This window comes from Eubalaena glacialis, chromosome 6 (assembly GCF_028564815.1).
Source record: "Eubalaena glacialis isolate mEubGla1 chromosome 6, mEubGla1.1.hap2.+ XY, whole genome shotgun sequence".
In the NCBI taxonomy this organism is placed as follows: Eukaryota; Metazoa; Chordata; class Mammalia; order Artiodactyla; family Balaenidae; genus Eubalaena; species Eubalaena glacialis.
Window position 1 is genome coordinate 136,142,986 of NC_083721.1, and position 70,411 is coordinate 136,213,396.

The window sequence follows — 70,411 nt, forward strand, 5'->3', positions numbered from 1 at the left end:
AAAGTCGAGCTTCTGCTTGGCAGACAGAGACGGCAGGTGTGTAGACCGAGAAGGAACACGAAGCACGCAGTTGTTTCACTGCAGCTCAGGGTCAGCCCTGAGAGCCCCTGGCACTACACCGAGGACTTCCTAGAACTCTGTTCGGGGCACATTTGAAAGATTCGTCAGTCCCTCGCCCCAAGGAAGAAAACACGGCGTTGCCTTTCACACTGCGCTCAAAGAGACGATCCGGAGTAGCCAGGGAGCGGCACGGTGCTCAATCGGCCAAGAAGAGTCACTGAGCACACAGCCTTCTTCCAAGGGACAGGGTGAGGCAGCGGGAGTCCTAGGAAGAGCAGCCTGGGGTTAATGCACTACTTTCCCTACGGGTTCATGGAAATCGTTTGCACCCGGCCACTCGTGGATGGAAACCCGGACACTACGTTGAGCCTGGGGGACAGGTCCGGGTTCCCCGTTATGTGAAGGGGGCTGCTGGAGGCCTCCTGCAACGGATAGGAGACACTCTGTTAATCGGGGCAAGCTGCCTTTCCCTCAGTCGGCGTGGCCACTGTGAAGAGATGACGGGCAACAGCCTTGGTTTTCACTTAAATTTGAGGCCGCAGGTGGCCTGCTTTGCCGTTGGGAAAAGAACGCTTTTCTCCTTAGGTCCCTATGCCAGACTTGACACCGCCCACGGACGGGTAGTTTCTGAGCAACGGAAAGAGACTCACGCAGCACCCTGGACCTTCCCTGATGAAACTTTGGCACAAAGGGAGTTCTGCTTGGGCTGAGTGGCGTGACCCACACAATTCCTCAGGTTAGGCCGAAGTGTCCTTTTCTCTTACAAAAGCTCAGGCAGTGTTGCAGGGGCAACAGGTCCGTTTGCCAGGCTGCATCTAAAGTCGACTGTCTGCTTGGCGAGCGAGGGCAGGTTGGTGTTCCCAGGGTGAACACCAAGCAGGGGGCTTTTTTCACCGCACTTCTGGTTCGGCAGCGGGGACCACTTGCAGTACACCGAAGGCCTGCTAGACCTGTGCTCGGGAGGACTGTCGAAAGACTGGCGATCCAACTGCGCAACCAAGAGAGCAGTGTTTTGCCTTTCACTCTTCATTCCAAGAGGTGATCCGAAGGGCCTAGGCCCCCTGTATGTCGGTAGGTCGCCTAAGAACTGACATCCGGTACGCGTGTGTGTCCATGAGACGTGGTGAGGACGCGGGAGTCCCAGCAGTCCTGAGAAGCACACTAGCGTTCAGCCACTGCTTTGAGTGAGGCTTCCTGGGAGATGCTGCAGGCCTGCCAGGCGCTGCGGATGCAACTCCCGGACCCGGCCTTCAGCTTGGCGCTCAGCGTAGTTTTCCTTTTATGTACAGGCGACTGTGGGATGCCTCAGAGTGGAAGTGGACACACACTAGTTCTCTCAAGAAAAGCCCACTTTCCTTCCAAAGACGTGCCGGCATGCTAAGCGTGGGCTGACAGAGCACAGTGTTTCAGGCAGCTTTCACGTTGACCGATCCTTCTTTGCGGTTGGGAGGTACTACAGTTCTCTGAAGGTCCCGGTCTCAAAGTGGAGCACAGCCCACGTACGTATAGCTGCTCACGACCCAAAAGGGACACAAGGAGGACTGTGGCACCTCCTCTGAATAGTTGTGTAGCCGGGGAGTTGTGCACTGTGCGAATGGCATGAAATATGAGAGGGGCTAGGTCGAGTCGGTTAGGTGTCCCTGAAGCTGCCGAAAGCCTAGCAGAGCGCAGGGGGAAACTGTCCGTTTTCCAGACTGCATCTGAAGTCGAGTTCCTGCTTGCCAGAAAGAGCCGGTAGCTAAGTACACCCAGAGAGAACCCTACGCACCGTGTTCTTCCTTGCTCCTCAGCGGCAGCACTGAGAGAGATACGTTAGGCATTACACCTACGACTTTCTCCACCTCTGTTCGGGGGGCACTTTTGAATGTCTTGGCTAGCTAGCTATCCGAGAAAGAAAAGAGTGTGTTGCCTCTCACTCGGCATGCAAAGAGATGATCCGGAGGGCTTTGGTAGCGGCACGGTGCGCAGGGGGCCAAGAAGGCTATTCGGTACACAGTGTTCTTCCAAGGGACACGCTGAGGCAGCGGGGGTCCGGGGAAAGGCATACGAACATTCATGCACGACTTGCCTAAGGTTTCGTGGAACGCCTCTGCACGCGTCAGTTCGCGGCTGGACTACCTGACCCTTACTTCGGTCCTTGTGGAACAGCGTAGCGTTCCCTTTACGTATAGAGGGCGCCGGGAGGCCTCCTGCACGGTACAGAGAACAGAGTGTTTCTCTAGGAAAGCTCCCTTTCCCTCACATAGCCATTCTCCTTGTGAAGAGAACAGGAGCAACCACACTGTGTCTCAGGACACTCTGAGGCCGCACTTTCAGCTCTCCCGCTGGGAGAGTAATGCTCTTCCCTCTAGGTAACCACTATCAACATTGAACCCAGCACATGCGCCCGTAGTTTCTGACCAATGAAGAGAGACACAAGCAGCACCCGGGACCTTCCCTGCTAAAACTTTGGCACCAAGGGAGTCCTCCGTGGGCTGAATGGCTTCCAGGACGTAATTCCCGCCGATAGGCCAAATTGTCCTTGTAGCTCAGACAACCCGAGGTAGCGTTCAGGGGCAAAGTGTACGTTTGTCGGGCTGCCTCTGAAGTCGACCTTCCGCTTGGCAGAGAGAGACGGCAGGTAAGTGTTCCCAGTATGAACAATCAGCACAGCGTTTTTCCATTGCAGCCGTGGCTCAGCAGTGGGGACCTTTTGCAGCACCCCTAAGACCTGCTAGGCCTGCGTTCGGGAGGACTGTTGAAAGCTTGGCAATCTCCATGGGCCACGAAGAGAGAGCAGAGCGTTGCCTTTCCCTCTTCACGCAGAGAAAGGATCCGAAGGGCCTAGGGACCTGCGTTTGGTTAGGTCGCCAAAGAAGAGCCATTGGGTACACAGTGTTGTTCCATGCCCAAGGGGTGAGGACCCAGGCGTCCTAGGAGTCCTGAACGGCACACTAGCGTTAAGCCACTGCTTTGACTAAGGCTTCTGGGCAAATGCCGCTATGCCTGCCGGCATTGTGGTTGCCGTCCCCGGGCTTTGTTTTGATCTGCGTGGTCAGTGTAGTTCGCCCTTTATGTAAAGGGGGCTCTGGCATGCCTCAGGCGAGGAGGTGGAGACACCTTTTTCTCTTTCCTGTAAAGCACCCTTTGCTTTGAGACACGTTCCAGCACGCAAGGAAAGACTCGCAGAACGTTGTATGGAGGCACCTTGGAGGCTACGAGGATTCCTCGTTCAACTAGGGAATTACTCCGTTTCTCATACGGTCCCAGTATCAAAGTTGAACCCAGCCCGCGTACGTGTCGTTTCTGAAGAACCAAGAGAGGCACAAGAAGCACTGGGCTACCGTCTCAGAATACGGTTTTATTTAGGCAGGGAGATTTGCACTGTGCGAATGACCTAAGCGATTCAAGGCGCTAGGTAGATCTAGGTGGCCTTGAACCTGCCAAAAGACTAGCAGGGTTCAGGAGGAAACTGCTGATTTTCCAGGCGGCACCTAAAAGTCGAGCTTCTGCTTGGCAGACAGAGACGGCAGGTGTGTAGACCGAGAAGGAACACGAAGCACGCAGTTGTTTCACTGCAGCTCAGGGTCAGCCCTGAGAGCCCCTGGCACTACACCGAGGACTTCCTAGAACTCTGTTCGGGGCACATTTGAAAGATTCGTCAGTCCCTCGCCCCAAGGAAGAAAACACGGCGTTGCCTTTCACACTGCGCTCAAAGAGACGATCCGGAGTAGCCAGGGAGCGGCACGGTGCTCAATCGGCCAAGAAGAGTCACTGAGCACACAGCCTTCTTCCAAGGGACAGGGTGAGGCAGCGGGAGTCCTAGGAAGAGCAGCCTGGGGTTAATGCACTACTTTCCCTACGGGTTCATGGAAATCGTTTGCACCCGGCCACTCGTGGATGGAAACCCGGACACTACGTTGAGCCTGGGGGACAGGTCCGGGTTCCCCGTTATGTGAAGGGGGCTGCTGGAGGCCTCCTGCAACGGATAGGAGACACTCTGTTAATCGGGGCAAGCTGCCTTTCCCTCAGTCGGCGTGGCCACTGTGAAGAGATGACGGGCAACAGCCTTGGTTTTCACTTAAATTTGAGGCCGCAGGTGGCCTGCTTTGCCGTTGGGAAAAGAACGCTTTTCTCCTTAGGTCCCTATGCCAGACTTGACACCGCCCACGGACGGGTAGTTTCTGAGCAACGGAAAGAGACTCACGCAGCACCCTGGACCTTCCCTGATGAAACTTTGGCACAAAGGGAGTTCTGCTTGGGCTGAGTGGCGTGACCCACACAATTCCTCAGGTTAGGCCGAAGTGTCCTTTTCTCTTACAAAAGCTCAGGCAGTGTTGCAGGGGCAACAGGTCCGTTTGCCAGGCTGCATCTAAAGTCGACTGTCTGCTTGGCGAGCGAGGGCAGGTTGGTGTTCCCAGGGTGAACACCAAGCAGGGGGCTTTTTTCACCGCACTTCTGGTTCGGCAGCGGGGACCACTTGCAGTACACCGAAGGCCTGCTAGACCTGTGCTCGGGAGGACTGTCGAAAGACTGGCGATCCAACTGCGCAACCAAGAGAGCAGTGTTTTGCCTTTCACTCTTCATTCCAAGAGGTGATCCGAAGGGCCTAGGCCCCCTGTATGTCGGTAGGTCGCCTAAGAACTGACATCCGGTACGCGTGTGTGTCCATGAGACGTGGTGAGGACGCGGGAGTCCCAGCAGTCCTGAGAAGCACACTAGCGTTCAGCCACTGCTTTGAGTGAGGCTTCCTGGGAGATGCTGCAGGCCTGCCAGGCGCTGCGGATGCAACTCCCGGACCCGGCCTTCAGCTTGGCGCTCAGCGTAGTTTTCCTTTTATGTACAGGCGACTGTGGGATGCCTCAGAGTGGAAGTGGACACACACTAGTTCTCTCAAGAAAAGCCCACTTTCCTTCCAAAGACGTGCCGGCATGCTAAGCGTGGGCTGACAGAGCACAGTGTTTCAGGCAGCTTTCACGTTGACCGATCCTTCTTTGCGGTTGGGAGGTACTACAGTTCTCTGAAGGTCCCGGTCTCAAAGTGGAGCACAGCCCACGTACGTATAGCTGCTCACGACCCAAAAGGGACACAAGGAGGACTGTGGCACCTCCTCTGAATAGTTGTGTAGCCGGGGAGTTGTGCACTGTGCGAATGGCATGAAATATGAGAGGGGCTAGGTCGAGTCGGTTAGGTGTCCCTGAAGCTGCCGAAAGCCTAGCAGAGCGCAGGGGGAAACTGTCCGTTTTCCAGACTGCATCTGAAGTCGAGTTCCTGCTTGCCAGAAAGAGCCGGTAGCTAAGTACACCCAGAGAGAACCCTACGCACCGTGTTCTTCCTTGCTCCTCAGCGGCAGCACTGAGAGAGATACGTTAGGCATTACACCTACGACTTTCTCCACCTCTGTTCGGGGGGCACTTTTGAATGTCTTGGCTAGCTAGCTATCCGAGAAAGAAAAGAGTGTGTTGCCTCTCACTCGGCATGCAAAGAGATGATCCGGAGGGCTTTGGTAGCGGCACGGTGCGCAGGGGGCCAAGAAGGCTATTCGGTACACAGTGTTCTTCCAAGGGACACGCTGAGGCAGCGGGGGTCCGGGGAAAGGCATACGAACATTCATGCACGACTTGCCTAAGGTTTCGTGGAACGCCTCTGCACGCGTCAGTTCGCGGCTGGACTACCTGACCCTTACTTCGGTCCTTGTGGAACAGCGTAGCGTTCCCTTTACGTATAGAGGGCGCCGGGAGGCCTCCTGCACGGTACAGAGAACAGAGTGTTTCTCTAGGAAAGCTCCCTTTCCCTCACATAGCCATTCTCCTTGTGAAGAGAACAGGAGCAACCACACTGTGTCTCAGGACACTCTGAGGCCGCACTTTCAGCTCTCCCGCTGGGAGAGTAATGCTCTTCCCTCTAGGTAACCACTATCAACATTGAACCCAGCACATGCGCCCGTAGTTTCTGACCAATGAAGAGAGACACAAGCAGCACCCGGGACCTTCCCTGCTAAAACTTTGGCACCAAGGGAGTCCTCCGTGGGCTGAATGGCTTCCAGGACGTAATTCCCGCCGATAGGCCAAATTGTCCTTGTAGCTCAGACAACCCGAGGTAGCGTTCAGGGGCAAAGTGTACGTTTGTCGGGCTGCCTCTGAAGTCGACCTTCCGCTTGGCAGAGAGAGACGGCAGGTAAGTGTTCCCAGTATGAACAATCAGCACAGCGTTTTTCCATTGCAGCCGTGGCTCAGCAGTGGGGACCTTTTGCAGCACCCCTAAGACCTGCTAGGCCTGCGTTCGGGAGGACTGTTGAAAGCTTGGCAATCTCCATGGGCCACGAAGAGAGAGCAGAGCGTTGCCTTTCCCTCTTCACGCAGAGAAAGGATCCGAAGGGCCTAGGGACCTGCGTTTGGTTAGGTCGCCAAAGAAGAGCCATTGGGTACACAGTGTTGTTCCATGCCCAAGGGGTGAGGACCCAGGCGTCCTAGGAGTCCTGAACGGCACACTAGCGTTAAGCCACTGCTTTGACTAAGGCTTCTGGGCAAATGCCGCTATGCCTGCCGGCATTGTGGTTGCCGTCCCCGGGCTTTGTTTTGATCTGCGTGGTCAGTGTAGTTCGCCCTTTATGTAAAGGGGGCTCTGGCATGCCTCAGGCGAGGAGGTGGAGACACCTTTTTCTCTTTCCTGTAAAGCACCCTTTGCTTTGAGACACGTTCCAGCACGCAAGGAAAGACTCGCAGAACGTTGTATGGAGGCACCTTGGAGGCTACGAGGATTCCTCGTTCAACTAGGGAATTACTCCGTTTCTCATACGGTCCCAGTATCAAAGTTGAACCCAGCCCGCGTACGTGTCGTTTCTGAAGAACCAAGAGAGGCACAAGAAGCACTGGGCTACCGTCTCAGAATACGGTTTTATTTAGGCAGGGAGATTTGCACTGTGCGAATGACCTAAGCGATTCAAGGCGCTAGGTAGATCTAGGTGGCCTTGAACCTGCCAAAAGACTAGCAGGGTTCAGGAGGAAACTGCTGATTTTCCAGGCGGCACCTAAAAGTCGAGCTTCTGCTTGGCAGACAGAGACGGCAGGTGTGTAGACCGAGAAGGAACACGAAGCACGCAGTTGTTTCACTGCAGCTCAGGGTCAGCCCTGAGAGCCCCTGGCACTACACCGAGGACTTCCTAGAACTCTGTTCGGGGCACATTTGAAAGATTCGTCAGTCCCTCGCCCCAAGGAAGAAAACACGGCGTTGCCTTTCACACTGCGCTCAAAGAGACGATCCGGAGTAGCCAGGGAGCGGCACGGTGCTCAATCGGCCAAGAAGAGTCACTGAGCACACAGCCTTCTTCCAAGGGACAGGGTGAGGCAGCGGGAGTCCTAGGAAGAGCAGCCTGGGGTTAATGCACTACTTTCCCTACGGGTTCATGGAAATCGTTTGCAGCCGGCCACTCGTGGATGGAAACCCGGACACTACGTTGAGCCTGGGGGACAGGTCCGGGTTCCCCGTTATGTGAAGGGGGCTGCTGGAGGCCTCCTGCAACGGATAGGAGACACTCTGTTAATCGGGGCAAGCTGCCTTTCCCTCAGTCGGCATGGCCACTGTGAAGAGATGACGGGCAACAGCCTTGGTTTTCACTTAAATTTGAGGCCGCAGGTGGCCTGCTTTGCCGTTGGGAAAAGAACGCTTTTCTCCTTAGGTCCCTATGCCAGACTTGACACCGCCCACGGACGGGTAGTTTCTGAGCAACGGAAAGAGACTCACGCAGCACCCTGGACCTTCCCTGATGAAACTTTGGCACAAAGGGAGTTCTGCTTGGGCTGAGTGGCGTGACCCACACAATTCCTCAGGTTAGGCCGAAGTGTCCTTTTCTCTTACAAAAGCTCAGGCAGTGTTGCAGGGGCAACAGGTCCGTTTGCCAGGCTGCATCTAAAGTCGACTGTCTGCTTGGCGAGCGAGGGCAGGTTGGTGTTCCCAGGGTGAACACCAAGCAGGGGGCTTTTTTCACCGCACTTCTGGTTCGGCAGCGGGGACCACTTGCAGTACACCGAAGGCCTGCTAGACCTGTGCTCGGGAGGACTGTCGAAAGACTGGCGATCCAACTGCGCAACCAAGAGAGCAGTGTTTTGCCTTTCACTCTTCATTCCAAGAGGTGATCCGAAGGGCCTAGGCCCCCTGTATGTCGGTAGGTCGCCTAAGAACTGACATCCGGTACGCGTGTGTGTCCATGAGACGTGGTGAGGACGCGGGAGTCCCAGCAGTCCTGAGAAGCACACTAGCGTTCAGCCACTGCTTTGAGTGAGGCTTCCTGGGAGATGCTGCAGGCCTGCCAGGCGCTGCGGATGCAACTCCCGGACCCGGCCTTCAGCTTGGCGCTCAGCGTAGTTTTCCTTTTATGTACAGGCGACTGTGGGATGCCTCAGAGTGGAAGTGGACACACACTAGTTCTCTCAAGAAAAGCCCACTTTCCTTCCAAAGACGTGCCGGCATGCTAAGCGTGGGCTGACAGAGCACAGTGTTTCAGGCAGCTTTCACGTTGACCGATCCTTCTTTGCGGTTGGGAGGTACTACAGTTCTCTGAAGGTCCCGGTCTCAAAGTGGAGCACAGCCCACGTACGTATAGCCGCTCACGACCCAAAAGGGACACAAGGAGGACTGTGGCACCTCCTCTGAATAGTTGTGTAGCCGGGGAGTTGTGCACTGTGCGAATGGCATGAAATATGAGAGGGGCTAGGTCGAGTCGGTTAGGTGTCCCTGAAGCTGCCGAAAGCCTAGCAGAGCGCAGGGGGAAACTGTCCGTTTTCCAGACTGCATCTGAAGTCGAGTTCCTGCTTGCCAGAAAGAGCCGGTAGCTAAGTACACCCAGAGAGAACCCTACGCACCGTGTTCTTCCTTGCTCCTCAGCGGCAGCACTGAGAGAGATACGTTAGGCATTACACCTACGACTTTCTCCACCTCTGTTCGGGGGGCACTTTTGAATGTCTTGGCTAGCTAGCTATCCGAGAAAGAAAAGAGTGTGTTGCCTCTCACTCGGCATGCAAAGAGATGATCCGGAGGGCTTTGGTAGCGGCACGGTGCGCAGGGGGCCAAGAAGGCTATTCGGTACACAGTGTTCTTCCAAGGGACACGCTGAGGCAGCGGGGGTCCGGGGAAAGGCATACGAACATTCATGCACGACTTGCCTAAGGTTTCGTGGAACGCCTCTGCACGCGTCAGTTCGCGGCTGGACTACCTGACCCTTACTTCGGTCCTTGTGGAACAGCGTAGCGTTCCCTTTACGTATAGAGGGCGCCGGGAGGCCTCCTGCACGGTACAGAGAACAGAGTGTTTCTCTAGGAAAGCTCCCTTTCCCTCACATAGCCATTCTCCTTGTGAAGAGAACAGGAGCAACCACACTGTGTCTCAGGACACTCTGAGGCCGCACTTTCAGCTCTCCCGCTGGGAGAGTAATGCTCTTCCCTCTAGGTAACCACTATCAACATTGAACCCAGCACATGCGCCCGTAGTTTCTGACCAATGAAGAGAGACACAAGCAGCACCCGGGACCTTCCCTGCTAAAACTTTGGCACCAAGGGAGTCCTCCGTGGGCTGAATGGCTTCCAGGACGTAATTCCCGCCGATAGGCCAAATTGTCCTTGTAGCTCAGACAACCCGAGGTAGCGTTCAGGGGCAAAGTGTACGTTTGTCGGGCTGCCTCTGAAGTCGACCTTCCGCTTGGCAGAGAGAGACGGCAGGTAAGTGTTCCCAGTATGAACAATCAGCACAGCGTTTTTCCATTGCAGCCGTGGCTCAGCAGTGGGGACCTTTTGCAGCACCCCTAAGACCTGCTAGGCCTGCGTTCGGGAGGACTGTTGAAAGCTTGGCAATCTCCATGGGCCACGAAGAGAGAGCAGAGCGTTGCCTTTCCCTCTTCACGCAGAGAAAGGATCCGAAGGGCCTAGGGACCTGCGTTTGGTTAGGTCGCCAAAGAAGAGCCATTGGGTACACAGTGTTGTTCCATGCCCAAGGGGTGAGGACCCAGGCGTCCTAGGAGTCCTGAACGGCACACTAGCGTTAAGCCACTGCTTTGACTAAGGCTTCTGGGCAAATGCCGCTATGCCTGCCGGCATTGTGGTTGCCGTCCCCGGGCTTTGTTTTGATCTGCGTGGTCAGTGTAGTTCGCCCTTTATGTAAAGGGGGCTCTGGCATGCCTCAGGCGAGGAGGTGGAGACACCTTTTTCTCTTTCCTGTAAAGCACCCTTTGCTTTGAGACACGTTCCAGCACGCAAGGAAAGACTCGCAGAACGTTGTATGGAGGCACCTTGGAGGCTACGAGGATTCCTCGTTCAACTAGGGAATTACTCCGTTTCTCATACGGTCCCAGTATCAAAGTTGAACCCAGCCCGCGTACGTGTCGTTTCTGAAGAACCAAGAGAGGCACAAGAAGCACTGGGCTACCGTCTCAGAATACGGTTTTATTTAGGCAGGGAGATTTGCACTGTGCGAATGACCTAAGCGATTCAAGGCGCTAGGTAGATCTAGGTGGCCTTGAACCTGCCAAAAGACTAGCAGGGTTCAGGAGGAAACTGCTGATTTTCCAGGCGGCACCTAAAAGTCGAGCTTCTGCTTGGCAGACAGAGACGGCAGGTGTGTAGACCGAGAAGGAACACGAAGCACGGAGTTGTTTCACTGCAGCTCAGGGTCAGCCCTGAGAGCCCCTGGCACTACACCGAGGACTTCCTAGAACTCTGTTCGGGGCACATTTGAAAGATTCGTCAGTCCCTCGCCCCAAGGAAGAAAACACGGCGTTGCCTTTCACACTGCGCTCAAAGAGACGATCCGGAGTAGCCAGGGAGCGGCACGGTGCTCAATCGGCCAAGAAGAGTCACTGAGCACACAGCCTTCTTCCAAGGGACAGGGTGAGGCAGCGGGAGTCCTAGGAAGAGCAGCCTGGGGTTAATGCACTACTTTCCCTACGGGTTCATGGAAATCGTTTGCAGCCGGCCACTCGTGGATGGAAACCCGGACACTACGTTGAGCCTGGGGGACAGGTCCGGGTTCCCCGTTATGTGAAGGGGGCTGCTGGAGGCCTCCTGCAACGGATAGGAGACACTCTGTTAATCGGGGCAAGCTGCCTTTCCCTCAGTCGGCATGGCCACTGTGAAGAGATGACGGGCAACAGCCTTGGTTTTCACTTAAATTTGAGGCCGCAGGTGGCCTGCTTTGCCGTTGGGAAAAGAACGCTTTTCTCCTTAGGTCCCTATGCCAGACTTGACACCGCCCACGGACGGGTAGTTTCTGAGCAACGGAAAGAGACTCACGCAGCACCCTGGACCTTCCCTGATGAAACTTTGGCACAAAGGGAGTTCTGCTTGGGCTGAGTGGCGTGACCCACACAATTCCTCAGGTTAGGCCGAAGTGTCCTTTTCTCTTACAAAAGCTCAGGCAGTGTTGCAGGGGCAACAGGTCCGTTTGCCAGGCTGCATCTAAAGTCGACTGTCTGCTTGGCGAGCGAGGGCAGGTTGGTGTTCCCAGGGTGAACACCAAGCAGGGGGCTTTTTTCACCGCACTTCTGGTTCGGCAGCGGGGACCACTTGCAGTACACCGAAGGCCTGCTAGACCTGTGCTCGGGAGGACTGTCGAAAGACTGGCGATCCAACTGCGCAACCAAGAGAGCAGTGTTTTGCCTTTCACTCTTCATTCCAAGAGGTGATCCGAAGGGCCTAGGCCCCCTGTATGTCGGTAGGTCGCCTAAGAACTGACATCCGGTACGCGTGTGTGTCCATGAGACGTGGTGAGGACGCGGGAGTCCCAGCAGTCCTGAGAAGCACACTAGCGTTCAGCCACTGCTTTGAGTGAGGCTTCCTGGGAGATGCTGCAGGCCTGCCAGGCGCTGCGGATGCAACTCCCGGACCCGGCCTTCAGCTTGGCGCTCAGCGTAGTTTTCCTTTTATGTACAGGCGACTGTGGGATGCCTCAGAGTGGAAGTGGACACACACTAGTTCTCTCAAGAAAAGCCCACTTTCCTTCCAAAGACGTGCCGGCATGCTAAGCGTGGGCTGACAGAGCACAGTGTTTCAGGCAGCTTTCACGTTGACCGATCCTTCTTTGCGGTTGGGAGGTACTACAGTTCTCTGAAGGTCCCGGTCTCAAAGTGGAGCACAGCCCACGTACGTATAGCCGCTCACGACCCAAAAGGGACACAAGGAGGACTGTGGCACCTCCTCTGAATAGTTGTGTAGCCGGGGAGTTGTGCACTGTGCGAATGGCATGAAATATGAGAGGGGCTAGGTCGAGTCGGTTAGGTGTCCCTGAAGCTGCCGAAAGCCTAGCAGAGCGCAGGGGGAAACTGTCCGTTTTCCAGACTGCATCTGAAGTCGAGTTCCTGCTTGCCAGAAAGAGCCGGTAGCTAAGTACACCCAGAGAGAACCCTACGCACCGTGTTCTTCCTTGCTCCTCAGCGGCAGCACTGAGAGAGATACGTTAGGCATTACACCTACGACTTTCTCCACCTCTGTTCGGGGGGCACTTTTGAATGTCTTGGCTAGCTAGCTATCCGAGAAAGAAAAGAGTGTGTTGCCTCTCACTCGGCATGCAAAGAGATGATCCGGAGGGCTTTGGTAGCGGCACGGTGCGCAGGGGGCCAAGAAGGCTATTCGGTACACAGTGTTCTTCCAAGGGACACGCTGAGGCAGCGGGGGTCCGGGGAAAGGCATACGAACATTCATGCACGACTTGCCTAAGGTTTCGTGGAACGCCTCTGCACGCGTCAGTTCGCGGCTGGACTACCTGACCCTTACTTCGGTCCTTGTGGAACAGCGTAGCGTTCCCTTTACGTATAGAGGGCGCCGGGAGGCCTCCTGCACGGTACAGAGAACAGAGTGTTTCTCTAGGAAAGCTCCCTTTCCCTCACATAGCCATTCTCCTTGTGAAGAGAACAGGAGCAACCACACTGTGTCTCAGGACACTCTGAGGCCGCACTTTCAGCTCTCCCGCTGGGAGAGTAATGCTCTTCCCTCTAGGTAACCACTATCAACATTGAACCCAGCACATGCGCCCGTAGTTTCTGACCAATGAAGAGAGACACAAGCAGCACCCGGGACCTTCCCTGCTAAAACTTTGGCACCAAGGGAGTCCTCCGTGGGCTGAATGGCTTCCAGGACGTAATTCCCGCCGATAGGCCAAATTGTCCTTGTAGCTCAGACAACCCGAGGTAGCGTTCAGGGGCAAAGTGTACGTTTGTCGGGCTGCCTCTGAAGTCGACCTTCCGCTTGGCAGAGAGAGACGGCAGGTAAGTGTTCCCAGTATGAACAATCAGCACAGCGTTTTTCCATTGCAGCCGTGGCTCAGCAGTGGGGACCTTTTGCAGCACCCCTAAGACCTGCTAGGCCTGCGTTCGGGAGGACTGTTGAAAGCTTGGCAATCTCCATGGGCCACGAAGAGAGAGCAGAGCGTTGCCTTTCCCTCTTCACGCAGAGAAAGGATCCGAAGGGCCTAGGGACCTGCGTTTGGTTAGGTCGCCAAAGAAGAGCCATTGGGTACACAGTGTTGTTCCATGCCCAAGGGGTGAGGACCCAGGCGTCCTAGGAGTCCTGAACGGCACACTAGCGTTAAGCCACTGCTTTGACTAAGGCTTCTGGGCAAATGCCGCTATGCCTGCCGGCATTGTGGTTGCCGTCCCCGGGCTTTGTTTTGATCTGCGTGGTCAGTGTAGTTCGCCCTTTATGTAAAGGGGGCTCTGGCATGCCTCAGGCGAGGAGGTGGAGACACCTTTTTCTCTTTCCTGTAAAGCACCCTTTGCTTTGAGACACGTTCCAGCACGCAAGGAAAGACTCGCAGAACGTTGTATGGAGGCACCTTGGAGGCTACGAGGATTCCTCGTTCAACTAGGGAATTACTCCGTTTCTCATACGGTCCCAGTATCAAAGTTGAACCCAGCCCGCGTACGTGTCGTTTCTGAAGAACCAAGAGAGGCACAAGAAGCACTGGGCTACCGTCTCAGAATACGGTTTTATTTAGGCAGGGAGATTTGCACTGTGCGAATGACCTAAGCGATTCAAGGCGCTAGGTAGATCTAGGTGGCCTTGAACCTGCCAAAAGACTAGCAGGGTTCAGGAGGAAACTGCTGATTTTCCAGGCGGCACCTAAAAGTCGAGCTTCTGCTTGGCAGACAGAGACGGCAGGTGTGTAGACCGAGAAGGAACACGAAGCACGGAGTTGTTTCACTGCAGCTCAGGGTCAGCCCTGAGAGCCCCTGGCACTACACCGAGGACTTCCTAGAACTCTGTTCGGGGCACATTTGAAAGATTCGTCAGTCCCTCGCCCCAAGGAAGAAAACACGGCGTTGCCTTTCACACTGCGCTCAAAGAGACGATCCGGAGTAGCCAGGGAGCGGCACGGTGCTCAATCGGCCAAGAAGAGTCACTGAGCACACAGCCTTCTTCCAAGGGACAGGGTGAGGCAGCGGGAGTCCTAGGAAGAGCAGCCTGGGGTTAATGCACTACTTTCCCTACGGGTTCATGGAAATCGTTTGCAGCCGGCCACTCGTGGATGGAAACCCGGACACTACGTTGAGCCTGGGGGACAGGTCCGGGTTCCCCGTTATGTGAAGGGGGCTGCTGGAGGCCTCCTGCAACGGATAGGAGACACTCTGTTAATCGGGGCAAGCTGCCTTTCCCTCAGTCGGCATGGCCACTGTGAAGAGATGACGGGCAACAGCCTTGGTTTTCACTTAAATTTGAGGCCGCAGGTGGCCTGCTTTGCCGTTGGGAAAAGAACGCTTTTCTCCTTAGGTCCCTATGCCAGACTTGACACCGCCCACGGACGGGTAGTTTCTGAGCAACGGAAAGAGACTCACGCAGCACCCTGGACCTTCCCTGATGAAACTTTGGCACAAAGGGAGTTCTGCTTGGGCTGAGTGGCGTGACCCACACAATTCCTCAGGTTAGGCCGAAGTGTCCTTTTCTCTTACAAAAGCTCAGGCAGTGTTGCAGGGGCAACAGGTCCGTTTGCCAGGCTGCATCTAAAGTCGACTGTCTGCTTGGCGAGCGAGGGCAGGTTGGTGTTCCCAGGGTGAACACCAAGCAGGGGGCTTTTTTCACCGCACTTCTGGTTCGGCAGCGGGGACCACTTGCAGTACACCGAAGGCCTGCTAGACCTGTGCTCGGGAGGACTGTCGAAAGACTGGCGATCCAACTGCGCAACCAAGAGAGCAGTGTTTTGCCTTTCACTCTTCATTCCAAGAGGTGATCCGAAGGGCCTAGGCCCCCTGTATGTCGGTAGGTCGCCTAAGAACTGACATCCGGTACGCGTGTGTGTCCATGAGACGTGGTGAGGACGCGGGAGTCCCAGCAGTCCTGAGAAGCACACTAGCGTTCAGCCACTGCTTTGAGTGAGGCTTCCTGGGAGATGCTGCAGGCCTGCCAGGCGCTGCGGATGCAACTCCCGGACCCGGCCTTCAGCTTGGCGCTCAGCGTAGTTTTCCTTTTATGTACAGGCGACTGTGGGATGCCTCAGAGTGGAAGTGGACACACACTAGTTCTCTCAAGAAAAGCCCACTTTCCTTCCAAAGACGTGCCGGCATGCTAAGCGTGGGCTGACAGAGCACAGTGTTTCAGGCAGCTTTCACGTTGACCGATCCTTCTTTGCGGTTGGGAGGTACTACAGTTCTCTGAAGGTCCCGGTCTCAAAGTGGAGCACAGCCCACGTACGTATAGCCGCTCACGACCCAAAAGGGACACAAGGAGGACTGTGGCACCTCCTCTGAATAGTTGTGTAGCCGGGGAGTTGTGCACTGTGCGAATGGCATGAAATATGAGAGGGGCTAGGTCGAGTCAGTTAGGTGTCCCTGAAGCTGCCGAAAGCCTAGCAGAGCGCAGGGGGAAACTGTCCGTTTTCCAGACTGCATCTGAAGTCGAGTTCCTGCTTGCCAGAAAGAGCCGGTAGCTAAGTACACCCAGAGAGAACCCTACGCACCGTGTTCTTCCTTGCTCCTCAGCGGCAGCACTGAGAGAGATACGTTAGGCATTACACCTACGACTTTCTCCACCTCTGTTCGGGGGGGCACTTTTGAATGTCTTGGCTAGCTAGCTATCCGAGAAAGAAAAGAGTGTGTTGCCTCTCACTCGGCATGCAAGAGATGATCCGGAGGCTTTGGTAGCGGCACGGTGCGCAGGGGGCCAAGAAGGCTATTCGGTACACAGTGTTCTTCCAAGGGACACGCTGAGGCAGCGGGGGTCCGGGGAAAGGCATACGAACATTCATGCACGACTTGCCTAAGGTTTCGTGGAACGCCTCTGCACGCGTCAGTTCGCGGCTGGACTACCTGACCCTTACTTCGGTCCTTGTGGAACAGCGTAGCGTTCCCTTTACGTATAGAGGGCGCCGGGAGGCCTCCTGCACGGTACAGAGAACAGAGTGTTTCTCTAGGAAAGCTCCCTTTCCCTCACATAGCCATTCTCCTTGTGAAGAGAACAGGAGCAACCACACTGTGTCTCAGGACACTCTGAGGCCGCACTTTCAGCTCTCCCGCTGGGAGAGTAATGCTCTTCCCTCTAGGTAACCACTATCAACATTGAACCCAGCACATGCGCCCGAGTTTCTGACCAATGAAGAGAGACACAAGCAGCACCCGGGACCTTCCCTGCTAAAACTTTGGCACCAAGGGAGTCCTCCGTGGGCTGAATGGCTTCCAGGACGTAATTCCCGCCGATAGGCCAAATTGTCCTTGTAGCTCAGACAACCCGAGGTAGCGTTCAGGGGCAAAGTGTACGTTTGTCGGGCTGCCTCTGAAGTCGACCTTCCGCTTGGCAGAGAGAGACGGCAGGTAAGTGTTCCAGTATGAACAATCAGCACAGCGTTTTTCCATTGCAGCCGTGGCTCAGCAGTGGGGACCTTTTGCAGCACCCCTAAGACCTGCTAGGCCTGCGTTCGGGAGGACTGTTGAAAGCTTGGCAATCTCCATGGGCCACGAAGAGAGAGCAGAGCGTTGCCTTCCTCTTCACGCAGAGAAAGGATCCGAAGGGCCTAGGGACCTGCGTTTGGTTAGGTCGCCAAAGAAGAGCCATTGGGTACACAGTGTTGTTCCATGCCCAAGGGGTGAGGACCCAGGCGTCCTAGGAGTCCTGAACGGCACACTAGCGTTAAGCCACTGCTTTGACTAAGGCTTCTGGGCAAATGCCGCTATGCCTGCCGGCATTGTGGTTGCCGTCCCCGGGCTTTGTTTTGATCTGCGTGGTCAGTGTAGTTCGCCCTTTATGTAAAGGGGGCTCTGGCATGCCTCAGGCGAGGAGGTGGAGACACCTTTTTCTCTTTCCTGTAAAGCACCCTTTGCTTTGAGACACGTTCCAGCACGCAAGGAAAGACTCGCAGAACGTTGTATGGAGGCACCTTGGAGGCTACGAGGATTCTCGTTCAACTAGGGAATTACTCCGTTTCTCATACGGTCCCAGTATTCAAGTTGAACCCAGCCCACGTACGTGTCGTTTCTGAAGAACCAAGAGAGGCACAAGAAGCACTAGCACTGGGCTACCGTCTCAGAATACGGTTTTATTTAGGCAGGGAGATTTGCACTGTGCGAATGACCTAAGCGATTCAAGGCGCTAGGTAGATCTAGGTGGCCTTGAACCTGCCAAAAGACTAGCAGGGTTCAGGAGGAAACTGCTGATTTTCCAGGCGGCACCTAAAAGTCGAGCTTCTGCTTGGCAGACAGAGACGGCAGGTGTGTAGACCGAGAAGGAACACGAAGCACGGAGTTGTTTCACTGCAGCTCAGGGTCAGCCCTGAGAGCCCCTGGCACTACACCGAGGACTTCCTAGAACTCTGTTCGGGGCACATTTGAAAGATTCGTCAGTCCCTCGCCCCAAGGAAGAAAACACGGCGTTGCCTTTCACACTGCGCTCAAAGAGACGATCCGGAGTAGCCAGGGAGCGGCACGGTGCTCAATCGGCCAAGAAGAGTCACTGAGCACACAGCCTTCTTCCAAGGGACAGGGTGAGGCAGCGGGAGTCCTAGGAAGAGCAGCCTGGGGTTAATGCACTACTTTCCCTACGGGTTCATGGAAATCGTTTGCAGCCGGCCACTCGTGGATGGAAACCCGGACACTACGTTGAGCCTGGGGGACAGGTCCGGGTTCCCCGTTATGTGAAGGGGGCTGCTGGAGGCCTCCTGCAACGGATAGGAGACACTCTGTTAATCGGGGCAAGCTGCCTTTCCCTCAGTCGGCATGGCCACTGTGAAGAGATGACGGGCAACAGCCTTGGTTTTCACTTAAATTTGAGGCCGCAGGTGGCCTGCTTTGCCGTTGGGAAAAGAACGCTTTTCTCCTTAGGTCCCTATGCCAGACTTGACACCGCCCACGGACGGGTAGTTTCTGAGCAACGGAAAGAGACTCACGCAGCACCCTGGACCTTCCCTGATGAAACTTTGGCACAAAGGGAGTTCTGCTTGGGCTGAGTGGCGTGACCCACACAATTCCTCAGGTTAGGCCGAAGTGTCCTTTTCTCTTACAAAAGCTCAGGCAGTGTTGCAGGGGCAACAGGTCCGTTTGCCAGGCTGCATCTAAAGTCGACTGTCTGCTTGGCGAGCGAGGGCAGGTTGGTGTTCCCAGGGTGAACACCAAGCAGGGGGCTTTTTTCACCGCACTTCTGGTTCGGCAGCGGGGACCACTTGCAGTACACCGAAGGCCTGCTAGACCTGTGCTCGGGAGGACTGTCGAAAGACTGGCGATCCAACTGCGCAACCAAGAGAGCAGTGTTTTGCCTTTCACTCTTCATTCCAAGAGGTGATCCGCAGGGCCTAGGCCCCCTGTATGTCGGTAGGTCGCCTAAGAACTGACATCCGGTACGCGTGTGTGTCCATGAGACGTGGTGAGGACGCGGGAGTCCCAGCAGTCCTGAGAAGCACACTAGCGTTCAGCCACTGCTTTGAGTGAGGCTTCCTGGGAGATGCTGCAGGCCTGCCAGGCGCTGCGGATGCAACTCCCGGACCCGGCCTTCAGCTTGGCGCTCAGCGTAGTTTTCCTTTTATGTACAGGCGACTGTGGGATGCCTCAGAGTGGAAGTGGACACACACTAGTTCTCTCAAGAAAAGCCCACTTTCCTTCCAAAGACGTGCCGGCATGCTAAGCGTGGGCTGACAGAGCACAGTGTTTCAGGCAGCTTTCACGTTGACCGATCCTTCTTTGCGGTTGGGAGGTACTACAGTTCTCTGAAGGTCCCGGTCTCAAAGTGGAGCACAGCCCACGTACGTATAGCTGCTCACGACCCAAAAGGGACACAAGGAGGACTGTGGCACCTCCTCTGAATAGTTGTGTAGCCGGGGAGTTGTGCACTGTGCGAATGGCATGAAATATGAGAGGGGCTAGGTCGAGTCAGTTAGGTGTCCCTGAAGCTGCCGAAAGCCTAGCAGAGCGCAGGGGGAAACTGTCCGTTTTCCAGACTGCATCTGAAGTCGAGTTCCTGCTTGCCAGAAAGAGCCGGTAGCTAAGTACACCCAGAGAGAACCCTACGCACCGTGTTCTTCCTTGCTCCTCAGCGGCAGCACTGAGAGAGATACGTTAGGCATTACACCTACGACTTTCTCCACCTCTGTTCGGGGGGCACTTTTGAATGTCTTGGCTAGCTAGCTATCCGAGAAAGAAAAGAGTGTGTTGCCTCTCACTCGGCATGCAAAGAGATGATCCGGAGGGCTTTGGTAGCGGCACGGTGCGCAGGGGGCCAAGAAGGCTATTCGGTACACAGTGTTCTTCCAAGGGACACGCTGAGGCAGCGGGGGTCCGGGGAAAGGCATACGAACATTCATGCACGACTTGCCTAAGGTTTCGTGGAACGCCTCTGCACGCGTCAGTTCGCGGCTGGACTACCTGACCCTTACTTCGGTCCTTGTGGAACAGCGTAGCGTTCCCTTTACGTATAGAGGGCGCCGGGAGGCCTCCTGCACGGTACAGAGAACAGAGTGTTTCTCTAGGAAAGCTCCCTTTCCCTCACATAGCCATTCTCCTTGTGAAGAGAACAGGAGCAACCACACTGTGTCTCAGGACACTCTGAGGCCGCACTTTCAGCTCTCCCGCTGGGAGAGTAATGCTCTTCCCTCTAGGTAACCACTATCAACATTGAACCCAGCACATGCGCCCGTAGTTTCTGACCAATGAAGAGAGACACAAGCAGCACCCGGGACCTTCCCTGCTAAAACTTTGGCACCAAGGGAGTCCTCCGTGGGCTGAATGGCTTCCAGGACGTAATTCCCGCCGATAGGCCAAATTGTCCTTGTAGCTCAGACAACCCGAGGTAGCGTTCAGGGGCAAAGTGTACGTTTGTCGGGCTGCCTCTGAAGTCGACCTTCCGCTTGGCAGAGAGAGACGGCAGGTAAGTGTTCCCAGTATGAACAATCAGCACAGCGTTTTTCCATTGCAGCCGTGGCTCAGCAGTGGGGACCTTTTGCAGCACCCCTAAGACCTGCTAGGCCTGCGTTCGGGAGGACTGTTGAAAGCTTGGCAATCTCCATGGGCCACGAAGAGAGAGCAGAGCGTTGCCTTTCCCTCTTCACGCAGAGAAAGGATCCGAAGGGCCTAGGGACCTGCGTTTGGTTAGGTCGCCAAAGAAGAGCCATTGGGTACACAGTGTTGTTCCATGCCCAAGGGGTGAGGACCCAGGCGTCCTAGGAGTCCTGAACGGCACACTAGCGTTAAGCCACTGCTTTGACTAAGGCTTCTGGGCAAATGCCGCTATGCCTGCCGGCATTGTGGTTGCCGTCCCCGGGCTTTGTTTTGATCTGCGTGGTCAGTGTAGTTCGCCCTTTATGTAAAGGGGGCTCTGGCATGCCTCAGGCGAGGAGGTGGAGACACCTTTTTCTCTTTCCTGTAAAGCACCCTTTGCTTTGAGACACGTTCCAGCACGCAAGGAAAGACTCGCAGAACGTTGTATGGAGGCACCTTGGAGGCTACGAGGATTCCTCGTTCAACTAGGGAATTACTCCGTTTCTCATACGGTCCCAGTATCAAAGTTGAACCCAGCCCACGTACGTGTCGTTTCTGAAGAACCAAGAGAGGCACAAGAAGCACTGGGCTACCGTCTCAGAATACGGTTTTATTTAGGCAGGGAGATTTGCACTGTGCGAATGACCTAAGCGATTCAAGGCGCTAGGTAGATCTAGGTGGCCTTGAACCTGCCAAAAGACTAGCAGGGTTCAGGAGGAAACTGCTGATTTTCCAGGCGGCACCTAAAAGTCGAGCTTCTGCTTGGCAGACAGAGACGGCAGGTGTGTAGACCGAGAAGGAACACGAAGCACGGAGTTGTTTCACTGCAGCTCAGGGTCAGCCCTGAGAGCCCCTGGCACTACACCGAGGACTTCCTAGAACTCTGTTCGGGGCACATTTGAAAGATTCGTCAGTCCCTCGCCCCAAGGAAGAAAACACGGCGTTGCCTTTCACACTGCGCTCAAAGAGACGATCCGGAGTAGCCAGGGAGCGGCACGGTGCTCAATCGGCCAAGAAGAGTCACTGAGCACACAGCCTTCTTCCAAGGGACAGGGTGAGGCAGCGGGAGTCCTAGGAAGAGCAGCCTGGGGTTAATGCACTACTTTCCCTACGGGTTCATGGAAATCGTTTGCAGCCGGCCACTCGTGGATGGAAACCCGGACACTACGTTGAGCCTGGGGGACAGGTCCGGGTTCCCCGTTATGTGAAGGGGGCTGCTGGAGGCCTCCTGCAACGGATAGGAGACACTCTGTTAATCGGGGCAAGCTGCCTTTCCCTCAGTCGGCATGGCCACTGTGAAGAGATGACGGGCAACAGCCTTGGTTTTCACTTAAATTTGAGGCCGCAGGTGGCCTGCTTTGCCGTTGGGAAAAGAACGCTTTTCTCCTTAGGTCCCTATGCCAGACTTGACACCGCCCACGGACGGGTAGTTTCTGAGCAACGGAAAGAGACTCACGCAGCACCCTGGACCTTCCCTGATGAAACTTTGGCACAAAGGGAGTTCTGCTTGGGCTGAGTGGCGTGACCCACACAATTCCTCAGGTTAGGCCGAAGTGTCCTTTTCTCTTACAAAAGCTCAGGCAGTGTTGCAGGGGCAACAGGTCCGTTTGCCAGGCTGCATCTAAAGTCGACTGTCTGCTTGGCGAGCGAGGGCAGGTTGGTGTTCCCAGGGTGAACACCAAGCAGGGGGCTTTTTTCACCGCACTTCTGGTTCGGCAGCGGGGACCACTTGCAGTACACCGAAGGCCTGCTAGACCTGTGCTCGGGAGGACTGTCGAAAGACTGGCGATCCAACTGCGCAACCAAGAGAGCAGTGTTTTGCCTTTCACTCTTCATTCCAAGAGGTGATCCGCAGGGCCTAGGCCCCCTGTATGTCGGTAGGTCGCCTAAGAACTGACATCCGGTACGCGTGTGTGTCCATGAGACGTGGTGAGGACGCGGGAGTCCCAGCAGTCCTGAGAAGCACACTAGCGTTCAGCCACTGCTTTGAGTGAGGCTTCCTGGGAGATGCTGCAGGCCTGCCAGGCGCTGCGGATGCAACTCCCGGACCCGGCCTTCAGCTTGGCGCTCAGCGTAGTTTTCCTTTTATGTACAGGCGACTGTGGGATGCCTCAGAGTGGAAGTGGACACACACTAGTTCTCTCAAGAAAAGCCCACTTTCCTTCCAAAGACGTGCCGGCATGCTAAGCGTGGGCTGACAGAGCACAGTGTTTCAGGCAGCTTTCACGTTGACCGATCCTTCTTTGCGGTTAGGAGGTACTACAGTTCTCTGAAGGTCCCGGTCTCAAAGTGGAGCACAGCCCACGTACGTATAGCTGCTCACGACCCAAAAGGGACACAAGGAGGACTGTGGCACCTCCTCTGAATAGTTGTGTAGCCGGGGAGTTGTGCACTGTGCGAATGGCATGAAATATGAGAGGGGCTAGGTCGAGTCGGTTAGGTGTCCCTGAAGCTGCCGAAAGCCTAGCAGAGCGCAGGGGGAAACTGTCCGTTTTCCAGACTGCATCTGAAGTCGAGTTCCTGCTTGCCAGAAAGAGCCGGTAGCTAAGTACACCCAGAGAGAACCCTACGCACCGTGTTCTTCCTTGCTCCTCAGCGGCAGCACTGAGAGAGATACGTTAGGCATTACACCTACGACTTTCTCCACCTCTGTTCGGGGGGCACTTTTGAATGTCTTGGCTAGCTAGCTATCCGAGAAAGAAAAGAGTGTGTTGCCTCTCACTCGGCATGCAAAGAGATGATCCGGAGGGCTTTGGTAGCGGCACGGTGCGCAGGGGGCCAAGAAGGCTATTCGGTACACAGTGTTCTTCCAAGGGACACGCTGAGGCAGCGGGGGTCCGGGGAAAGGCATACGAACATTCATGCACGACTTGCCTAAGGTTTCGTGGAACGCCTCTGCACGCGTCAGTTCGCGGCTGGACTACCTGACCCTTACTTCGGTCCTTGTGGAACAGCGTAGCGTTCCCTTTACGTATAGAGGGCGCCGGGAGGCCTCCTGCACGGTACAGAGAACAGAGTGTTTCTCTAGGAAAGCTCCCTTTCCCTCACATAGCCATTCTCCTTGTGAAGAGAACAGGAGCAACCACACTGTGTCTCAGGACACTCTGAGGCCGCACTTTCAGCTCTCCCGCTGGGAGAGTAATGCTCTTCCCTCTAGGTAACCACTATCAACATTGAACCCAGCACATGCGCCCGTAGTTTCTGACCAATGAAGAGAGACACAAGCAGCACCCGGGACCTTCCCTGCTAAAACTTTGGCACCAAGGGAGTCCTCCGTGGGCTGAATGGCTTCCAGGACGTAATTCCCGCCGATAGGCCAAATTGTCCTTGTAGCTCAGACAACCCGAGGTAGCGTTCAGGGGCAAAGTGTACGTTTGTCGGGCTGCCTCTGAAGTCGACCTTCCGCTTGGCAGAGAGAGACGGCAGGTAAGTGTTCCCAGTATGAACAATCAGCACAGCGTTTTTCCATTGCAGCCGTGGCTCAGCAGTGGGGACCTTTTGCAGCACCCCTAAGACCTGCTAGGCCTGCGTTCGGGAGGACTGTTGAAAGCTTGGCAATCTCCATGGGCCACGAAGAGAGAGCAGAGCGTTGCCTTTCCCTCTTCACGCAGAGAAAGGATCCGAAGGGCCTAGGGACCTGCGTTTGGTTAGGTCGCCAAAGAAGAGCCATTGGGTACACAGTGTTGTTCCATGCCCAAGGGGTGAGGACCCAGGCGTCCTAGGAGTCCTGAACGGCACACTAGCGTTAAGCCACTGCTTTGACTAAGGCTTCTGGGCAAATGCCGCTATGCCTGCCGGCATTGTGGTTGCCGTCCCCGGGCTTTGTTTTGATCTGCGTGGTCAGTGTAGTTCGCCCTTTATGTAAAGGGGGCTCTGGCATGCCTCAGGCGAGGAGGTGGAGACACCTTTTTCTCTTTCCTGTAAAGCACCCTTTGCTTTGAGACACGTTCCAGCACGCAAGGAAAGACTCGCAGAACGTTGTATGGAGGCACCTTGGAGGCTACGAGGATTCCTCGTTCAACTAGGGAATTACTCCGTTTCTCATACGGTCCCAGTATCAAAGTTGAACCCAGCCCGCGTACGTGTCGTTTCTGAAGAACCAAGAGAGGCACAAGAAGCACTGGGCTACCGTCTCAGAATACGGTTTTATTTAGGCAGGGAGATTTGCACTGTGCGAATGACCTAAGCGATTCAAGGCGCTAGGTAGATCTAGGTGGCCTTGAACCTGCCAAAAGACTAGCAGGGTTCAGGAGGAAACTGCTGATTTTCCAGGCGGCACCTAAAAGTCGAGCTTCTGCTTGGCAGACAGAGACGGCAGGTGTGTAGACCGAGAAGGAACACGAAGCACGCAGTTGTTTCACTGCAGCTCAGGGTCAGCCCTGAGAGCCCCTGGCACTACACCGAGGACTTCCTAGAACTCTGTTCGGGGCACATTTGAAAGATTCGTCAGTCCCTCGCCCCAAGGAAGAAAACACGGCGTTGCCTTTCACACTGCGCTCAAAGAGACGATCCGGAGTAGCCAGGGAGCGGCACGGTGCTCAATCGGCCAAGAAGAGTCACTGAGCACACAGCCTTCTTCCAAGGGACAGGGTGAGGCAGCGGGAGTCCTAGGAAGAGCAGCCTGGGGTTAATGCACTACTTTCCCTACGGGTTCATGGAAATCGTTTGCAGCCGGCCACTCGTGGATGGAAACCCGGACACTACGTTGAGCCTGGGGGACAGGTCCGGGTTCCCCGTTATGTGAAGGGGGCTGCTGGAGGCCTCCTGCAACGGATAGGAGACACTCTGTTAATCGGGGCAAGCTGCCTTTCCCTCAGTCGGCGTGGCCACTGTGAAGAGATGACGGGCAACAGCCTTGGTTTTCACTTAAATTTGAGGCCGCAGGTGGCCTGCTTTGCCGTTGGGAAAAGAACGCTTTTCTCCTTAGGTCCCTATGCCAGACTTGACACCGCCCACGGACGGGTAGTTTCTGAGCAACGGAAAGAGACTCACGCAGCACCCTGGACCTTCCCTGATGAAACTTTGGCACAAAGGGAGTTCTGCTTGGGCTGAGTGGCGTGACCCACACAATTCCTCAGGTTAGGCCGAAGTGTCCTTTTCTCTTACAAAAGCTCAGGCAGTGTTGCAGGGGCAACAGGTCCGTTTGCCAGGCTGCATCTAAAGTCGACTGTCTGCTTGGCGAGCGAGGGCAGGTTGGTGTTCCCAGGGTGAACACCAAGCAGGGGGCTTTTTTCACCGCACTTCTGGTTCGGCAGCGGGGACCACTTGCAGTACACCGAAGGCCTGCTAGACCTGTGCTCGGGAGGACTGTCGAAAGACTGGCGATCCAACTGCGCAACCAAGAGAGCAGTGTTTTGCCTTTCACTCTTCATTCCAAGAGGTGATCCGCAGGGCCTAGGCCCCCTGTATGTCGGTAGGTCGCCTAAGAACTGACATCCGGTACGCGTGTGTGTCCATGAGACGTGGTGAGGACGCGGGAGTCCCAGCAGTCCTGAGAAGCACACTAGCGTTCAGCCACTGCTTTGAGTGAGGCTTCCTGGGAGATGCTGCAGGCCTGCCAGGCGCTGCGGATGCAACTCCCGGACCCGGCCTTCAGCTTGGCGCTCAGCGTAGTTTTCCTTTTATGTACAGGCGACTGTGGGATGCCTCAGAGTGGAAGTGGACACACACTAGTTCTCTCAAGAAAAGCCCACTTTCCTTCCAAAGACGTGCCGGCATGCTAAGCGTGGGCTGACAGAGCACAGTGTTTCAGGCAGCTTTCACGTTGACCGATCCTTCTTTGCGGTTGGGAGGTACTACAGTTCTCTGAAGGTCCCGGTCTCAAAGTGGAGCACAGCCCACGTACGTATAGCTGCTCACGACCCAAAAGGGACACAAGGAGGACTGTGGCACCTCCTCTGAATAGTTGTGTAGCCGGGGAGTTGTGCACTGTGCGAATGGCATGAAATATGAGAGGGGCTAGGTCGAGTCGGTTAGGTGTCCCTGAAGCTGCCGAAAGCCTAGCAGAGCGCAGGGGGAAACTGTCCGTTTTCCAGACTGCATCTGAAGTCGAGTTCCTGCTTGCCAGAAAGAGCCGGTAGCTAAGTACACCCAGAGAGAACCCTACGCACCGTGTTCTTCCTTGCTCCTCAGCGGCAGCACTGAGAGAGATACGTTAGGCATTACACCTACGACTTTCTCCACCTCTGTTCGGGGGGCACTTTTGAATGTCTTGGCTAGCTAGCTATCCGAGAAAGAAAAGAGTGTGTTGCCTCTCACTCGGCATGCAAAGAGATGATCCGGAGGGCTTTGGTAGCGGCACGGTGCGCAGGGGGCCAAGAAGGCTATTCGGTACACAGTGTTCTTCCAAGGGACACGCTGAGGCAGCGGGGGTCCGGGGAAAGGCATACGAACATTCATGCACGACTTGCCTAAGGTTTCGTGGAACGCCTCTGCACGCGTCAGTTCGCGGCTGGACTACCTGACCCTTACTTCGGTCCTTGTGGAACAGCGTAGCGTTCCCTTTACGTATAGAGGGCGCCGGGAGGCCTCCTGCACGGTACAGAGAACAGAGTGTTTCTCTAGGAAAGCTCCCTTTCCCTCACATAGCCATTCTCCTTGTGAAGAGAACAGGAGCAACCACACTGTGTCTCAGGACACTCTGAGGCCGCACTTTCAGCTCTCCCGCTGGGAGAGTAATGCTCTTCCCTCTAGGTAACCACTATCAACATTGAACCCAGCACATGCGCCCGTAGTTTCTGACCAATGAAGAGAGACACAAGCAGCACCCGGGACCTTCCCTGCTAAAACTTTGGCACCAAGGGAGTCCTCCGTGGGCTGAATGGCTTCCAGGACGTAATTCCCGCCGATAGGCCAAATTGTCCTTGTAGCTCAGACAACCCGAGGTAGCGTTCAGGGGCAAAGTGTACGTTTGTCGGGCTGCCTCTGAAGTCGACCTTCCGCTTGGCAGAGAGAGACGGCAGGTAAGTGTTCCCAGTATGAACAATCAGCACAGCGTTTTTCCATTGCAGCCGTGGCTCAGCAGTGGGGACCTTTTGCAGCACCCCTAAGACCTGCTAGGCCTGCGTTCGGGAGGACTGTTGAAAGCTTGGCAATCTCCATGGGCCACGAAGAGAGAGCAGAGCGTTGCCTTTCCCTCTTCACGCAGAGAAAGGATCCGAAGGGCCTAGGGACCTGCGTTTGGTTAGGTCGCCAAAGAAGAGCCATTGGGTACACAGTGTTGTTCCATGCCCAAGGGGTGAGGACCCAGGCGTCCTAGGAGTCCTGAACGGCACACTAGCGTTAAGCCACTGCTTTGACTAAGGCTTCTGGGCAAATGCCGCTATGCCTGCCGGCATTGTGGTTGCCGTCCCCGGGCTTTGTTTTGATCTGCGTGGTCAGTGTAGTTCGCCCTTTATGTAAAGGGGGCTCTGGCATGCCTCAGGCGAGGAGGTGGAGACACCTTTTTCTCTTTCCTGTAAAGCACCCTTTGCTTTGAGACACGTTCCAGCACGCAAGGAAAGACTCGCAGAACGTTGTATGGAGGCACCTTGGAGGCTACGAGGATTCCTCGTTCAACTAGGGAATTACTCCGTTTCTCATACGGTCCCAGTATCAAAGTTGAACCCAGCCCGCGTACGTGTCGTTTCTGAAGAACCAAGAGAGGCACAAGAAGCACTGGGCTACCGTCTCAGAATACGGTTTTATTTAGGCAGGGAGATTTGCACTGTGCGAATGACCTAAGCGATTCAAGGCGCTAGGTAGATCTAGGTGGCCTTGAACCTGCCAAAAGACTAGCAGGGTTCAGGAGGAAACTGCTGATTTTCCAGGCGGCGCCTAAAAGTCGAGCTTCTGCTTGGCAGACAGAGACGGCAGGTGTGTAGACCGAGAAGGAACACGAAGCACGCAGTTGTTTCACTGCAGCTCAGGGTCAGCCCTGAGAGCCCCTGGCACTACACCGAGGACTTCCTAGAACTCTGTTCGGGGCACATTTGAAAGATTCGTCAGTCCCTCGCCCCAAGGAAGAAAACACGGCGTTGCCTTTCACACTGCGCTCAAAGAGACGATCCGGAGTAGCCAGGGAGCGGCACGGTGCTCAATCGGCCAAGAAGAGTCACTGAGCACACAGCCTTCTTCCAAGGGACAGGGTGAGGCAGCGGGAGTCCTAGGAAGAGCAGCCTGGGGTTAATGCACTACTTTCCCTACGGGTTCATGGAAATCGTTTGCAGCCGGCCACTCGTGGATGGAAACCCGGACACTACGTTGAGCCTGGGGGACAGGTCCGGGTTCCCCGTTATGTGAAGGGGGCTGCTGGAGGCCTCCTGCAACGGATAGGAGACACTCTGTTAATCGGGGCAAGCTGCCTTTCCCTCAGTCGGCGTGGCCACTGTGAAGAGATGACGGGCAACAGCCTTGGTTTTCACTTAAATTTGAGGCCGCAGGTGGCCTGCTTTGCCGTTGGGAAAAGAACGCTTTTCTCCTTAGGTCCCTATGCCAGACTTGACACCGCCCACGGACGGGTAGTTTCTGAGCAACGGAAAGAGACTCACGCAGCACCCTGGACCTTCCCTGATGAAACTTTGGCACAAAGGGAGTTCTGCTTGGGCTGAGTGGCGTGACCCACACAATTCCTCAGGTTAGGCCGAAGTGTCCTTTTCTCTTACAAAAGCTCAGGCAGTGTTGCAGGGGCAACAGGTCCGTTTGCCAGGCTGCATCTAAAGTCGACTGTCTGCTTGGCGAGCGAGGGCAGGTTGGTGTTCCCAGGGTGAACACCAAGCAGGGGGCTTTTTTCACCGCACTTCTGGTTCGGCAGCGGGGACCACTTGCAGTACACCGAAGGCCTGCTAGACCTGTGCTCGGGAGGACTGTCGAAAGACTGGCGATCCAACTGCGCAACCAAGAGAGCAGTGTTTTGCCTTTCACTCTTCATTCCAAGAGGTGATCCGAAGGGCCTAGGCCCCCTGTATGTCGGTAGGTCGCCTAAGAACTGACATCCGGTACGCGTGTGTGTCCATGAGACGTGGTGAGGACGCGGGAGTCCCAGCAGTCCTGAGAAGCACACTAGCGTTCAGCCACTGCTTTGAGTGAGGCTTCCTGGGAGATGCTGCAGGCCTGCCAGGCGCTGCGGATGCAACTCCCGGACCCGGCCTTCAGCTTGGCGCTCAGCGTAGTTTTCCTTTTATGTACAGGCGACTGTGGGATGCCTCAGAGTGGAAGTGGACACACACTAGTTCTCTCAAGAAAAGCCCACTTTCCTTCCAAAGACGTGCCGGCATGCTAAGCGTGGGCTGACAGAGCACAGTGTTTCAGGCAGCTTTCACGTTGACCGATCCTTCTTTGCGGTTGGGAGGTACTACAGTTCTCTGAAGGTCCCGGTCTCAAAGTGGAGCACAGCCCACGTACGTATAGCCGCTCACGACCCAAAAGGGACACAAGGAGGACTGTGGCACCTCCTCTGAATAGTTGTGTAGCCGGGGAGTTGTGCACTGTGCGAATGGCATGAAATATGAGAGGGGCTAGGTCGAGTCAGTTAGGTGTCCCTGAAGCTGCCGAAAGCCTAGCAGAGCGCAGGGGGAAACTGTCCGTTTTCCAGACTGCATCTGAAGTCGAGTTCCTGCTTGCCAGAAAGAGCCGGTAGCTAAGTACACCCAGAGAGAACCCTACGCACCGTGTTCTTCCTTGCTCCTCAGCGGCAGCACTGAGAGAGATACGTTAGGCATTACACCTACGACTTTCTCCACCTCTGTTCGGGGGGCACTTTTGAATGTCTTGGCTAGCTAGCTCTCCGAGAAAGAAAAGAGTGTGTTGCCTCTCACTCGGCATGCAAAGAGATGATCCGGAGGGCTTTGGTAGCGGCACGGTGCGCAGGGGGCCAAGGAGGCTATTCGGTACACAGGGTTCTTCCAAGGGACACGCTGAGGCAGCGGGGGTCCTGGGAAAGGCATACGAACATTCATGCACGACTTGCCTAAGGTTTCGTGGAACGCCTCTGCACGCGTCAGTTCGCGGCTGGACTACCTGACCCTTACTTCGTCCTTGTGGAACAGCGTAGCGTTCCCTTTACGTATAGAGGGCGCCGGGAGGCCTCCTGCACGGTACAGAGAACAGAGTGTTTCTCTAGGAAAGCTCCCTTTCCCTCACATAGCCATTCTCCTTGTGAAGAGAACAGGAGCAACCACACTGTGTCTCAGGACACTCTGAGGCCGCACTTTCAGCTCTCCCGCTGGGAGAGTAATGCTCTTCCCTCTAGGTAACCACTATCAACATTGAACCCAGCACATGCGCCCGTAGTTTCTGACCAATGAAGAGAGACACAAGCAGCACCCGGGACCTTCCCTGCTAAAACTTTGGCACCAAGGGAGTCCTCCGTGGGCTGAATGGCTTCCAGGACGTAATTCCCGCCGATAGGCCAAATTGTCCTTGTAGCTCAGACAACCCGAGGTAGCGTTCAGGGGCAAAGTGTACGTTTGTCGGGCTGCCTCTGAAGTCGACCTTCCGCTTGGCAGAGAGAGACGGCAGGTAAGTGTTCCCAGTATGAACAATCAGCACAGCGTTTTTCCATTGCAGCCGTGGCTCAGCAGTGGGGACCTTTTGCAGCACCCCTAAGACCTGCTAGGCCTGCGTTCGGGAGGACTGTTGAAAGCTTGGCAATCTCCATGGGCCACGAAGAGAGAGCAGAGCGTTGCCTTTCCCTCTTCACGCAGAGAAAGGATCCGAAGGGCCTAGGGACCTGCGTTTGGTTAGGTCGCCAAAGAAGAGCCATTGGGTACACAGTGTTGTTCCATGCCCAAGGGGTGAGGACCCAGGCGTCCTAGGAGTCCTGAACGGCACACTAGCGTTAAGCCACTGCTTTGACTAAGGCTTCTGGGCAAATGCCGCTATGCCTGCCGGCATTGTGGTTGCCGTCCCCGGGCTTTGTTTTGATCTGCGTGGTCAGTGTAGTTCGCCCTTTATGTAAAGGGGGCTCTGGCATGCCTCAGGCGAGGAGGTGGAGACACCTTTTTCTCTTTCCTGTAAAGCACCCTTTGCTTTGAGACACGTTCCAGCACGCAAGGAAAGACTCGCAGAACGTTGTATGGAGGCACCTTGGAGGCTACGAGGATTCCTCGTTCAACTAGGGAATTACTCCGTTTCTCATACGGTCCCAGTATCAAAGTTGAACCCAGCCCGCGTACGTGTCGTTTCTGAAGAACCAAGAGAGGCACAAGAAGCACTGGGCTACCGTCTCAGAATACGGTTTTATTTAGGCAGGGAGATTTGCACTGTGCGAATGACCTAAGCGATTCAAGGCGCTAGGTAGATCTAGGTGGCCTTGAACCTGCCAAAAGACTAGCAGGGTTCAGGAGGAAACTGCTGATTTTCCAGGCGGCGCCTAAAAGTCGAGCTTCTGCTTGGCAGACAGAGACGGCAGGTGTGTAGACCGAGAAGGAACACGAAGCACGCAGTTGTTTCACTGCAGCTCAGGGTCAGCCCTGAGAGCCCCTGGCACTACACCGAGGACTTCCTAGAACTCTGTTCGGGGCACATTTGAAAGATTCGTCAGTCCCTCGCCCCAAGGAAGAAAACACGGCGTTGCCTTTCACACTGCGCTCAAAGAGACGATCCGGAGTAGCCAGGGAGCGGCACGGTGCTCAATCGGCCAAGAAGAGTCACTGAGCACACAGCCTTCTTCCAAGGGACAGGGTGAGGCAGCGGGAGTCCTAGGAAGAGCAGCCTGGGGTTAATGCACTACTTTCCCTACGGGTTCATGGAAATCGTTTGCAGCCGGCCACTCGTGGATGGAAACCCGGACACTACGTTGAGCCTGGGGGACAGGTCCGGGTTCCCCGTTATGTGAAGGGGGCTGCTGGAGGCCTCCTGCAACGGATAGGAGACACTCTGTTAATCGGGGCAAGCTGCCTTTCCCTCAGTCGGCGTGGCCACTGTGAAGAGATGACGGGCAACAGCCTTGGTTTTCACTTAAATTTGAGGCCGCAGGTGGCCTGCTTTGCCGTTGGGAAAAGAACGCTTTTCTCCTTAGGTCCCTATGCCAGACTTGACACCGCCCACGGACGGGTAGTTTCTGAGCAACGGAAAGAGACTCACGCAGCACCCTGGACCTTCCCTGATGAAACTTTGGCACAAAGGGAGTTCTGCTTGGGCTGAGTGGCGTGACCCACACAATTCCTCAGGTTAGGCCGAAGTGTCCTTTTCTCTTACAAAAGCTCAGGCAGTGTTGCAGGGGCAACAGGTCCGTTTGCCAGGCTGCATCTAAAGTCGACTGTCTGCTTGGCGAGCGAGGGCAGGTTGGTGTTCCCAGGGTGAACACCAAGCAGGGGGCTTTTTTCACCGCACTTCTGGTTCGGCAGCGGGGACCACTTGCAGTACACCGAAGGCCTGCTAGACCTGTGCTCGGGAGGACTGTCGAAAGACTGGCGATCCAACTGCGCAACCAAGAGAGCAGTGTTTTGCCTTTCACTCTTCATTCCAAGAGGTGATCCGAAGGGCCTAGGCCCCCTGTATGTCGGTAGGTCGCCTAAGAACTGACATCCGGTACGCGTGTGTGTCCATGAGACGTGGTGAGGACGCGGGAGTCCCAGCAGTCCTGAGAAGCACACTAGCGTTCAGCCACTGCTTTGAGTGAGGCTTCCTGGGAGATGCTGCAGGCCTGCCAGGCGCTGCGGATGCAACTCCCGGACCCGGCCTTCAGCTTGGCGCTCAGCGTAGTTTTCCTTTTATGTACAGGCGACTGTGGGATGCCTCAGAGTGGAAGTGGACACACACTAGTTCTCTCAAGAAAAGCCCACTTTCCTTCCAAAGACGTGCCGGCATGCTAAGCGTGGGCTGACAGAGCACAGTGTTTCAGGCAGCTTTCACGTTGACCGATCCTTCTTTGCGGTTGGGAGGTACTACAGTTCTCTGAAGGTCCCGGTCTCAAAGTGGAGCACAGCCCACGTACGTATAGCCGCTCACGACCCAAAAGGGACACAAGGAGGACTGTGGCACCTCCTCTGAATAGTTGTGTAGCCGGGGAGTTGTGCACTGTGCGAATGGCATGAAATATGAGAGGGGCTAGGTCGAGTCAGTTAGGTGTCCCTGAAGCTGCCGAAAGCCTAGCAGAGCGCAGGGGGAAACTGTCCGTTTTCCAGACTGCATCTGAAGTCGAGTTCCTGCTTGCCAGAAAGAGCCGGTAGCTAAGTACACCCAGAGAGAACCCTACGCACCGTGTTCTTCCTTGCTCCTCAGCGGCAGCACTGAGAGAGATACGTTAGGCATTACACCTACGACTTTCTCCACCTCTGTTCGGGGGGCACTTTTGAATGTCTTGGCTAGCTAGCTCTCCGAGAAAGAAAAGAGTGTGTTGCCTCTCACTCGGCATGCAAAGAGATGATCCGGAGGGCTTTGGTAGCGGCACGGTGCGCAGGGGGCCAAGGAGGCTATTCGGTACACAGGGTTCTTCCAAGGGACACGCTGAGGCAGCGGGGGTCCTGGGAAAGGCATACGAACATTCATGCACGACTTGCCTAAGGTTTCGTGGAACGCCTCTGCACGCGTCAGTTCGCGGCTGGACTACCTGACCCTTACTTCGTCCTTGTGGAACAGCGTAGCGTTCCCTTTACGTATAGAGGGCGCCGGGAGGCCTCCTGCACGGTACAGAGAACAGAGTGTTTCTCTAGGAAAGCTCCCTTTCCCTCACATAGCCATTCTCCTTGTGAAGAGAACAGGAGCAACCACACTGTGTCTCAGGACACTCTGAGGCCGCACTTTCAGCTCTCCCGCTGGGAGAGTAATGCTCTTCCCTCTAGGTAACCACTATCAACATTGAACCCAGCACATGCGCCCGTAGTTTCTGACCAATGAAGAGAGACACAAGCAGCACCCGGGACCTTCCCTGCTAAAACTTTGGCACCAAGGGAGTCCTCCGTGGGCTGAATGGCTTCCAGGACGTAATTCCCGCCGATAGGCCAAATTGTCCTTGTAGCTCAGACAACCCGAGGTAGCGTTCAGGGGCAAAGTGTACGTTTGTCGGGCTGCCTCTGAAGTCGACCTTCCGCTTGGCAGAGAGAGACGGCAGGTAAGTGTTCCCAGTATGAACAATCAGCACAGCGTTTTTCCATTGCAGCCGTGGTTCAGCAGTGGGGACCTTTTGCAGCACCCCTAAGACCTGCTAGGCCTGCGTTCGGGAGGACTGTTGAAAGCTTGGCAATCTCCATGGGCCACGAAGAGAGAGCAGAGCGTTGCCTTTCCCTCTTCACGCAGAGAAAGGATCCGAAGGGCCTAGGGACCTGCGTTTGGTTAGGTCGCCAAAGAAGAGCCATTGGGTACACAGTGTTGTTCCATGCCCAAGGGGTGAGGACCCAGGCGTCCTAGGAGTCCTGAACGGCACACTAGCGTTAAGCCACTGCTTTGACTAAAGGCTTCTGGGCAAATGCCGCTATGCCTGCCGGCATTGTGGTTGCCGTCCCCGGGCTTTGTTTTGATCTGCGTGGTCAGTGTAGTTCGCCCTTTATGTAAAGGGGGCTCTGGCATGCCTCAGGCGAGGAGGTGGAGACACCTTTTTCTCTTTCCTGTAAAGCACCCTTTGCTTTGCGACACATTCCAGCACGCAAGGAAAGACTCGCAGAACGTTGTATGGAGGCACCTTGGAGGCTACGAGGATTCCCCGTTCAACTAGGGAATTACGCCGTTTCTCATACGGTCCCAGTATCAAAGTTGAACCCAGCCCGCGTACGTGTCGTTTCTGAAGAACCAAGAGAGGCACAAGAAGCACTGGGCTACCGTCTCAGAATACGGTTTTATTTAGGCAGGGAGATTTGCACTGTGCGAATGACCTAAGCGATTCAAGGCGCTAGGTAGATCTAGGTGGCCTTGAACCTGCCAAAAGACTAGCAGGGTTCAGGAGGAAACTGCTGATTTTCCAGGCGGCGCCTAAAAGTCGAGCTTCTGCTTGGCAGACAGAGACGGCAGGTGTGTAGACCGAGAAGGAACACGAAGCACGCAGTTGTTTCACTGCAGCTCAGGGTCAGCCGTGAGAGCCCCTGGCACTACACCGAGGACTTCCTAGAACTCTGTTCGGGGCACATTTGAAAGATTCGTCAGTCCCTCGCCCCAAGGAAGAAAACACGGCGTTGCCTTTCACACTGCGCTCAAAGAGACGATCCGGAGTAGCCAGGGAGCGGCACGGTGCTCAATCGGCCAAGAAGAGTCACTGAGCACACAGCCTTCTTCCAAGGGACAGGGTGAGGCAGCGGGAGTCCTAGGAAGAGCAGCCTGGGGTTAATGCACTACTTTCCCTACGGGTTCATGGAAATCGTTTGCAGCCGGCCACTCGTGGATGGAAACCCGGACACTACGTTGAGCCTGGGGGACAGGTCCGGGTTCCCCGTTATGTGAAGGGGGCTGCTGGAGGCCTCCTGCAACGGATAGGAGACACTCTGTTAATCGGGGCAAGCTGCCTTTCCCTCAGTCGGCGTGGCCACTGTGAAGAGATGACGGGCAACAGCCTTGGTTTTCACTTAAATTTGAGGCCGCAGGTGGCCTGCTTTGCCGTTGGGAAAAGAACGCTTTTCTCCTTAGGTCCCTATGCCAGACTTGACACCGCCCACGGACGGGTAGTTTCTGAGCAACGGAAAGAGACTCACGCAGCACCCTGGACCTTCCCTGATGAAACTTTGGCACAAAGGGAGTTCTGCTTGGGCTGAGTGGCGTGACCCACACAATTCCTCAGGTTAGGCCGAAGTGTCCTTTTCTCTTACAAAAGCTCAGGCAGTGTTGCAGGGGCAACAGGTCCGTTTGCCAGGCTGCATCTAAAGTCGACTGTCTGCTTGGCGAGCGAGGGCAGGTTGGTGTTCCCAGGGTGAACACCAAGCAGGGGGCTTTTTTCACCGCACTTCTGGTTCGGCAGCGGGGACCACTTGCAGTACACCGAAGGCCTGCTAGACCTGTGCTCGGGAGGACTGTCGAAAGACTGGCGATCCAACTGCGCAACCAAGAGAGCAGTGTTTTGCCTTTCACTCTTCATTCCAAGAGGTGATCCGAAGGGCCTAGGCCCCCTGTATGTCGGTAGGTCGCCTAAGAACTGACATCCGGTACGCGTGTGTGTCCATGAGACGTGGTGAGGACGCGGGAGTCCCAGCAGTCCTGAGAAGCACACTAGCGTTCAGCCACTGCTTTGAGTGAGGCTTCCTGGGGGATGCTGCATGCCTGCCAGGCGCTGCGGATGCAACTCCCGGACCCGGCCTTCAGCTTGGCGCTCAGCGTAGTTTTCCTTTTATGTACAGGCGACTGTGGGATGCCTCAGAGTGGAAGTGGACACACACTAGTTCTCTCAAGAAAAGCCCACTTTCCTTCCAAAGACGTGCCGGCATGCTAAGCGTGGGCTGACAGAGCACAGTGTTTCAGGCAGCTTTCACGTTGACCGATCCTTCTTTGCGGTTGGGAGGTACTACAGTTCTCTGAAGGTCCCGGTCTCAAAGTGGAGCACAGCCCACGTACGTATAGCCGCTCACGACCCAAAAGGGACACAAGGAGGACTGTGGCACCTCCTCTGAAGAGTTGTGTAGCCGGGGAGTTGTGCACTGTGCGAATGGCATGAAATATGAGAGGGGCTAGGTCGAGTCGGTTAGGTGTCCCTGAAGCTGCCGAAAGCCTAGCAGAGCGCAGGGGGAACCTGTCCGTTTTCCAGACTGCATCTGAAGTCGAGTTCCTGCTTGCCAGAAAGAGCCGGTAGCTAAGTACACCCAGAGAGAACACTACGCACCGTGTTCTTCCTTGCTCCTCAGCGGCAGCACTGAGAGAGATACGTTAGGCATTACACCTACGACTTTCTCCACCTCTGTTCGGGGGGCACTTTTGAATGTCTTGGCTAGCTAGCTCTCCGAGAAAGAAAAGAGTGTGTTGCCTCTCACTCGGCATGCAAAGAGATGATCCGGAGGGCTTTGGTAGCGGCACGGTGCGCAGGGGGCCAAGGAGGCTATTCGGTACACAGGGTTCTTCCAAGGGACACGCTGAGGCAGCGGGGGTCCTGGGAAAGGCATACGAACATTCATGCACGACTTGCCTAAGGTTTCGTGGAACGCCTCTGCACGCGTCAGTTCGCGGCTGGACTACCTGACCCTTACTTCGGTCCTTGTGGAACAGCGTAGCGTTCCCTTTACGTATAGAGGGCGCCGGGAGGCCTCCTGCACGGTACAGAGAACAGAGTGTTTCTCTAGGAAAGCTCCCTTTCCCTCACATAGCCATTCTCCTTGTGAAGAGAACAGGAGCAACCACACTGTGTCTCAGGACACTCTGAGGCCGCACTTTCAGCTCTCCCGCTGGGAGAGTAATGCTCTTCCCTCTAGGTAACCACTATCAACATTGAACCCAGCACATGCGCCCGTAGTTTCTGACCAATGAAGAGAGACACAAGCAGCACCCGGGACCTTCCCTGCTAAAACTTTGGCACCAAGGGAGTCCTCCGTGGGCTGAATGGCTTCCAGGACGTAATTCCCGCCGATAGGCCAAATTGTCCTTGTAGCTCAGACAACCCGAGGTAGCGTTCAGGGGCAAAGTGTACGTTTGTCGGGCTGCCTCTGAAGTCGACCTTCCGCTTGGCAGAGAGAGACGGCAGGTAAGTGTTCCCAGTATGAACAATCAGCACAGCGTTTTTCCATTGCAGCCGTGGTTCAGCAGTGGGGACCTTTTGCAGCACCCCTAAGACCTGCTAGGCCTGCGTTCGGGAGGACTGTTGAAAGCTTGGCAATCTCCATGGGCCACGAAGAGAGAGCAGAGCGTTGCCTTTCCCTCTTCACGCAGAGAAAGGATCCGAAGGGCCTAGGGACCTGCGTTTGGTTAGGTCGCCAAAGAAGAGCCATTGGGTACACAGTGTTGTTCCATGCCCAAGGGGTGAGGACCCAGGCGTCCTAGGAGTCCTGAACGGCACACTAGCGTTAAGCCACTGCTTTGACTAAAGGCTTCTGGGCAAATGCCGCTATGCCTGCCGGCATTGTGGTTGCCGTCCCCGGGCTTTGTTTTGATCTGCGTGGTCAGTGTAGTTCGCCCTTTATGTAAAGGGGGCTCTGGCATGCCTCAGGCGAGGAGGTGGAGACACCTTTTTCTCTTTCCTGTAAAGCACCCTTTGTTTTGCGACACATTCCAGCACGCAAGGAAAGACTCGCAGAACGTTGTATGGAGGCACCTTGGAGGCTACGAGGATTCCCCGTTCAACTAGGGAATTACGCCGTTTCTCATACGGTCCCAGTATCAAAGTTGAACCCAGCCCGCGTACGTGTCGTTTCTGAAGAACCAAGAGAGGCACAAGAAGCACTGGGCTACCGTCTCAGAATACGGTTTTATTTAGGCAGGGAGATTTGCACTGTGCGAATGACCTAAGCGATTCAAGGCGCTAGGTAGATCTAGGTGGCCTTGAACCTGCCAAAAGACTAGCAGGGTTCAGGAGGAAACTGCTGATTTTCCAGGCGGCGCCTAAAAGTCGAGCTTCTGCTTGGCAGACAGAGACGGCAGGTGTGTAGACCGAGAAGGAACACGAAGCACGCAGTTGTTTCACTGCAGCTCAGGGTCAGCCGTGAGAGCCCCTGGCACTACACCGAGGACTTCCTAGAACTCTGTTCGGGGCACATTTGAAAGATTCGTCAGTCCCTCGCCCCAAGGAAGAAAACACGGCGTTGCCTTTCACACTGCGCTCAAAGAGACGATCCGGAGTAGCCAGGGAGCGGCACGGTGCTCAATCGGCCAAGAAGAGTCACTGAGCACACAGCCTTCTTCCAAGGGACAGGGTGAGGCAGCGGGAGTCCTAGGAAGAGCAGCCTGGGGTTAATGCACTACTTTCCCTACGGGTTCATGGAAATCGTTTGCACCCGGCCACTCGTGGATGGAAACCCGGACACTACGTTGAGCCTGGGGGACAGGTCCGGGTTCCCCGTTATGTGAAGGGGGCTGCTGGAGGCCTCCTGCAACGGATAGGAGACACTCTGTTAATCGGGGCAAGCTGCCTTTCCCTCAGTCGGCGTGGCCACTGTGAAGAGATGACGGGCAACAGCCTTGGTTTTCACTTAAATTTGAGGCCGCAGGTGGCCTGCTTTGCCGTTGGGAAAAGAACGCTTTTCTCCTTAGGTCCCTATGCCAGACTTGACACCGCCCACGGACGGGTAGTTTCTGAGCAACGGAAAGAGACTCACGCAGCACCCTGGACCTTCCCTGATGAAACTTTGGCACAAAGGGAGTTCTGCTTGGGCTGAGTGGCGTGACCCACACAATTCCTCAGGTTAGGCCGAAGTGTCCTTTTCTCTTACAAAAGCTCAGGCAGTGTTGCAGGGGCAACAGGTCCGTTTGCCAGGCTGCATCTAAAGTCGACTGTCTGCTTGGCGAGCGAGGGCAGGTTGGTGTTCCCAGGGTGAACACCAAGCAGGGGGCTTTTTTCACCGCACTTCTGGTTCGGCAGCGGGGACCACTTGCAGTACACCGAAGGCCTGCTAGACCTGTGCTCGGGAGGACTGTCGAAAGACTGGCGATCCAACTGCGCAACCAAGAGAGCAGTGTTTTGCCTTTCACTCTTCATTCCAAGAGGTGATCCGAAGGGCCTAGGCCCCCTGTATGTCGGTAGGTCGCCTAAGAACTGACATCCGGTACGCGTGTGTGTCCATGAGACGTGGTGAGGACGCGGGAGTCCCAGCAGTCCTGAGAAGCACACTAGCGTTCAGCCACTGCTTTGAGTGAGGCTTCCTGGGGGATGCTGCATGCCTGCCAGGCGCTGCGGATGCAACTCCCGGACCCGGCCTTCAGCTTGGCGCTCAGCGTAGTTTTCCTTTTATGTACAGGCGACTGTGGGATGCCTCAGAGTGGAAGTGGACACACACTAGTTCTCTCAAGAAAAGCCCACTTTCCTTCCAAAGACGTGCCGGCATGCTAAGCGTGGGCTGACAGAGCACAGTGTTTCAGGCAGCTTTCACGTTGACCGATCCTTCTTTGCGGTTGGGAGGTACTACAGTTCTCTGAAGGTCCCGGTCTCAAAGTGGAGCACAGCCCACGTACGTATAGCCGCTCACGACCCAAAAGGGACACAAGGAGGACTGTGGCACCTCCTCTGAAGAGTTGTGTAGCCGGGGAGTTGTGCACTGTGCGAATGGCATGAAATATGAGAGGGGCTAGGTCGAGTCGGTTAGGTGTCCCTGAAGCTGCCGAAAGCCTAGCAGAGCGCAGGGGGAACCTGTCCGTTTTCCAGACTGCATCTGAAGTCGAGTTCCTGCTTGCCAGAAAGAGCCGGTAGCTAAGTACACCCAGAGAGAACACTACGCACCGTGTTCTTCCTTGCTCCTCAGCGGCAGCACTGAGAGAGATACGTTAGGCATTACACCTACGACTTTCTCCACCTCTGTTCGGGGGGCACTTTTGAATGTCTTGGCTAGCTAGCTCTCCGAGAAAGAAAAGAGTGTGTTGCCTCTCACTCGGCATGCAAAGAGATGATCCGGAGGGCTTTGGTAGCGGCACGGTGCGCAGGGGGCCAAGGAGGCTATTCGGTACACAGGGTTCTTCCAAGGGACACGCTGAGGCAGCGGGGGTCCTGGGAAAGGCATACGAACATTCATGCACGACTTGCCTAAGGTTTCGTGGAACGCCTCTGCACGCGTCAGTTCGCGGCTGGACTACCTGACCCTTACTTCGGTCCTTGTGGAACAGCGTAGCGTTCCCTTTACGTATAGAGGGCGCCGGGAGGCCTCCTGCACGGTACAGAGAACAGAGTGTTTCTCTAGGAAAGCTCCCTTTCCCTCACATAGCCATTCTCCTCGTGAAGAGAACAGGAGCAACCACACTGTGTCTCAGGACACTCTGAGGCCGCACTTTCAGCTCTCCCGCTGGGAGAGTAATGCTCTTCCCTCTAGGTAACCACTATCAACATTGAACCCAGCACATGCGCCCGTAGTTTCTGACCAATGAAGAGAGACACAAGCAGCACCCGGGACCTTCCCTGCTAAAACTTTGGCACCAAGGGAGTCCTCCGTGGGCTGAATGGCTTCCAGGACGTAATTCCCGCCGATAGGCCAAATTGTCCTTGTAGCTCAGACAACCCGAGGTAGCGTTCAGGGGCAAAGTGTACGTTTGTCGGGCTGCCTCTGAAGTCGACCTTCCGCTTGGCAGAGAGAGACGGCAGGTAAGTGTTCCCAGTATGAACAATCAGCACAGCGTTTTTCCATTGCAGCCGTGGTTCAGCAGTGGGGACCTTTTGCAGCACCCCTAAGACCTGCTAGGCCTGCGTTCGGGAGGACTGTTGAAAGCTTGGCAATCTCCATGGGCCACGAAGAGAGAGCAGAGCGTTGCCTTTCCCTCTTCACGCAGAGAAAGGATCCGAAGGGCCTAGGGACCTGCGTTTGGTTAGGTCGCCAAAGAAGAGCCATTGGGTACACAGTGTTGTTCCATGCCCAAGGGGTGAGGACCCAGGCGTCCTAGGAGTCCTGAACGGCACACTAGCGTTAAGCCACTGCTTTGACTAAAGGCTTCTGGGCAAATGCCGCTATGCCTGCCGGCATTGTGGTTGCCGTCCCCGGGCTTTGTTTTGATCTGCGTGGTCAGTGTAGTTCGCCCTTTATGTAAAGGGGGCTCTGGCATGCCTCAGGCGAGGAGGTGGAGACACCTTTTTCTCTTTCCTGTAAAGCACCCTTTGCTTTGCGACACATTCCAGCACGCAAGGAAAGACTCGCAGAACGTTGTATGGAGGCACCTTGGAGGCTACGAGGATTCCCCGTTCAACTAGGGAATTACGCCGTTTCTCATACGGTCCCAGTATCAAAGTTGAACCCAGCCCGCGTACGTGTCGTTTCTGAAGAACCAAGAGAGGCACAAGAAGCACTGGGCTACCGTCTCAGAATACGGTTTTATTTAGGCAGGGAGATTTGCACTGTGCGAATGACCTAAGCGATTCAAGGCGCTAGGTAGATCTAGGTGGCCTTGAACCTGCCAAAAGACTAGCAGGGTTCAGGAGGAAACTGCTGATTTTCCAGGCGGCGCCTAAAAGTCGAGCTTCTGCTTGGCAGACAGAGACGGCAGGTGTGTAGACCGAGAAGGAACACGAAGCACGCAGTTGTTTCACTGCAGCTCAGGGTCAGCCCTGAGAGCCCCTGGCACTACACCGAGGACTTCCTAGAACTCTGTTCGGGGCACATTTGAAAGATTCGTCAGTCCCTCGCCCCAAGGAAGAAAACACGGCGTTGCCTTTCACACTGCGCTCAAAGAGACGATCCGGAGTAGCCAGGGAGCGGCACGGTGCTCAATCGGCCAAGAAGAGTCACTGAGCACACAGCCTTCTTCCAAGGGACAGGGTGAGGCAGCGGGAGTCCTAGGAAGAGCAGCCTGGGGTTAATGCACTACTTTCCCTACGGGTTCATGGAAATCGTTTGCAGCCGGCCACTCGTGGATGGAAACCCGGACACTACGTTGAGCCTGGGGGACAGGTCCGGGTTCCCCGTTATGTGAAGGGGGCTGCTGGAGGCCTCCTGCAACGGATAGGAGACACTCTGTTAATCGGGGCAAGCTGCCTTTCCCTCAGTCGGCGTGGCCACTGTGAAGAGATGACGGGCAACAGCCTTGGTTTTCACTTAAATTTGAGGCCGCAGGTGGCCTGCTTTGCCGTTGGGAAAAGAACGCTTTTCTCCTTAGGTCCCTATGCCAGACTTGACACCGCCCACGGACGGGTAGTTTCTGAGCAACGGAAAGAGACTCACGCAGCACCCTGGACCTTCCCTGATGAAACTTTGGCACAAAGGGAGTTCTGCTTGGGCTGAGTGGCGTGACCCACACAATTCCTCAGGTTAGGCCGAAGTGTCCTTTTCTCTTACAAAAGCTCAGGCAGTGTTGCAGGGGCAACAGGTCCGTTTGCCAGGCTGCATCTAAAGTCGACTGTCTGCTTGGCGAGCGAGGGCAGGTTGGTGTTCCCAGGGTGAACACCAAGCAGGGGGCTTTTTTCACCGCACTTCTGGTTCGGCAGCGGGGACCACTTGCAGTACACCGAAGGCCTGCTAGACCTGTGCTCGGGAGGACTGTCGAAAGACTGGCGATCCAACTGCGCAACCAAGAGAGCAGTGTTTTGCCTTTCACTCTTCATTCCAAGAGGTGATCCGAAGGGCCTAGGCCCCCTGTATGTCGGTAGGTCGCCTAAGAACTGACATCCGGTACGCGTGTGTGTCCATGAGACGTGGTGAGGACGCGGGAGTCCCAGCAGTCCTGAGAAGCACACTAGCGTTCAGCCACTGCTTTGAGTGAGGCTTCCTGGGGGATGCTGCATGCCTGCCAGGCGCTGCGGATGCAACTCCCGGACCCGGCCTTCAGCTTGGCGCTCAGCGTAGTTTTCCTTTTATGTACAGGCGACTGTGGGATGCCTCAGAGTGGAAGTGGACACACACTAGTTCTCTCAAGAAAAGCCCACTTTCCTTCCAAAGACGTGCCGGCATGCTAAGCGTGGGCTGACAGAGCACAGTGTTTCAGGCAGCTTTCACGTTGACCGATCCTTCTTTGCGGTTGGGAGGTACTACAGTTCTCTGAAGGTCCCGGTCTCAAAGTGGAGCACAGCCCACGTACGTATAGCCGCTCACGACCCAAAAGGGACACAAGGAGGACTGTGGCACCTCCTCTGAAGAGTTGTGTAGCCGGGGAGTTGTGCACTGTGCGAATGGCATGAAATATGAGAGGGGCTAGGTCGAGTCGGTTAGGTGTCCCTGAAGCTGCCGAAAGCCTAGCAGAGCGCAGGGGGAACCTGTCCGTTTTCCAGACTGCATCTGAAGTCGAGTTCCTGCTTGCCAGAAAGAGCCGGTAGCTAAGTACACCCAGAGAGAACACTACGCACCGTGTTCTTCCTTGCTCCTCAGCGGCAGCACTGAGAGAGATACGTTAGGCATTACACCTACGACTTTCTCCACCTCTGTTCGGGGGGCACTTTTGAATGTCTTGGCTAGCTAGCTCTCCGAGAAAGAAAAGAGTGTGTTGCCTCTCACTCGGCATGCAAAGAGATGATCCGGAGGGCTTTGGTAGCGGCACGGTGCGCAGGGGGCCAAGGAGGCTATTCGGTACACAGGGTTCTTCCAAGGGACACGCTGAGGCAGCGGGGGTCCTGGGAAAGGCATACGAACATTCATGCACGACTTGCCTAAGGTTTCGTGGAACGCCTCTGCACGCGTCAGTTCGCGGCTGGACTACCTGACCCTTACTTCGGTCCTTGTGGAACAGCGTAGCGTTCCCTTTACGTATAGAGGGCGCCGGGAGGCCTCCTGCACGGTACAGAGAACAGAGTGTTTCTCTAGGAAAGCTCCCTTTCCCTCACATAGCCATTCTCCTCGTGAAGAGAACAGGAGCAACCACACTGTGTCTCAGGACACTCTGAGGCCGCACTTTCAGCTCTCCCGCTGGGAGAGTAATGCTCTTCCCTCTAGGTAACCACTATCAACATTGAACCCAGCACATGCGCCCGTAGTTTCTGACCAATGAAGAGAGACACAAGCAGCACCCGGGACCTTCCCTGCTAAAACTTTGGCACCAAGGGAGTCCTCCGTGGGCTGAATGGCTTCCAGGACGTAATTCCCGCCGATAGGCCAAATTGTCCTTGTAGCTCAGACAACCCGAGGTAGCGTTCAGGGGCAAAGTGTACGTTTGTCGGGCTGCCTCTGAAGTCGACCTTCCGCTTGGCAGAGAGAGACGGCAGGTAAGTGTTCCCAGTATGAACAATCAGCACAGCGTTTTTCCATTGCAGCCGTGGTTCAGCAGTGGGGACCTTTTGCAGCACCCCTAAGACCTGCTAGGCCTGCGTTCGGGAGGACTGTTGAAAGCTTGGCAATCTCCATGGGCCACGAAGAGAGAGCAGAGCGTTGCCTTTCCCTCTTCACGCAGAGAAAGGATCCGAAGGGCCTAGGGACCTGCGTTTGGTTAGGTCGCCAAAGAAGAGCCATTGGGTACACAGTGTTGTTCCATGCCCAAGGGGTGAGGACCCAGGCGTCCTAGGAGTCCTGAACGGCACACTAGCGTTAAGCCACTGCTTTGACTAAAGGCTTCTGGGCAAATGCCGCTATGCCTGCCGGCATTGTGGTTGCCGTCCCCGGGCTTTGTTTTGATCTGCGTGGTCAGTGTAGTTCGCCCTTTATGTAAAGGGGGCTCTGGCATGCCTCAGGCGAGGAGGTGGAGACACCTTTTTCTCTTTCCTGTAAAGCACCCTTTGCTTTGCGACACGTTCCAGCACGCAAGGAAAGACTCGCAGAACGTTGTATGGAGGCACCTTGGAGGCTACGAGGATTCCCCGTTCAACTAGGGAATTACGCCGTTTCTCATACGGTCCCAGTATCAAAGTTGAACCCAGCCCACGTACGTGTCGTTTCTGAAGAACCAAGAGAGGCACAAGAAGCACTGGGCTACCGTCTCAGAATACGGTTTTATTTAGGCAGGGAGATTTGCACTGTGCGAATGACCTAAGCGATTCAAGGCGCTAGGTAGATCTAGGTGGCCTTGAACCTGCCGAAAGACTAGCAGGGTTCAGGAGGAAACTGCTGATTTTCCAGGCGGCGCCTAAAAGTCGAGCTTCTGCTTGGCAGACAGAGACGGCCGGTGTGTAGACCGAGAAGGAACACGAAGCACGGAGTTGTTTCACTGCAGCTCAGGGTCAGCCCTGAGAGCCCCTGGCACTACACCGAGGACTTCCTAGAACTCTGTTCGGGGCACATTTGAAAGATTCGTCAGTCCCTCGCCCCGAGGAAGAAAACACGGCGTTGCCTTTCACACTGCGCTCAAAGAGACGATCCGGAGTAGCCAGGGAGCGGCACGGTGCTCAATCGGCCAAGAAGAGTCACTGAGCACACAGCCTTCTTCCAAGGGACAGGGTGAGGCAGCGGGAGTCCTAGGAAGAGCAGCCTGGGGTTAATGCACTACTTTCCCTACGGGTTCATGGAAATCGTTTGCACCCGGCCACTCGTGGATGGAAACCCGGACACTACGTTGAGCCTGGGGGACAGGTCCGGGTTCCCCGTTATGTGAAGGGGGCTGCTGGAGGCCTCCTGCAACGGATAGGAGACACTCTGTTAATCGGGGCAAGCTGCCTTTCCCTCAGTCGGCGTGGCCACTGTGAAGAGATGACGGGCAACAGCCTTGGTTTTCACTTAAATTTGAGGCCGCAGGTGGCCTGCTTTGCCGTTGGGAAAAGAACGCTTTTCTCCTTAGGTCCCTATGCCAGACTTGACACCGCCCACGGACGGGTAGTTTCTGAGCAACGGAAAGAGACTCACGCAGCACCCTGGACCTTCCCTGATGAAACTTTGGCACAAAGGGAGTTCTGCTTGGGCTGAGTGGCGTGACCCACACAATTCCTCAGGTTAGGCCGAAGTGTCCTTTTCTCTTACAAAAGCTCAGGCAGTGTTGCAGGGGCAACAGGTCCGTTTGCCAGGCTGCATCTAAAGTCGACTGTCTGCTTGGCGAGCGAGGGCAGGTTGGTGTTCCCAGGGTGAACACCAAGCAGGGGGCTTTTTTCACCGCACTTCTGGTTCGGCAGCGGGGACCACTTGCAGTACACCGAAGGCCTGCTAGACCTGTGCTCGGGAGGACTGTCGAAAGACTGGCGATCCAACTGCGCAACCAAGAGAGCAGTGTTTTGCCTTTCACTCTTCATTCCAAGAGGTGATCCGAAGGGCCTAGGCCCCCTGTATGTCGGTAGGTCGCCTAAGAACTGACATCCGGTACGCGTGTGTGTCCATGAGACGTGGTGAGGACGCGGGAGTCCCAGCAGTCCTGAGAAGCACACTAGCGTTCAGCCACTGCTTTGAGTGAGGCTTCCTGGGAGATGCTGCAGGCCTGCCAGGCGCTGCGGATGCAACTCCCGGACCCGGCCTTCAGCTTGGCGCTCAGCGTAGTTTTCCTTTTATGTACAGGCGACTGTGGGATGCCTCAGAGTGGAAGTGGACACACACTAGTTCTCTCAAGAAAAGCCCACTTTCCTTCCAAAGACGTGCCGGCATGCAAGCGTGGGCTGACAGAGCACAGTGTTTCAGGCAGCTTTCACGTTGACCGATCCTTCTTTGCGGTTGGGAGGTACTACAGTTCTCTGAAGGTCCCGGTCTCAAAGTGGAGCACAGCCCACGTACGTATAGCCGCTCACGACCCAAAAGGGACACAAGGAGGACTGTGGCACCTCCTCTGAATAGTTGTGTAGCCGGGGAGTTGTGCACTGTGCGAATGGCATGAAATATGAGAGGGGCTAGGTCGAGTCGGTTAGGTGTCCCTGAAGCTGCCGAAAGCCTAGCAGAGCGCAGGGGGAACCTGTCCGTTTTCCAGACTGCATCTGAAGTCGAGTTCCTGCTTGCCAGAAAGAGCCGGTAGCTAAGTACACCCAGAGAGAACACTACGCACCGTGTTCTTCCTTGCTCCTCAGCGGCAGCACTGAGAGAGATACGTTAGGCATTACACCTACGACTTTCTCCACCTCTGTTCGGGGGGCACTTTTGAATGTCTTGGCTAGCTAGCTCTCCGAGAAAGAAAAGAGTGTGTTGCCTCTCACTCGGCATGCAAAGAGATGATCCGGAGGGCTTTGGTAGCGGCACGGTGCGCAGGGGGCCAAGGAGGCTATTCGGTACACAGGGTTCTTCCAAGGGACACGCTGAGGCAGCGGGGGTCCTGGGAAAGGCATACGAACATTCATGCACGACTTGCCTAAGGTTTCGTGGAACGCCTCTGCACGCGTCAGTTCGCGGCTGGACTACCTGACCCTTACTTCGGTCCTTGTGGAACAGCGTAGCGTTCCCTTTACGTATAGAGGGCGCCGGGAGGCCTCCTGCACGGTACAGAGAACAGAGTGTTTCTCTAGGAAAGCTCCCTTTCCCTCACATAGCCATTCTCCTCGTGAAGAGAACAGGAGCAACCACACTGTGTCTCAGGACACTCTGAGGCCGCACTTTCAGCTCTCCCGCTGGGAGAGTAATGCTCTTCCCTCTAGGTAACCACTATCAACATTGAACCCAGCACATGCGCCCGTAGTTTCTGACCAATGAAGAGAGACACAAGCAGCACCCGGGACCTTCCCTGCTAAAACTTTGGCACCAAGGGAGTCCTCCGTGGGCTGAATGGCTTCCAGGACGTAATTCCCGCCGATAGGCCAAATTGTCCTTGTAGCTCAGACAACCCGAGGTAGCGTTCAGGGGCAAAGTGTACGTTTGTCGGGCTGCCTCTGAAGTCGACCTTCCGCTTGGCAGAGAGAGACGGCAGGTAAGTGTTCCCAGTATGAACAATCAGCACAGCGTTTTTCCATTGCAGCCGTGGTTCAGCAGTGGGGACCTTTTGCAGCACCCCTAAGACCTGCTAGGCCTGCGTTCGGGAGGACTGTTGAAAGCTTGGCAATCTCCATGGGCCACGAAGAGAGAGCAGAGCGTTGCCTTTCCCTCTTCACGCAGAGAAAGGATCCGAAGGGCCTAGGGACCTGCGTTTGGTTAGGTCGCCAAAGAAGAGCCATTGGGTACACAGTGTTGTTCCATGCCCAAGGGGTGAGGACCCAGGCGTCCTAGGAGTCCTGAACGGCACACTAGCGTTAAGCCACTGCTTTGACTAAAGGCTTCTGGGCAAATGCCGCTATGCCTGCCGGCATTGTGGTTGCCGTCCCCGGGCTTTGTTTTGATCTGCGTGGTCAGTGTAGTTCGCCCTTTATGTAAAGGGGGCTCTGGCATGCCTCAGGCGAGGAGGTGGAGACACCTTTTTCTCTTTCCTGTAAAGCACCCTTTGCTTTGCGACACGTTCCAGCACGCAAGGAAAGACTCGCAGAACGTTGTATGGAGGCACCTTGGAGGCTACGAGGATTCCCCGTTCAACTAGGGAATTACGCCGTTTCTCATACGGTCCCAGTATCAAAGTTGAACCCAGCCCACGTACGTGTCGTTTCTGAAGAACCAAGAGAGGCACAAGAAGCACTGGGCTACCGTCTCAGAATACGGTTTTATTTAGGCAGGGAGATTTGCACTGTGCGAATGACCTAAGCGATTCAAGGCGCTAGGTAGATCTAGGTGGCCTTGAACCTGCCGAAAGACTAGCAGGGTTCAGGAGGAAACTGCTGATTTTCCAGGCGGCGCCTAAAAGTCGAGCTTCTGCTTGGCAGACAGAGACGGCCGGTGTGTAGACCGAGAAGGAACACGAAGCACGGAGTTGTTTCACTGCAGCTCAGGGTCAGCCCTGAGAGCCCCTGGCACTACACCGAGGACTTCCTAGAACTCTGTTCGGGGCACATTTGAAAGATTCGTCAGTCCCTCGCCCCGAGGAAGAAAACACGGCGTTGCCTTTCACACTGCGCTCAAAGAGACGATCCGGAGTAGCCAGGGAGCGGCACGGTGCTCAATCGGCCAAGAAGAGTCACTGAGCACACAGCCTTCTTCCAAGGGACAGGGTGAGGCAGCGGGAGTCCTAGGAAGAGCAGCCTGGGGTTAATGCACTACTTTCCCTACGGGTTCATGGAAATCGTTTGCACCCGGCCACTCGTGGATGGAAACCCGGACACTACGTTGAGCCTGGGGGACAGGTCCGGGTTCCCCGTTATGTGAAGGGGGCTGCTGGAGGCCTCCTGCAACGGATAGGAGACACTCTGTTAATCGGGGCAAGCTGCCTTTCCCTCAGTCGGCGTGGCCACTGTGAAGAGATGACGGGCAACAGCCTTGGTTTTCACTTAAATTTGAGGCCGCAGGTGGCCTGCTTTGCCGTTGGGAAAAGAACGCTTTTCTCCTTAGGTCCCTATGCCAGACTTGACACCGCCCACGGACGGGTAGTTTCTGAGCAACGGAAAGAGACTCACGCAGCACCCTGGACCTTCCCTGATGAAACTTTGGCACAAAGGGAGTTCTGCTTGGGCTGAGTGGCGTGACCCACACAATTCCTCAGGTTAGGCCGAAGTGTCCTTTTCTCTTACAAAAGCTCAGGCAGTGTTGCAGGGGCAACAGGTCCGTTTGCCAGGCTGCATCTAAAGTCGACTGTCTGCTTGGCGAGCGAGGGCAGGTTGGTGTTCCCAGGGTGAACACCAAGCAGGGGGCTTTTTTCACCGCACTTCTGGTTCGGCAGCGGGGACCACTTGCAGTACACCGAAGGCCTGCTAGACCTGTGCTCGGGAGGACTGTCGAAAGACTGGCGATCCAACTGCGCAACCAAGAGAGCAGTGTTTTGCCTTTCACTCTTCATTCCAAGAGGTGATCCGAAGGGCCTAGGCCCCCTGTATGTCGGTAGGTCGCCTAAGAACTGACATCCGGTACGCGTGTGTGTCCATGAGACGTGGTGAGGACGCGGGAGTCCCAGCAGTCCTGAGAAGCACACTAGCGTTCAGCCACTGCTTTGAGTGAGGCTTCCTGGGGGATGCTGCATGCCTGCCAGGCGCTGCGGATGCAACTCCCGGACCCGGCCTTCAGCTTGGCGCTCAGCGTAGTTTTCCTTTTATGTACAGGCGACTGTGGGATGCCTCAGAGTGGAAGTGGACACACACTAGTTCTCTCAAGAAAAGCCCACTTTCCTTCCAAAGACGTGCCGGCATGCTAAGCGTGGGCTGACAGAGCACAGTGTTTCAGGCAGCTTTCACGTTGACCGATCCTTCTTTGCGGTTGGGAGGTACTACAGTTCTCTGAAGGTCCCGGTCTCAAAGTGGAGCACAGCCCACGTACGTATAGCCGCTCACGACCCAAAAGGGACACAAGGAGGACTGTGGCACCTCCTCTGAAGAGTTGTGTAGCCGGGGAGTTGTGCACTGTGCGAATGGCATGAAATATGAGAGGGGCTAGGTCGAGTCGGTTAGGTGTCCCTGAAGCTGCCGAAAGCCTAGCAGAGCGCAGGGGGAACCTGTCCGTTTTCCAGACTGCATCTGAAGTCGAGTTCCTGCTTGCCAGAAAGAGCCGGTAGCTAAGTACACCCAGAGAGAACACTACGCACCGTGTTCTTCCTTGCTCCTCAGCGGCAGCACTGAGAGAGATACGTTAGGCATTACACCTACGACTTTCTCCACCTCTGTTCGGGGGGCACTTTTGAATGTCTTGGCTAGCTAGCTCTCCGAGAAAGAAAAGAGTGTGTTGCCTCTCACTCGGCATGCAAAGAGATGATCCGGAGGGCTTTGGTAGCGGCACGGTGCGCAGGGGGCCAAGGAGGCTATTCGGTACACAGGGTTCTTCCAAGGGACACGCTGAGGCAGCGGGGGTCCTGGGAAAGGCATACGAACATTCATGCACGACTTGCCTAAGGTTTCGTGGAACGCCTCTGCACGCGTCAGTTCGCGGCTGGACTACCTGACCCTTACTTCGGTCCTTGTGGAACAGCGTAGCGTTCCCTTTACGTATAGAGGGCGCCGGGAGGCCTCCTGCACGGTACAGAGAACAGAGTGTTTCTCTAGGAAAGCTCCCTTTCCCTCACATAGCCATTCTCCTCGTGAAGAGAACAGGAGCAACCACACTGTGTCTCAGGACACTCTGAGGCCGCACTTTCAGCTCTCCCGCTGGGAGAGTAATGCTCTTCCCTCTAGGTAACCACTATCAACATTGAACCCAGCACATGCGCCCGTAGTTTCTGACCAATGAAGAGAGACACAAGCAGCACCCGGGACCTTCCCTGCTAAAACTTTGGCACCAAGGGAGTCCTCCGTGGGCTGAATGGCTTCCAGGACGTAATTCCCGCCGATAGGCCAAATTGTCCTTGTAGCTCAGACAACCCGAGGTAGCGTTCAGGGGCAAAGTGTACGTTTGTCGGGCTGCCTCTGAAGTCGACCTTCCGCTTGGCAGAGAGAGACGGCAGGTAAGTGTTCCCAGTATGAACAATCAGCACAGCGTTTTTCCATTGCAGCCGTGGTTCAGCAGTGGGGACCTTTTGCAGCACCCCTAAGACCTGCTAGGCCTGCGTTCGGGAGGACTGTTGAAAGCTTGGCAATCTCCATGGGCCACGAAGAGAGAGCAGAGCGTTGCCTTTCCCTCTTCACGCAGAGAAAGGATCCGAAGGGCCTAGGGACCTGCGTTTGGTTAGGTCGCCAAAGAAGAGCCATTGGGTACACAGTGTTGTTCCATGCCCAAGGGGTGAGGACCCAGGCGTCCTAGGAGTCCTGAACGGCACACTAGCGTTAAGCCACTGCTTTGACTAAAGGCTTCTGGGCAAATGCCGCTATGCCTGCCGGCATTGTGGTTGCCGTCCCCGGGCTTTGTTTTGATCTGCGTGGTCAGTGTAGTTCGCCCTTTATGTAAAGGGGGCTCTGGCATGCCTCAGGCGAGGAGGTGGAGACACCTTTTTCTCTTTCCTGTAAAGCACCCTTTGCTTTGCGACACATTCCAGCACGCAAGGAAAGACTCGCAGAACGTTGTATGGAGGCACCTTGGAGGCTACGAGGATTCCCCGTTCAACTAGGGAATTACGCCGTTTCTCATACGGTCCCAGTATCAAAGTTGAACCCAGCCCGCGTACGTGTCGTTTCTGAAGAACCAAGAGAGACACAAGAAGCACTGGGCTACCGTCTCAGAATACGGTTTTATTTAGGCAGGGAGATTTGCACTGTGCGAATGACCTAAGCGATTCAAGGCGCTAGGTAGATCTAGGTGGCCTTGAACCTGCCAAAAGACTAGCAGGGTTCAGGAGGAAACTGCTGATTTTCCAGGCGGCGCCTAAAAGTCGAGCTTCTGCTTGGCAGACAGAGACGGCAGGTGTGTAGACCGAGAAGGAACACGAAGCACGCAGTTGTTTCACTGCAGCTCAGGGTCAGCCCTGAGAGCCCCTGGCACTACACCGAGGACTTCCTAGAACTCTGTTCGGGGCACATTTGAAAGATTCGTCAGTCCCTCGCCCCAAGGAAGAAAACACGGCGTTGCCTTTCACACTGCGCTCAAAGAGACGATCCGGAGTAGCCAGGGAGCGGCACGGTGCTCAATCGGCCAAGAAGAGTCACTGAGCACACAGCCTTCTTCCAAGGGACAGGGTGAGGCAGCGGGAGTCCTAGGAAGAGCAGCCTGGGGTTAATGCACTACTTTCCCTACGGGTTCATGGAAATCGTTTGCAGCCGGCCACTCGTGGATGGAAACCCGGACACTACGTTGAGCCTGGGGGACAGGTCCGGGTTCCCCGTTATGTGAAGGGGGCTGCTGGAGGCCTCCTGCAACGGATAGGAGACACTCTGTTAATCGGGGCAAGCTGCCTTTCCCTCAGTCGGCGTGGCCACTGTGAAGAGATGACGGGCAACAGCCTTGGTTTTCACTTAAATTTGAGGCCGCAGGTGGCCTGCTTTGCCGTTGGGAAAAGAACGCTTTTCTCCTTAGGTCCCTATGCCAGACTTGACACCGCCCACGGACGGGTAGTTTCTGAGCAACGGAAAGAGACTCACGCAGCACCCTGGACCTTCCCTGATGAAACTTTGGCACAAAGGGAGTTCTGCTTGGGCTGAGTGGCGTGACCCACACAATTCCTCAGGTTAGGCCGAAGTGTCCTTTTCTCTTACAAAAGCTCAGGCAGTGTTGCAGGGGCAACAGGTCCGTTTGCCAGGCTGCATCTAAAGTCGACTGTCTGCTTGGCGAGCGAGGGCAGGTTGGTGTTCCCAGGGTGAACACCAAGCAGGGGGCTTTTTTCACCGCACTTCTGGTTCGGCAGCGGGGACCACTTGCAGTACACCGAAGGCCTGCTAGACCTGTGCTCGGGAGGACTGTCGAAAGACTGGCGATCCAACTGCGCAACCAAGAGAGCAGTGTTTTGCCTTTCACTCTTCATTCCAAGAGGTGATCCGAAGGGCCTAGGCCCCCTGTATGTCGGTAGGTCGCCTAAGAACTGACATCCGGTACGCGTGTGTGTCCATGAGACGTGGTGAGGACGCGGGAGTCCCAGCAGTCCTGAGAAGCACACTAGCGTTCAGCCACTGCTTTGAGTGAGGCTTCCTGGGGGATGCTGCATGCCTGCCAGGCGCTGCGGATGCAACTCCCGGACCCGGCCTTCAGCTTGGCGCTCAGCGTAGTTTTCCTTTTATGTACAGGCGACTGTGGGATGCCTCAGAGTGGAAGTGGACACACACTAGTTCTCTCAAGAAAAGCCCACTTTCCTTCCAAAGACGTGCCGGCATGCTAAGCGTGGGCTGACAGAGCACAGTGTTTCAGGCAGCTTTCACGTTGACCGATCCTTCTTTGCGGTTGGGAGGTACTACAGTTCTCTGAAGGTCCCGGTCTCAAAGTGGAGCACAGCCCACGTACGTATAGCCGCTCACGACCCAAAAGGGACACAAGGAGGACTGTGGCACCTCCTCTGAAGAGTTGTGTAGCCGGGGAGTTGTGCACTGTGCGAATGGCATGAAATATGAGAGGGGCTAGGTCGAGTCGGTTAGGTGTCCCTGAAGCTGCCGAAAGCCTAGCAGAGCGCAGGGGGAACCTGTCCGTTTTCCAGACTGCATCTGAAGTCGAGTTCCTGCTTGCCAGAAAGAGCCGGTAGCTAAGTACACCCAGAGAGAACACTACGCACCGTGTTCTTCCTTGCTCCTCAGCGGCAGCACTGAGAGAGATACGTTAGGCATTACACCTACGACTTTCTCCACCTCTGTTCGGGGGGCACTTTTGAATGTCTTGGCTAGCTAGCTCTCCGAGAAAGAAAAGAGTGTGTTGCCTCTCACTCGGCATGCAAAGAGATGATCCGGAGGGCTTTGGTAGCGGCACGGTGCGCAGGGGGCCAAGGAGGCTATTCGGTACACAGGGTTCTTCCAAGGGACACGCTGAGGCAGCGGGGGTCCTGGGAAAGGCATACGAACATTCATGCACGACTTGCCTAAGGTTTCGTGGAACGCCTCTGCACGCGTCAGTTCGCGGCTGGACTACCTGACCCTTACTTCGGTCCTTGTGGAACAGCGTAGCGTTCCCTTTACGTATAGAGGGCGCCGGGAGGCCTCCTGCACGGTACAGAGAACAGAGTGTTTCTCTAGGAAAGCTCCCTTTCCCTCACATAGCCATTCTCCTTGTGAAGAGAACAGGAGCAACCACACTGTGTCTCAGGACACTCTGAGGCCGCACTTTCAGCTCTCCCGCTGGGAGAGTAATGCTCTTCCCTCTAGGTAACCACTATCAACATTGAACCCAGCACATGCGCCCGTAGTTTCTGACCAATGAAGAGAGACACAAGCAGCACCCGGGACCTTCCCTGCTAAAACTTTGGCACCAAGGGAGTCCTCCGTGGGCTGAATGGCTTCCAGGACGTATATCCCGCCGATAGGCCAAATTGTCCTTGTAGCTCAGACAACCCGAGGTAGCGTTCAGGGGCAAAGTGTACGTTTGTCGGGCTGCCTCTGAAGTCGACCTTCCGCTTGGCAGAGAGAGACGGCAGGTAAGTGTTCCCAGTATGAACAATCAGCACAGCGTTTTTCCATTGCAGCCGTGGTTCAGCAGTGGGGACCTTTTGCAGCACCCCTAAGACCTGCTAGGCCTGCGTTCGGGAGGACTGTTGAAAGCTTGGCAATCTCCATGGGCCACGAAGAGAGAGCAGAGCGTTGCCTTTCCCTCTTCACGCAGAGAAAGGATCCGAAGGGCCTAGGGACCTGCGTTTGGTTAGGTCGCCAAAGAAGAGCCATTGGGTACACAGTGTTGTTCCATGCCCAAGGGGTGAGGACCCAGGCGTCCTAGGAGTCCTGAACGGCACACTAGCGTTAAGCCACTGCTTTGACTAAAGGCTTCTGGGCAAATGCCGCTATGCCTGCCGGCATTGTGGTTGCCGTCCCCGGGCTTTGTTTTGATCTGCGTGGTCAGTGTAGTTCGCCCTTTATGTAAAGGGGGCTCTGGCATGCCTCAGGCGAGGAGGTGGAGACACCTTTTTCTCTTTCCTGTAAAGCACCCTTTGCTTTGCGACACGTTCCAGCACGCAAGGAAAGACTCGCAGAACGTTGTATGGAGGCACCTTGGAGGCTACGAGGATTCCCCGTTCAACTAGGGAATTACGCCGTTTCTCATACGGTCCCAGTATCAAAGTTGAACCCAGCCCACGTACGTGTCGTTTCTGAAGAACCAAGAGAGGCACAAGAAGCACTGGGCTACCGTCTCAGAATACGGTTTTATTTAGGCAGGGAGATTTGCACTGTGCGAATGACCTAAGCGATTCAAGGCGCTAGGTAGATCTAGGTGGCCTTGAACCTGCCGAAAGACTAGCAGGGTTCAGGAGGAAACTGCTGATTTTCCAGGCGGCGCCTAAAAGTCGAGCTTCTGCTTGGCAGACAGAGACGGCCGGTGTGTAGACCGAGAAGGAACACGAAGCACGGAGTTGTTTCACTGCAGCTCAGGGTCAGCCCTGAGAGCCCCTGGCACTACACCGAGGACTTCCTAGAACTCTGTTCGGGGCACATTTGAAAGATTCGTCAGTCCCTCGCCCCGAGGAAGAAAACACGGCGTTGCCTTTCACACTGCGCTCAAAGAGACGATCCGGAGTAGCCAGGGAGCGGCACGGTGCTCAATCGGCCAAGAAGAGTCACTGAGCACACAGCCTTCTTCCAAGGGACAGGGTGAGGCAGCGGGAGTCCTAGGAAGAGCAGCCTGGGGTTAATGCACTACTTTCCCTACGGGTTCATGGAAATCGTTTGCACCCGGCCACTCGTGGATGGAAACCCGGACACTACGTTGAGCCTGGGGGACAGGTCCGGGTTCCCCGTTATGTGAAGGGGGCTGCTGGAGGCCTCCTGCAACGGATAGGAGACACTCTGTTAATCGGGGCAAGCTGCCTTTCCCTCAGTCGGCGTGGCCACTGTGAAGAGATGACGGGCAACAGCCTTGGTTTTCACTTAAATTTGAGGCCGCAGGTGGCCTGCTTTGCCGTTGGGAAAAGAACGCTTTTCTCCTTAGGTCCCTATGCCAGACTTGACACCGCCCACGGACGGGTAGTTTCTGAGCAACGGAAAGAGACTCACGCAGCACCCTGGACCTTCCCTGATGAAACTTTGGCACAAAGGGAGTTCTGCTTGGGCTGAGTGGCGTGACCCACACAATTCCTCAGGTTAGGCCGAAGTGTCCTTTTCTCTTACAAAAGCTCAGGCAGTGTTGCAGGGGCAACAGGTCCGTTTGCCAGGCTGCATCTAAAGTCGACTGTCTGCTTGGCGAGCGAGGGCAGGTTGGTGTTCCCAGGGTGAACACCAAGCAGGGGGCTTTTTTCACCGCACTTCTGGTTCGGCAGCGGGGACCACTTGCAGTACACCGAAGGCCTGCTAGACCTGTGCTCGGGAGGACTGTCGAAAGACTGGCGATCCAACTGCGCAACCAAGAGAGCAGTGTTTTGCCTTTCACTCTTCATTCCAAGAGGTGATCCGAAGGGCCTAGGCCCCCTGTATGTCGGTAGGTCGCCTAAGAACTGACATCCGGTACGCGTGTGTGTCCATGAGACGTGGTGAGGACGCGGGAGTCCCAGCAGTCCTGAGAAGCACACTAGCGTTCAGCCACTGCTTTGAGTGAGGCTTCCTGGGAGATGCTGCAGGCCTGCCAGGCGCTGCGGATGCAACTCCCGGACCCGGCCTTCAGCTTGGCGCTCAGCGTAGTTTTCCTTTTATGTACAGGCGACTGTGGGATGCCTCAGAGTGGAAGTGGACACACACTAGTTCTCTCAAGAAAAGCCCACTTTCCTTCCAAAGACGTGCCGGCATGCAAGCGTGGGCTGACAGAGCACAGTGTTTCAGGCAGCTTTCACGTTGACCGATCCTTCTTTGCGGTTGGGAGGTACTACAGTTCTCTGAAGGTCCCGGTCTCAAAGTGGAGCACAGCCCACGTACGTATAGCCGCTCACGACCCAAAAGGGACACAAGGAGGACTGTGGCACCTCCTCTGAATAGTTGTGTAGCCGGGGAGTTGTGCACTGTGCGAATGGCATGAAATATGAGAGGGGCTAGGTCGAGTCGGTTAGGTGTCCCTGAAGCTGCCGAAAGCCTAGCAGAGCGCAGGGGGAACCTGTCCGTTTTCCAGACTGCATCTGAAGTCGAGTTCCTGCTTGCCAGAAAGAGCCGGTAGCTAAGTACACCCAGAGAGAACACTACGCACCGTGTTCTTCCTTGCTCCTCAGCGGCAGCACTGAGAGAGATACGTTAGGCATTACACCTACGACTTTCTCCACCTCTGTTCGGGGGGCACTTTTGAATGTCTTGGCTAGCTAGCTCTCCGAGAAAGAAAAGAGTGTGTTGCCTCTCACTCGGCATGCAAAGAGATGATCCGGAGGGCTTTGGTAGCGGCACGGTGCGCAGGGGGCCAAGGAGGCTATTCGGTACACAGGGTTCTTCCAAGGGACACGCTGAGGCAGCGGGGGTCCTGGGAAAGGCATACGAACATTCATGCACTACTTGCCTAAGGTTTCGTGGAACGCCTCTGCACGCGTCAGTTCGTGGCTGGACTACCTGACCCTTACTTCGGTCCTTGTGGAACAGCGTAGCGTTCCCTTTACGTATAGAGGGCGCCGGGAGGCCTCCTGCACGGTACAGAGAACAGAGTGTTTCTCTAGGAAAGCTCCCTTTCCCTCACATAGCCATTCTCCTCGTGAAGAGAACAGGAGCAACCACACTGTGTCTCAGGACACTCTGAGGCCGCACTTTCAGCTCTCCCGCTGGGAGAGTAATGCTCTTCCCTCTAGGTAACCACTATCAACATTGAACCCAGCACATGCGCCCGTAGTTTCTGACCAATGAAGAGAGACACAAGCAGCACCCGGGACCTTCCCTGCTAAAACTTTGGCACCAAGGGAGTCCTCCGTGGGCTGAATGGCTTCCAGGACGTATATCCCGCCGATAGGCCAAATTGTCCTTGTAGCTCAGACAACCCGAGGTAGCGTTCAGGGGCAAAGTGTACGTTTGTCGGGCTGCCTCTGAAGTCGACCTTCCGCTTGGCAGAGAGAGACGGCAGGTAAGTGTTCCCAGTATGAACAATCAGCACAGCGTTTTTCCATTGCAGCCGTGGTTCAGCAGTGGGGACCTTTTGCAGCACCCCTAAGACCTGCTAGGCCTGCGTTCGGGAGGACTGTTGAAAGCTTGGCAATCTCCATGGGCCACGAAGAGAGAGCAGAGCGTTGCCTTTCCCTCTTCACGCAGAGAAAGGATCCGAAGGGCCTAGGGACCTGCGTTTGGTTAGGTCGCCAAAGAAGAGCCATTGGGTACACAGTGTTGTTCCATGCCCAAGGGGTGAGGACCCAGGCGTCCTAGGAGTCCTGAACGGCACACTAGCGTTAAGCCACTGCTTTGACTAAAGGCTTCTGGGCAAATGCCGCTATGCCTGCCGGCATTGTGGTTGCCGTCCCCGGGCTTTGTTTTGATCTGCGTGGTCAGTGTAGTTCGCCCTTTATGTAAAGGGGGCTCTGGCATGCCTCAGGCGAGGAGGTGGAGACACCTTTTTCTCTTTCCTGTAAAGCACCCTTTGCTTTGCGACACGTTCCAGCACGCAAGGAAAGACTCGCAGAACGTTGTATGGAGGCACCTTGGAGGCTACGAGGATTCCCCGTTCAACTAGGGAATTACGCCGTTTCTCATACGGTCCCAGTATCAAAGTTGAACCCAGCCCACGTACGTGTCGTTTCTGAAGAACCAAGAGAGGCACAAGAAGCACTGGGCTACCGTCTCAGAATACGGTTTTATTTAGGCAGGGAGATTTGCACTGTGCGAATGACCTAAGCGATTCAAGGCGCTAGGTAGATCTAGGTGGCCTTGAACCTGCCGAAAGACTAGCAGGGTTCAGGAGGAAACTGCTGATTTTCCAGGCGGCGCCTAAAAGTCGAGCTTCTGCTTGGCAGACAGAGACGGCCGGTGTGTAGACCGAGAAGGAACACGAAGCACGGAGTTGTTTCACTGCAGCTCAGGGTCAGCCCTGAGAGCCCCTGGCACTACACCGAGGACTTCCTAGAACTCTGTTCGGGGCACATTTGAAAGATTCGTCAGTCCCTCGCCCCGAGGAAGAAAACACGGCGTTGCCTTTCACACTGCGCTCAAAGAGACGATCCGGAGTAGCCAGGGAGCGGCACGGTGCTCAATCGGCCAAGAAGAGTCACTGAGCACACAGCCTTCTTCCAAGGGACAGGGTGAGGCAGCGGGAGTCCTAGGAAGAGCAGCCTGGGGTTAATGCACTACTTTCCCTACGGGTTCATGGAAATCGTTTGCACCCGGCCACTCGTGGATGGAAACCCGGACACTACGTTGAGCCTGGGGGACAGGTCCGGGTTCCCCGTTATGTGAAGGGGGCTGCTGGAGGCCTCCTGCAACGGATAGGAGACACTCTGTTAATCGGGGCAAGCTGCCTTTCCCTCAGTCGGCGTGGCCACTGTGAAGAGATGACGGGCAACAGCCTTGGTTTTCACTTAAATTTGAGGCCGCAGGTGGCCTGCTTTGCCGTTGGGAAAAGAACGCTTTTCTCCTTAGGTCCCTATGCCAGACTTGACACCGCCCACGGACGGGTAGTTTCTGAGCAACGGAAAGAGACTCACGCAGCACCCTGGACCTTCCCTGATGAAACTTTGGCACAAAGGGAGTTCTGCTTGGGCTGAGTGGCGTGACCCACACAATTCCTCAGGTTAGGCCGAAGTGTCCTTTTCTCTTACAAAAGCTCAGGCAGTGTTGCAGGGGCAACAGGTCCGTTTGCCAGGCTGCATCTAAAGTCGACTGTCTGCTTGGCGAGCGAGGGCAGGTTGGTGTTCCCAGGGTGAACACCAAGCAGGGGGCTTTTTTCACCGCACTTCTGGTTCGGCAGCGGGGACCACTTGCAGTACACCGAAGGCCTGCTAGACCTGTGCTCGGGAGGACTGTGGAAAGACTGGCGATCCAACTGCGCAACCAAGAGAGCAGTGTTTTGCCTTTCACTCTTCATTCCAAGAGGTGATCCGAAGGGCCTAGGCCCCCTGTATGTCGGTAGGTCGCCTAAGAACTGACATCCGGTACGCGTGTGTGTCCATGAGACGTGGTGAGGACGCGGGAGTCCCAGCAGTCCTGAGAAGCACACTAGCGTTCAGCCACTGCTTTGAGTGAGGCTTCCTGGGAGATGCTGCAGGCCTGCCAGGCGCTGCGGATGCAACTCCCGGACCCGGCCTTCAGCTTGGCGCTCAGCGTAGTTTTCCTTTTATGTACAGGCGACTGTGGGATGCCTCAGAGTGGAAGTGGACACACACTAGTTCTCTCAAGAAAAGCCCACTTTCCTTCCAAAGACGTGCCGGCATGCAAGCGTGGGCTGACAGAGCACAGTGTTTCAGGCAGCTTTCACGTTGACCGATCCTTCTTTGCGGTTGGGAGGTACTACAGTTCTCTGAAGGTCCCGGTCTCAAAGTGGAGCACAGCCCACGTACGTATAGCCGCTCACGACCCAAAAGGGACACAAGGAGGACTGTGGCACCTCCTCTGAATAGTTGTGTAGCCGGGGAGTTGTGCACTGTGCGAATGGCATGAAATATGAGAGGGGCTAGGTCGAGTCAGTTAGGTGTCCCTGAAGCTGCCGAAAGCCTAGCAGAGCGCAGGGGGAACCTGTCCGTTTTCCAGACTGCATCTGAAGTCGAGTTCCTGCTTGCCAGAAAGAGCCGGTAGCTAAGTACACCCAGAGAGAACACTACGCACCGTGTTCTTCCTTGCTCCTCAGCGGCAGCACTGAGAGAGATACGTTAGGCATTACACCTACGACTTTCTCCACCTCTGTTCGGGGGGCACTTTTGAATGTCTTGGCTAGCTAGCTCTCCGAGAAAGAAAAGAGTGTGTTGCCTCTCACTCGGCATGCAAAGAGATGATCCGGAGGGCTTTGGTAGCGGCACGGTGCGCAGGGGGCCAAGGAGGCTATTCGGTACACAGGGTTCTTCCAAGGGACACGCTGAGGCAGCGGGGGTCCTGGGAAAGGCATACGAACATTCATGCACTACTTGCCTAAGGTTTCGTGGAACGCCTCTGCACGCGTCAGTTCGTGGCTGGACTACCTGACCCTTACTTCGGTCCTTGTGGAACAGCGTAGCGTTCCCTTTACGTATAGAGGGCGCCGGGAGGCCTCCTGCACGGTACAGAGAACAGAGTGTTTCTCTAGGAAAGCTCCCTTTCCCTCACATAGCCATTCTCCTCGTGAAGAGAACAGGAGCAACCACACTGTGTCTCAGGACACTCTGAGGCCGCACTTTCAGCTCTCCCGCTGGGAGAGTAATGCTCTTCCCTCTAGGTAACCACTATCAACATTGAACCCAGCACATGCGCCCGTAGTTTCTGACCAATGAAGAGAGACACAAGCAGCACCCGGGACCTTCCCTGCTAAAACTTTGGCACCAAGGGAGTCCTCCGTGGGCTGAATGGCTTCCAGGACGTATATCCCGCCGATAGGCCAAATTGTCCTTGTAGCTCAGACAACCCGAGGTAGCGTTCAGGGGCAAAGTGTACGTTTGTCGGGCTGCCTCTGAAGTCGACCTTCCGCTTGGCAGAGAGAGACGGCAGGTAAGTGTTCCCAGTATGAACAATCAGCACAGCGTTTTTCCATTGCAGCCGTGGTTCAGCAGTGGGGACCTTTTGCAGCACCCCTAAGACCTGCTAGGCCTGCGTTCGGGAGGACTGTTGAAAGCTTGGCAATCTCCATGGGCCACGAAGAGAGAGCAGAGCGTTGCCTTTCCCTCTTCACGCAGAGAAAGGATCCGAAGGGCCTAGGGACCTGCGTTTGGTTAGGTCGCCAAAGAAGAGCCATTGGGTACACAGTGTTGTTCCATGCCCAAGGGGTGAGGACCCAGGCGTCCTAGGAGTCCTGAACGGCACACTAGCGTTAAGCCACTGCTTTGACTAAAGGCTTCTGGGCAAATGCCGCTATGCCTGCCGGCATTGTGGTTGCCGTCCCCGGGCTTTGTTTTGATCTGCGTGGTCAGTGTAGTTCGCCCTTTATGTAAAGGGGGCTCTGGCATGCCTCAGGCGAGGAGGTGGAGACACCTTTTTCTCTTTCCTGTAAAGCACCCTTTGCTTTGCGACACGTTCCAGCACGCAAGGAAAGACTCGCAGAACGTTGTATGGAGGCACCTTGGAGGCTACGAGGATTCCCCGTTCAACTAGGGAATTACGCCGTTTCTCATACGGTCCCAGTATCAAAGCTGAACCCAGCCCACGTACGTGTCGTTTCTGAAGAACCAAGAGAGGCACAAGAAGCACTGGGCTACCGTCTCAGAATACGGTTTTATTTAGGCAGGGAGATTTGCACTGTGCGAATGACCTAAGCGATTCAAGGCGCTAGGTAGATCTAGGTGGCCTTGAACCTGCCGAAAGACTAGCAGGGTTCAGGAGGAAACTGCTGATTTTCCAGGCGGCGCCTAAAAGTCGAGCTTCTGCTTGGCAGACAGAGACGGCAGGTGTGTAGACCGAGAAGGAACACGAAGCATGGAGTTGTTTCACTGCAGCTCAGGGTCAGCCCTGAGAGCCCCTGGCACTACACCGAGGACTTCCTAGAACTCTGTTCGGGGCACATTTGAAAGATTCGTCAGTCCCTCGCCCCGAGGAAGAAAACACGGCGTTGCCTTTCACACTGCGCTCAAAGAGACGATCCGGAGTAGCCAGGGAGCGGCACGGTGCTCAATCGGCCAAGAAGAGTCACTGAGCACACAGCCTTCTTCCAAGGGACAGGGTGAGGCAGCGGGAGTCCTAGGAAGAGCAGCCTGGGGTTAATGCACTACTTTCCCTACGGGTTCATGGAAATCGTTTGCACCCGGCCACTCGTGGATGGAAACCCGGACACTACGTTGAGCCTGGGGGACAGGTCCGGGTTCCCCGTTATGTGAAGGGGGCTGCTGGAGGCCTCCTGCAACGGATAGGAGACACTCTGTTAATCGGGGCAAGCTGCCTTTCCCTCAGTCGGCGTGGCCACTGTGAAGAGATGACGGGCAACAGCCTTGGTTTTCACTTAAATTTGAGGCCGCAGGTGGCCTGCTTTGCCGTTGGGAAAAGAACGCTTTTCTCCTTAGGTCCCTATGCCAGACTTGACACCGCCCACGGACGGGTAGTTTCTGAGCAACGGAAAGAGACTCACGCAGCACCCTGGACCTTCCCTGATGAAACTTTGGCACAAAGGGAGTTCTGCTTGGGCTGAGTGGCGTGACCCACACAATTCCTCAGGTTAGGCCGAAGTGTCCTTTTCTCTTACAAAAGCTCAGGCAGTGTTGCAGGGGCAACAGGTCCGTTTGCCAGGCTGCATCTAAAGTCGACTGTCTGCTTGGCGAGCGAGGGCAGGTTGGTGTTCCCAGGGTGAACACCAAGCAGGGGGCTTTTTTCACCGCACTTCTGGTTCGGCAGCGGGGACCACTTGCAGTACACCGAAGGCCTGCTAGACCTGTGCTCGGGAGGACTGTCGAAAGACTGGCGATCCAACTGCGCAACCAAGAGAGCAGTGTTTTGCCTTTCACTCTTCATTCCAAGAGGTGATCCGAAGGGCCTAGGCCCCCTGTATGTCGGTAGGTCGCCTAAGAACTGACATCCGGTACGCGTGTGTGTCCATGAGACGTGGTGAGGACGCGGGAGTCCCAGCAGTCCTGAGAAGCACACTAGCGTTCAGCCACTGCTTTGAGTGAGGCTTCCTGGGAGATGCTGCAGGCCTGCCAGGCGCTGCGGATGCAACTCCCGGACCCGGCCTTCAGCTTGGCGCTCAGCGTAGTTTTCCTTTTATGTACAGGCGACTGTGGGATGCCTCAGAGTGGAAGTGGACACACACTAGTTCTCTCAAGAAAAGCCCACTTTCCTTCCAAAGACGTGCCGGCATGCAAGCGTGGGCTGACAGAGCACAGTGTTTCAGGCAGCTTTCACGTTGACCGATCCTTCTTTGCGGTTGGGAGGTACTACAGTTCTCTGAAGGTCCCGGTCTCAAAGTGGAGCACAGCCCACGTACGTATAGCCGCTCACGACCCAAAAGGGACACAAGGAGGACTGTGGCACCTCCTCTGAATAGTTGTGTAGCCGGGGAGTTGTGCACTGTGCGAATGGCATGAAATATGAGAGGGGCTAGGTCGAGTCGGTTAGGTGTCCCTGAAGCTGCCGAAAGCCTAGCAGAGCGCAGGGGGAACCTGTCCGTTTTCCAGACTGCATCTGAAGTCGAGTTCCTGCTTGCCAGAAAGAGCCGGTAGCTAAGTACACCCAGAGAGAACACTACGCACCGTGTTCTTCCTTGCTCCTCAGCGGCAGCACTGAGAGAGATACGTTAGGCATTACACCTACGACTTTCTCCACCTCTGTTCGGGGGGCACTTTTGAATGTCTTGGCTAGCTAGCTCTCCGAGAAAGAAAAGAGTGTGTTGCCTCTCACTCGGCATGCAAAGAGATGATCCGGAGGGCTTTGGTAGCGGCACGGTGCGCAGGGGGCCAAGGAGGCTATTCGGTACACAGGGTTCTTCCAAGGGACACGCTGAGGCAGCGGGGGTCCTGGGAAAGGCATACGAACATTCATGCACTACTTGCCTAAGGTTTCGTGGAACGCCTCTGCACGCGTCAGTTCGTGGCTGGACTACCTGACCCTTACTTCGGTCCTTGTGGAACAGCGTAGCGTTCCCTTTACGTATAGAGGGCGCCGGGAGGCCTCCTGCACGGTACAGAGAACAGAGTGTTTCTCTAGGAAAGCTCCCTTTCCCTCACATAGCCATTCTCCTCGTGAAGAGAACAGGAGCAACCACACTGTGTCTCAGGACACTCTGAGGCCGCACTTTCAGCTCTCCCGCTGGGAGAGTAATGCTCTTCCCTCTAGGTAACCACTATCAACATTGAACCCAGCACATGCGCCCGTAGTTTCTGACCAATGAAGAGAGACACAAGCAGCACCCGGGACCTTCCCTGCTAAAACTTTGGCACCAAGGGAGTCCTCCGTGGGCTGAATGGCTTCCAGGACGTAATTCCCGCCGATAGGCCAAATTGTCCTTGTAGCTCAGACAACCCGAGGTAGCGTTCAGGGGCAAAGTGTACGTTTGTCGGGCTGCCTCTGAAGTCGACCTTCCGCTTGGCAGAGAGAGACGGCAGGTAAGTGTTCCCAGTATGAACAATCAGCACAGCGTTTTTCCATTGCAGCCGTGGTTCAGCAGTGGGGACCTTTTGCAGCACCCCTAAGACCTGCTAGGCCTGCGTTCGGGAGGACTGTTGAAAGCTTGGCAATCTCCATGGGCCACGAAGAGAGAGCAGAGCGTTGCCTTTCCCTCTTCACGCAGAGAAAGGATCCGAAGGGCCTAGGGACCTGCGTTTGGTTAGGTCGCCAAAGAAGAGCCATTGGGTACACAGTGTTGTTCCATGCCCAAGGGGTGAGGACCCAGGCGTCCTAGGAGTCCTGAACGGCACACTAGCGTTAAGCCACTGCTTTGACTAAAGGCTTCTGGGCAAATGCCGCTATGCCTGCCGGCATTGTGGTTGCCGTCCCCGGGCTTTGTTTTGATCTGCGTGGTCAGTGTAGTTCGCCCTTTATGTAAAGGGGGCTCTGGCATGCCTCAGGCGAGGAGGTGGAGACACCTTTTTCTCTTTCCTGTAAAGCACCCTTTTTCTTTGCGACACATTCCAGCACGCAAGGAAAGACTCGCAGAACGTTGTATGGAGGCACCTTGGAGGCTACGAGGATTCCTCGTTCAACTAGGGAATTACGCCGTTTCTCATACGGTCCCAGTATCAAAGTTGAACCCAGCCCACGTACGTGTCGTTTCTGAAGAACCAAGAGAGGCACAAGAAGCACTGGGCTACCGTCTCAGAATACGGTTTTATTTAGGCAGGGAGATTTGCACTGTGCGAATGACCTAAGCGATTCAAGGCGCTAGGTAGATCTAGGTGGCCTTGAACCTGCCAAAAGACTAGCAGGGTTCAGGAGGAAACTGCTGATTTTCCAGGCGGCGCCTAAAAGTCGAGCTTCTGCTTGGCAGACAGAGACGGCAGGTGTGTAGACCGAGAAGGAACACGAAGCATGGAGTTGTTTCACTGCAGCTCAGGGTCAGCCCTGAGAGCCCCTGGCACTACACCGAGGACTTCCTAGAACTCTGTTCGGGGCACATTTGAAAGATTCGTCAGTCCCTCGCCCCGAGGAAGAAAACACGGCGTTGCCTTTCACACTGCGCTCAAAGAGACGATCCGGAGTAGCCAGGGAGCGGCACGGTGCTCAATCGGCCAAGAAGAGTCACTGAGCACACAGCCTTCTTCCAAGGGACAGGGTGAGGCAGCGGGAGTCCTAGGAAGAGCAGCCTGGGGTTAATGCACTACTTTCCCTACGGGTTCATGGAAATCGTTTGCACCCGGCCACTCGTGGATGGAAACCCGGACACTACGTTGAGCCTGGGGGACAGGTCCGGGTTCCCCGTTATGTGAAGGGGGCTGCTGGAGGCCTCCTGCAACGGATAGGAGACACTCTGTTAATCGGGGCAAGCTGCCTTTCCCTCAGTCGGCATGGCCACTGTGAAGAGATGACGGGCAACAGCCTTGGTTTTCACTTAAATTTGAGGCCGCAGGTGGCCTGCTTTGCCGTTGGGAAAAGAACGCTTTTCTCCTTAGGTCCCTATGCCAGACTTGACACCGCCCACGGACGGGTAGTTTCTGAGCAACGGAAAGAGACTCACGCAGCACCCTGGACCTTCCCTGATGAAACTTTGGCACAAAGGGAGTTCCGCTTGGGCTGAGTGGCGTGACCCACACAATTCCTCAGGTTAGGCCGAAGTGTCCTTTTCTCTTACAAAAGCTCAGGCAGTGTTGCAGGGGCAACAGGTCCGTTTGCCAGGCTGCATCTAAAGTCGACTGTCTGCTTGGCGAGCGAGGGCAGGTTGGTGTTCCCAGGGTGAACACCAAGCAGGGGGCTTTTTTCACCGCACTTCTGGTTCGGCAGCGGGGACCACTTGCAGTACACCGAAGGCCTGCTAGACCTGTGCTCGGGAGGACTGTCGAAAGACTGGCGATCCAACTGCGCAACCAAGAGAGCAGTGTTTTGCCTTTCACTCTTCATTCCAAGAGGTGATCCGAAGGGCCTAGGCCCCCTGTATGTCGGTAGGTCGCCTAAGAACTGACATCCGGTACGCGTGTGTGTCCATGAGACGTGGTGAGGACGCGGGAGTCCCAGCAGTCCTGAGAAGCACACTAGCGTTCAGCCACTGCTTTGAGTGAGGCTTCCTGGGAGATGCTGCATGCCTGCCAGGCGCTGCGGATGCAACTCCCGGACCCGGCCTTCAGCTTGGCGCTCAGCGTAGTTTTCCTTTTATGTACAGGCGACTGTGGGATGCCTCAGAGTGGAAGTGGACACACACTAGTTCTCTCAAGAAAAGCCCACTTTCCTTCCAAAGACATGCCGGCATGCAAGCGTGGGCTGACAGAGCACAGTGTTTCAGGCAGCTTTCACGTTGAACGATCCTTCTTTGCGGTTGGGAGGTACTACAGTTCTCTGAAGGTCCCGGTCTCAAAGTGGAGCACAGCCCACGTACGTATAGCTGCTCACGACCCAAAAGGGACACAAGGAGGACTGTGGCACCTCCTCTGAATAGTTGTGTAGCCGGGGAGTTGTGCACTGTGCGAATGGCATGAAATATGAGAGGGGCTAGGTCGAGTCAGTTAGGTGTCCCTGAAGCTGCCGAAAGCCTAGCAGAGCGCAGGGGGAACCTGTCCGTTTTCCAGACTGCATCTGAAGTCGAGTTCCTGCTTGCCAGAAAGAGCCGGTAGCTAAGTACACCCAGAGAGAACACTACGCACCGTGTTCTTCCTTGCTCCTCAGCGGCAGCACTGAGAGAGATACGTTAGGCATTACACCTACGACTTTCTCCACCTCTGTTCGGGGGGCACTTTTGAATGTCTTGGCTAGCTAGCTCTCCGAGAAAGAAAAGAGTGTGTTGCCTCTCACTCGGCATGCAAAGAGATGATCCGGAGGGCTTTGGTAGCGGCACGGTGCGCAGGGGGCCAAGGAGGCTATTCGGTACACAGGGTTCTTCCAAGGGACACGCTGAGGCAGCGGGGGTCCTGGGAAAGGCATACGAACATTCATGCACTACTTGCCTAAGGTTTCGTGGAACGCCTCTGCACGCGTCAGTTCGCGGCTGGACTACCTGACCCTTACTTCGGTCCTTGTGGAACAGCGTAGCGTTCCCTTTACGTATAGAGGGCGCCGGGAGGCCTCCTGCACGGTACAGAGAACAGAGTGTTTCTCTAGGAAAGCTCCCTTTCCCTCACATAGCCATTCTCCTTGTGAAGAGAACAGGAGCAACCACACTGTGTCTCAGGACACTCTGAGGCCGCACTTTCAGCTCTCCCGCTGGGAGAGTAATGCTCTTCCCTCTAGGTAACCACTATCAAAATTGAACCCAGCACATGCGCCCGTAGTTTCTGACCAATGAAGAGAGACACAAGCAGCACCCGGGACCTTCCCTGCTAAAACTTTGGCACCAAGGGAGTCCTCCGTGGGCTGAATGGCTTCCAGGACGTAATTCCCGCCGATAGGCCAAATTGTCCTTGTAGCTCAGACAACCCGAGGTAGCGTTCAGGGGCAAATTGTACGTTTGTCGGGCTGCCTCTGAAGTCGACCTTCCGCTTGGCAGAGAGAGACGGCAGGTAAGTGTTCCCAGTATGAACAATCAGCACAGCGTTTTTCCATTGCAGCCGTGGTTCAGCAGTGGGGACCTTTTGCAGCACCCCTAAGACCTGCTAGGCCTGCGTTCGGGAGGACTGTTGAAAGCTTGGCAATCTCCATGGGCCACGAAGAGAGAGCAGAGCGTTGCCTTTCCCTCTTCACGCAGAGAAAGGATCCGAAGGGCCTAGGGACCTGCGTTTGGTTAGGTCGCCAAAGAAGAGCCATTGGGTACACAGTGTTGTTCCATGCCCAAGGGGTGAGGACCCAGGCGTCCTAGGAGTCCTGAACGGCACACTAGCGTTAAGCCACTGCTTTGACTAAAGGCTTCTGGGCAAATGCCGCTATGCCTGCCGGCATTGTGGTTGCCGTCCCCGGGCTTTGTTTTGATCTGCGTGGTCAGTGTAGTTCGCCCTTTATGTAAAGGGGGCTCTGGCATGCCTCAGGCGAGGAGGTGGAGACACCTTTTTCTCTTTCCTGTAAAGCACCCTTTTTCTTTGCGACACATTCCAGCACGCAAGGAAAGA